Below are 53,034 nucleotides of genomic sequence, written 5' to 3'. Positions count from 1 at the left end.
AATCTTTAGTCCACTCCAACACTCCTCCTTAAAATCGTTCTATTTTTCCTTCCTTCTCTACTATCATATTTCTCTCCGTAATCTTATTCTACTTCGTTCCTGATTCTTTCTATCACTGATTTCTATCCAGTATTAACTTCTGAAGTGTATCTCTCTCTCCCTTTTCCGCTCTGTTTCTCTCCATTCCTGATTGACTACTGATTAATTATTAGAGAAACCAGAATACAAATCAGAGGCATCTATTCAACTTTACTAGTCGAACAGCTTCCTACTTTGTGAGCCTAGTTTGCTTCTATGCTAGCCTTTTATTTAGTTTCTTTTTCACGCTTCAGGCCAATTTACAATCATCATTAAGCCTATTGACAGCAGGTGTACATTTCAAATTACTGTATTGATTACTGTGAAGTTGTTTGAAAGCTGACTAAAGTCTCTCTATGGTGAGGTTCACGTTATAAAGACAGTATTTGATAAAAATTGTGGCTATCCTTGTCTATCATTCGACAAAGCAGATGGCGCTATCCTTCTCTAGCTCTGCAAAATTGTCAGAACGTTTTTCAACTATGTAGAAATATGATACATGAACAAAATATTTGATGAAAATGTATTTTTTAATAATTGGAAAATATATTTTCGCCACACTGCACAGAAAGCAGCTGTTTCCCAGTCCCTACGTAGATCTGAAAGACATTGTTTGCAGACGACTCTCGTCTGACGTCAGAACAGGTTTCTTTCCGGCCTAGGCCGGGAAGAGTACCCTTTCCAGCCGCTAACATGAAACTAAGAAATGTGATCAAAAAACAGCTGATCAAAAAACTTTTCATTATTTGTGATCATTATTCAATGATTAAAACATTTATATAATATTATCTTATTGTCATTGAAAGGATAAAAAGTATAAACTCAACCTCCCACATAATTGAACATCATCTTTTAGGTTATTTAGACAAATCAGAATAAAAAATAAAAATACTTGGACAATTTCCTGATATTCAGATTACCTGAGATTTGCTAGAGCTATCACCTTCCACTTCTGCTTTCGGAAGTGCTTAGTAAACAACTATTCTCATATATATATATTGTTTATTTTTGTGTGTAGCGAAAAATAGCGTTCGCACCAAGGGCAAAAATGTTTTTCTGGCTCTCAATCTTTTCTAGTCCTCGGCCTACTGCCTTGGACTTGAAAACCGATCTCGAGCCGGAAAATAGTTATTTGTGGAACTAGTGCGCTAAGTGACAGTTTGCTGCACCGAAAGAAACGTTTACGCCCGAGCCGTAGGCGAGGGCGGAATGGTTTCTTGAGTGCAGCAAACGAACTTTGTGCACGGATTTCACATTAAATTTTTCCTACAGTTACCATTAAATATGAAAAGTGGGTAATTATGGGTAAAATTCCCTCAAATCCATCAAATGTTTTTCTGTGTAATTTTATTTTTAATAAAAACCTTAATTTATTTTAAATTGAATTATAATGATTAGTAATTCAATTGGAAATTGATGTGACTGCTTGAAGGGGGTTTATGTTATGTAAGCATTGAAATGACTAAAATGAAGGCGGCACATAATGGCAAGGCAACACTGTTCTCCACTGCCATTATAACGTAAACCTCACTATGAGTATTACCAACTTAATTTTGATTTTGCTGCACTGGTGCTACATATAACCTACTAACTATTTTGCATTGTCATGCTGCAAATCTTGAGTACGCAAAGTACTCACTTTGCGCACTAGTGCGGAAAAGTGATTCTTTGCGGCCTTCAATCAGTGCACAAATGGTCACTTTTCAAGGTATCTGTGGGAAAATATGATTTTCTGCTCTGGGTGCGAAATATACTATTTCTTGATGAAAGAAATAAATGATTGATTGATTGATGATCATAATAATATTCATAATCCCCCTACAGTGAGGTCCACGTTATAATGGCAGTGGAGAAAGATAGAAGAACAACGTTGCTGATCCTCTGTCTTGTCAATGCCTTCTATAGACGGTAGCTGATACAGGTTTATCGATGTGATATTAACTGTTCATTCTCGTTTGAAATAATCAATTATATTTTTTATTAAGCAATATATTATAATTTTCAATAATTTAATAATAAATTTTCACGATTGCGATGAAATATTTGGTTAATTAATTATCATTTCTACATTGTTAGAAGACGATCTGGCAACAGAGCAAAGCGAGAGAGAAATAGCGCTTTCCACTTTGTTGAATGTAAAAAATAAATTGTATTTTATTAAGCAAGAAATCATATATTTCAATAATTTCATAATGAATTTACATAACTAAGATGGAATATTTTGTCAATTAATTATCATTTCCACATTGTTAAAAGACGATCTGGCAACAGAGCAAAGTGAGAAAGAAATAGCGCTATCCGCTTTGTTGAATGATAGACAAGGATAACTATACCAATGTTAATCAAACACTGCCATTATAACGTGGACCTCACTAAAGGAAACACCTGACTCAATGAATGTATGTCAATCATAATAATTTATAATTACACTAGAAAACACCTCAGTTAATTGATTTAGACTCGAGCTGCACTGAAAGGGTGACTCTTGACTCAGTTTGAATCTATTAACTTGATTATATTTCGTCTGACAGTTCATTCTGAGAAGTTGTAATCTGCGAGGCTGATGCCATATAATTAAATTGAGAAAGATGTGAAAATTAAACTGGATTTGTGTCTGAGTTTTGCATAGAATAAAGAGATATGTTTGCAGCAGAAGATAGAAAAGTGCTTTCAAAAATCCAGACTCAAAAACATGCAGTTATAGGCCAGTTGATTGTGATGAGGTAGTCTTGTGAAAAGTTTTAAATTCTAACAACCGGTTTCACAAAATTGAATGAGATAGACTAAGAAATTGTCAAAAACCACAGATCTGTAGTTTATGACAATTTCTTAGTCTTTTTCATTCAATATGAATAATTACCACAATATCAACTCCTCAACTACACAAAAAGGTTTCACAAAAGTCTGTTAATTTTTAATCCCGATTAAATGCCATGAGAATCAATCTGAGAAGCTATTATCTCAGAAAAACTCTTCCCGATTGGCTCTCCTCGAATTTAATCATTATTAAAATTTAAAGTTTTTCTGCAACTGGGACTGAATCTTAATAGTTTGTTTGCTCAACAGACTCAACAACTATAAGCCCCTGCGCTGGAGAAATCGCTCGTAATTTCACTCAAATTTTGTCAGGTATTCTATTGAAATCTCATGTCTTATTTTCGAGCGAGTGACTAATATTAATAACTTGAAAAACTGAAAACTGGACCAACTGGAATCTTGAAGACTCTAGAATAGGCCAATAACCATCCTCGGTGAATTAAGAATCTATTATGCAAAATTTCAAGTTAATCAGTTGGGTAAGTCGGACGTGATGTTGCGTCATTCGTGAATTTCCTATCCCCTACGTGTATAAGCCTTCATTATAATATCTTTCCTTCATTATAGATTGTAGATTGAAGTTAGAAATAGTTAATAAACTTGATAGTCAATCTTAAACTGAAACATATATCTTTATAGATCTCTTGATATAAGGAAAGAAATGGCTTATACACTTAGGGGATATGAAATTCACGAAAGACTTCTTGTGTAGTTGAGAAGTTGATATTGTGGTAATTATTCATATCAAAATTATTTTATCAAATTCTTGAAGAGTTTAAAATAGGCCTATAACCATCCTCGGTTAATTGAGAATCTTTATGCATAATTTCAAGTTAATCAGTTGAGTAAGTCAGACGTGATGGTGCGTCATTCGTGAATTTTGAATGGAAAAGACTAAGAAATTGTCAAAAACCACAGATTTATTGATACTTAGAAAGACCGGTCTCGGTTATTACACCATTGTCAATCTCTGATAACACCTTTGACAATGATGTAATAACCGAAACCGGTCTTTCAATAAATCTGTGGTTTTTAACAATTTCTTAGTCTTTTCCATTCAAAATTCACGAATGACGCACCATCACGTCTGACTTACTCAACTGATTAACTTGGAATTATGCATCAAAATTCTCAATTAACCGAGGATGGTTATAGGCCTATTTTAAATTCTTCAAGATTCCAATAGGTCAAGTTTTCAGTTTTTCAAGTTATTAATTAGTTCTTGCTCGATATCTTCTTGATAAATCCAAACATACCCCTCACAAGATGAGAGGCCAGTAGATGCAATGAACATGACAATTATAATGGTACCATAATGATGATAATAATATCTTTATGTTTGGTTTTGAAGCATCTTGTTTCAAAAATCTACTTTATAAAAATAATTAAGGACAGAAAATTTTGTGAAGTGAACAACTACAAGACTTAACCTATTTTGTACTATGTGTAACCTTATCTAAATTTGGGAGAGGAATAGCACAAGGTTACCTTATTTTTCCTCTTCCTATAATTTTGATGATGCACTTATTCTATGAATCAATAAAGAATAATAATTTTGAAAATGTTACCATTCAATCTTGAGATTGTAATAAATAATTTGGATCAATCTCTAGACGTTTTTCTGGGGTCTGAGTTGAGAAGGAAGTCCAAAATTAGAGGAGATCACACATTCAACACCATTAATCAATTTTCAGCTTCTGTTTTTTTCGAAAATTAGTCATCCAGGAAGACATTCTGAGCACGTGCTACAGAGGCATTCACTCTTGGCAGCACTACACATATAAAACTTTAATGCTGCCCATAAAACCAATGCTGACAATCTAAAGTAAATTTTACTATATTGAGGTCCACGTTATAATGGCAGTGGAGAGAGATTGGAGAGCAACGTTGCCGATCCTCTGTCTTGTCAACGCCTTTTATAGACGGTAGCTGATACAGGTTTATTGATGTAATATTAACTGTTCATTCTCGTTTAAAATAATCAATTATGTTTCATTCAGCAAGAAATTATGTTTTTCAAAAATGTCATAATAAATTTTCATGATTAAGATGAAATATTTTGTTAATGTATTATCAATTCTACATTGTTGAAAGACGCTCTGGCAACAGAGCAAAGCGAGAAAGAGATAGCGCTATTTGCTTTGTTGGATGATAGACAAGGATAACAATACTATTGTTAATCAAACACTGCCATTATAACGTGGACCTCACTATAACAAAACAAGTGTGACCAGCATGTTATCTCCTGTATTCAACTCATTAGTTGCGGCCTTCCGAAATGTATCGAATAAATAAATAAATTTGGCAGCGATTTGACAGATCAAAGCAGCCGACCCAGGAAAATGTATCCTGGCAAGGATTTATGCAGCAAGGACGCACACTTTCGTCCTTTGTCCTTTTTCCGCTCCAATTAAGCATCGCTGATAAATCTGTGCAAATCCTTTCCCAAAACAAACAAGTGACTAAGTTCTAATTTTGTCTGTAGTGAGGTCCAGGTTATAATGGCAGTATTTGATTGACATTGGTGTTGTTATCCTAGTCTTTCATTCAACAAAGTAGATAGCGCTATCTCTTTCTCACTTTGCTCTGTTGCCAGACCGTCTTTCAACAATGTAGAACTAATAATAATTAACAAGTATTCCATCTTATTCATAAAAATTCATTATGAAATTACTGGAAAATAGAATTTTCTTACAGGCTCCTTGAAAAGTGATCATTCCTGCAAAGTGACCATTACAGAACGCAAAGAATCACTTTTCCGCTCCAGTGCGCAAAGTATCACTTTGCATACTCTTAATACTTTGCGTATTATCTTGCAGCCATCCTAATCAGCTGTTGATATTGTTGGCGTGTATTTTGAAAGCGAATTTGTTCTATCTATATTTTTTCTGATTTTCAAAAAAATAAAAATGAGAACTCATTTTATACATTTTGAATATTATTAATAATTCATCATTTCAAATAATATTTTTTCCATTCATAAATTGATTGGTTGTAAAAGCATTTCGGAATTAAGATTCAAACAAAATTATACAAATTTTCAAATTAATTGGATTAATTTTATTTCTAATTTGAATAAATTATCTATTATAAATTTTCAATTGGATTATCAAGTTTAAAATAAATTAAAGTTGTTATCAATAACAAAATTATGCAGACAAAAATTTGGCGAATTTCAGCCATCATTTCACCCATAATCAACCACTTCTCATATTCAATGGTAACTGTAGGAAAAATTTAATATGAAATACGTGCGCAAAGTTCGGTGCAGCAAACTGTCACTTTGCGCACTAATTGCACAAATAACTATTCTAACTTGATAAAATTGATTATTTCAAACGAGAATGAACAGTTACTATTACATCAATAAATCTGTATCAGCTACGGTCTATAGAAGGTATTGACAAGACAGAGGATCGGGAACGTTGATTTCCTATCTTTCTCCACTGCCATTATACCGTGGACCCCACTATAATAACACATTTATATAATCGATGGTGCCAATTTTAAAGTTAATCTAACACTAGCACTATAACAAGACTTAGTCTCCCGACACAAACAAATAATGATTCGGCATCTTGAAAGCGAGTTCTCAGATAAAAATAGCGCTGTCGATTCATGCATCCATCGGAATGAATAATTCATTTTTGGTCGTCACTTTGTGTTGTGTGTTCATAGAGTGTATTATAATTGACCAAATGTCTCAATTTTGTGGTTTCGGCTGATTTTAACAGCCTTATTATGTAAATAGTCTTAATAAGGCATAATCTATCTTGTTCCTTATTTATTCTTATACTTTTTTATATACTCAGTTGATAATAAATGAGCTTCAAGATGTTTTTTATGAATGATTTGCGCAGTTTGGCGTCTGAGAAGTGTTTGGTTGTTTTATAAGTGAAGGTGGTAACGAAGTCGTTAGTTTGTTGGTTCCGGGTTCGATTCTAGGCTGGGTGTGGTATTTTCACCTTCAATTGATCATAATATCATATTATCACCTTTTTTTGAAGAATCATTGTGGGTAATGATTTCAGTTTGAATCAGAGTCAATGAGATAACAATAGTATATGATTATTATTATTTATTTATTTATTTATTTATTTATTTATAAGTGGATACAATAACAAATCATATAAATATGATTATATTATCGAATTCATATTGTATTTTTTCTTTAGGGCTACTTTTTAAATATAAATGGCATCAATGCATAAAACATGTTGTGATAAAATAATTTAGAAGGGTACTGAGATTTATATTTTATTTATGTAGAATTCATAATTATAATAGTTTTCATTGTAACTTATTCTTGTTCTATAAAGCCATAGCATATAGTCAACAAATCAACTAACTAGCATAGTATTCATAGGCAAATCAATAGATTTGGATTTCAATAGATTTATCTAGTACAGATTTTTCTCATCTTTGTATGGATAATTTTAATATTACAGGCTCGGTTTCTAAAGCATTGTTTGAATCATATGGAATCAAATAATAAGTCCTTTGCACCATAATATTACACCTATAAATTCAATATAGATTCTATACTCCATCAGATTTAATAAGTGTCCAAGAGACCGGGTCATAAAATTGAAGCTTTTGCTTTTATTGGAGCGGAGTATTGGATAGATAATTTGAATAATACCAACTCTGAAATTTGCATCAATGTATTTATGGAAACGCTCTCTATTTCTATGTAACTGAGATGTTATGAGGATTACTGTTGTAATAACAGTTTCAAAAATGAATTTAATTGACTCCCATTAATGTATTTGGCATCGTGTAATCTTTATCAAATCTTCTCCTTCTGGTGCTTATCCGTTGGTATTTGCAGCATTCTACTTTATTTGATATACATCATTCATATTTCACTTCAAATGACCTTTTTTATAAATTCTTCAGTACCATATCAGTAATTTCTTCCACTAACAGAGGAAACCGTGAGCTACAGATGGAAATTATTTATTTATTTATTGAGAATACATTACATGAAAAAAAGTACAACTCGAAGAGGTTTACAGATAAACGCCAAAACAAATCTCATTTACACAAAAAGTATGACACAAATGATTTAGAAATAATATTATTAAGAACTTAAAATCAAAAAGCAAAACAAAACTAGATAGAGAAAACAGAAAATAGTTGCCTAGAGAAAAAAACTGTTTTAGAAATAAGAACTTGATATTCAAAATTAAGATAAGCTTGATTAAGAAAACAGAAAGAAGTTGCTTAAAAGAAGATAAGATAGTTAGAAAAAAGTTGATTATAAATAAGAACTACGTACATTTCAAATATAAAAATCAACGTCTGAAACACAAAAAATAACTAGTTTCTAGATTTACTGCTTTGTCGAATGATAGACAAGGATAGCAACACCAATATTAATCAAAAATACTGTCATAATAACGTGGAGCTCTCTATAGAACTGTAGCAGCCCTAATCTCTAACTAACAAAAATCAACGTCTGAAACACAAATAACAAACACAAATTACTGAGATATTGAAATGCTTCAAATGCAAATGAATTAATAATTACTATTAAAAGAGAATCCAATTAAATGCTGTAATTCACCCCGAAGACTTCTGCTACTGCAAATATTGACAACAGGGTAAACAGCTAGATGGAAATTCGATGAGCGCTACTATTCAAAAATTATTTCGAATAAGGCTGTTTGCCTTGTTATCAATATTTGCAGTAGCAGAATTCTTCGGGGTGAATCTCAGCATTCAATTGGATAAATGAATAACAACTATTGCTTAGTGAGAAAAGTTGTGTGTATTTTTGGGTTCAAAATGTTATAAAATAACTTGATTAATTCAATATGAAGTGATAACTAAGTGTTATATTTAAATATAGTTTGGTGTTTTAATTTCTCCAAATTCAAAATGTTTAGCTTACATATATTTTTGGACGAAAATTGAACTTGTACGTTTTACAGTAGAAACATAACCTATTTTTTGGACATTTTATTAATTTATCAAAATTTGGGAATGGAATAGATTTGGGCCAAGCCTGTTGTTCCTTCCTAATCATATTTATATGATTTGTGATTCTGTCAACGAATGAATAAATAAATGAATAAATTTTCGTTGAATAATAATTATTAAAACCGTAAGCAGTGTTCCACTTCAGAGTATAGTGTACCATTGAAATTTTTGTAGTATAGCTTCATACAGAATTAAATCAATGTAGAGCACAAAGCAGTCTAACGTATTAGCATATACTGACCTGAATATATTTTATTCACTGTTTTTGCCAATAGAGAACTCTTATGTAGTTCTCTATCAAATCACAAGAGCTTTTCATTCAACTCGAAGTTTTCATTGTATTGTTTCAAAATTGAATCAAATAAGAATTAAAAACTTGAACAAAGCTAGACATTTTCATAAGTTTCATTAACTTATATTCATGGATTACTGTATTTAATTTCTTCAGTTAGCATTTGAATTATGCATTTTTTTAACCAATTGAAAACTTGGTACAAAGCTATACATTTTCACAAGTTTCATTAACTCATATTCATGAATTACCGTGATATTTAATTTCTTAAATTATTAGCATTTGAATGATGAATTTTTAACAATTTATTTAATGTATTACCTTGATCATAATAATAATAATCATCATAATATTCATATTGATGATTGTCGAACATACAGACAAACAAACCCACAAACGGACAATACTCGAACCTATATATCTATAAATCAAATCAAATCAAATTCTTTTATTCCTCATCCAAAAAGCAATACAACAAATAAAAATAAATTCTGTCACCCACACCATCAGAAAAATGTTTACAATACAATAATGTTACTTACAAAGCATAATAATAATAATAAAGCATAATAACATAAAAACTTTCTATTCTACTATTAATGTTTATTATTCTTCTAATAGTGCAAGCTGACAGGCCGTACTTAAAGGAATTAATCCTTGCATGGACCTAAGGTCTGTGAGCAAGGATGAGCTCCCATCAGTCAGCCTGACGAGAATGAAATTTTATTATTAATTTACATATAAATTCATTAATTTATATTGGAAAAGGATGTTGACGTATCCTAAGATATTGAGAGGAGGACAGGGAAAACTCGAAATGAGAAACAAAGCACAAACCCCGACGATGTTGGATTTCAATTAGAAAAAAAAACTGTGATATAATAATGGAGAAAGTAGCTTACACACGTACAGAATAGAAATAAAATCACTTCACTTATGGGCTACTTTATTCAAATTAATAGGAACAATATAGAAACTTGTAGTACCCTTTATTATAACTTTGAAATATTTTAAGGACTATCTTCGACCATTGGTCATTTTCAAGTTGAAAAGTAAAAAAGAAAAATAAGATAGGAATGTTTGACGCATCATCACGTCTCAACTACTCAACTGATAAACTTGGAATTTTGCATTTAGATTCTCAATTTACCGAGGATGGTTATAGGCCTGTTTAAAATTCTTCAATATCTCAGCAGGTCAAGTTTTCAGTTTGTCAAGTTTCCAATATTAGACCCTTGTGAAGCACGGGCTACCTGCTGGTCTATAACAATTCTATGATGAAGGGAAGAACTGGCTTATAAACGTACGGGATAGGAAATTAATGAATGACGCATCATCACGTCTCAACTACTCAACTGGTTAATTTGGAATTTTGCATATAGATTCTCAATTTACCGAGGATGGTTATAGGCCATTTTTAATTCTTCAAGATCTTAGTAGGTCAAGTTTCTAATAGTGCCCTTGCGGAGCACGGGTTGCCTCCTAGTTTTTCAGTAGAATTGATATGATTATTAAACGAAAATCTAAAGTAAATGCTGTAAATCACCCCGAAGACTTCTGCTACTGCAAATATTGACAACAAGGTAAACAGCTAGAAGAAAATTTGATGAGCGCTACTACATAATTTTATAATATTATATACGGTATCCATCTAGAATTTCGATCAAGATTCAAGATTCATTTATTGTCAGAGCACTTCAACAAAAATGCAAGACATAAACAACAATTCAATAAAAAATTCTAAAATATAACAATAAACGTTAATAGCCATCATAGTCACATCTAAATATATTAGATGTGAGGTACATAAATATATTAGATGTACCTCTAAATATATTAGAGGTACAAAAAATTAGACAAAGATCAGCAAATTCTATATAATATTAGAAACATTTTCAAAAAAATTATATCACAGTTAAAAAAATTGAAAGACATCACCACAAATCCTCATAACCATATGGACAGCAGTCAATTAGAATCTTTATAACACAAACCTTAAAACTATTAAATACCACATTATTTCATATTAAAACTATTAATATCACATTCTTTAATATGAGCAGGCAGCTTATTGAATAATCTCTTTTAAAATTCAACAAAACTTTTCAAAGTTAAATGGTTATCGCACTGTGATAATCTAAGTGCTCTTGCTTGTCTTGTAAAATTATAGTGAATATTACTACTTATGGGTAAGATGGATAGATTTTTTCTGGTATACATCAGACATTCAAACACATACAAAGCATAAACAGTCATAATATTCAGTTTTTTTAACAGTGCTCTACTTTACAAATGATCTAGCTGTGTACCCTGTTGTCAATATTTGCAGTGGCAGAAGTCTTCGGGGTGATTCACAGCATTTAATTTGGATTTCCGATCAATATCAATTACTAGTAGTTCTGTGAACAGTAGACCTCACGCAGTATTCTCATCCACAAGTACCTGATTGAAACTATAAACCTTATGGAAATACAGCAATAGACTGGCTTCTCCACACATCAGTGTAATCACTTGTCAGCTGATTTATGACGAATAATTCTATAGTCTGATTTTTACTCTAATATTGGCGTATGAAGGAGGCTACTTTTTCCTTTTATATTACCTTTGAAATGCAAAATCTCCAAAAAACCTTGTATATACGTCGACGCGCGATTAAAAAAGGAACATACCTGTCAAATTTCATGAAAATCTATTACCGCGTTTCGTCGTAAGTGCGCAACATATAAACATTTGAACATTAAGAGAAATGCCAAACCGTCGACTTGAATCTTAGACCTCACTTCGCTCGGTCAATTAATTCATTAGCATTTAAATTAATGCAATATCTCAGTAATTTCCAACTGTAAAATTGATTCAATTTCATCATAAAATTGATTCAATTTCATCATAAAATTGATTTTAATATATAACAATTTTTTTCAGCTGATATGCTTCATCCCGTTCGTGGCTGTTATATGGTATGCTATGACAGGAGCAGTAGATCTAGACGTCTTCCTATACAACACCCCAGGCCAAAATCCAACCCAAATCAAATACTTGAAAAGCATTTCACCCTTTGCAAGGGAGGAACGAGTATTGACTCTATTGAAACACCAAGAACTGAAGCACGAACTAGCAGAAATACACGCTAAATATGGCGGTCCACCAATTGAAGAATGGCGGAATTATGAATTGTCTCCTTCGGAGATACAAAATCAAGATGATAATTACTATTGGACCTCCAGAGCCCTAGTGAAACTCAGTGACGTCATCACCGATGAAGATCTTCTGAGATTTGTACACAGAATTTTGTTTGTGTCTGGAGGAGGTATTTTCATTTTACTTTTTATGTCTTGAACTCTCAATTATTATTAACGAAAATCCTAATTAAATGCTGTAAATCATCCAGAAAACTTCTGCTACTGCAAATATTGACAACAGGGTAAACAGCTAGATGGAAATTCGATGAGCCCTACTATTCAAAACTTATTTGTCATTCCTGGGCCGACAGATAAAATCAAATAGATTTTCATTCACAAAAACATAATACACATTTATGAAATTCATTTGAACATTCAACAGTGAATACTCTCCACAAAGACTTGAGTCAGTGAGAAAAGAGTAAGTTCTTTCAAAGTTGATTGAGATTATGTTCTCATGTTTTGTACATAATAACTGAATTACTATAATTGAATTTATTGACATTCTTCAACAAATCAAAGAATATAAATTGTACACAAAAAATCCATACTAGATAAGTATATACAGACATATTATATGAATAGTAGCTTAATGACTATAGTACTCATTAGAACTGACAAATTCACTATGAGTTCAAGTTCTGAATAAGAAGGCGGATTGAATCAGTTGCTCTGTAGCATCCCTGCCAATTTCTAATAACCATCTACTCAAATGTTGCTTGTAATACTGTATTTTTCTGAGTGTTTTAAATGATTTGACACGTTTCTATACAAAATATGACAAATTTATTCACCATTATTCTCAAGCAGTTATGTAGGAGTCGGGGATGGGCAATACCAACATTAATTAGATTTCTAGTATTATGAGTACCTTTGAACTAAATTATTGAAAATGAGGTGTTTGTTGTTTTATTAAAACTCGTGTGTAAAGCTGTCCAATATTAAAAACTTGAAACTCTTAGTAAACAAGATTAGATGGGTAGCGATAGACAGGAAGACAGAAATTAAGACAGGAAACACACGAAATAATTTTCGAATAGAAGCAATCATCGAATTTCCATCTAGCTGTTTACTCTGTTGTCAATATTTGCAGAAGCAGAAGTCTTCGGGTGATTTACAGCATTTAATTTGGATTTTTGTTAATAATAACTATTAATTCATTAGTATTTTAATAAATTCAATATTTAAGTAACCTCCATCTTTAATTCATTTTAAATCCATAAACAGTATGAAGTTATACTGGAGATCTTCTGAAAGTTGCCTAATTATATATTACCATAGAAGATAATAAAAATGAATAATAATAAATGATCATTCTCTCAAGAGTTATTTGAAACTAAAATTTTGTACACGCTATTTCTTGTATCTGGAGAACTTGAAATTTAGCATATAGATTCTTAACTAACCGAGGATGGTTATAGGCCTATTTTCAATCTTCTTCAAGATTATATTATTTCATCAGGATTTCAGTTTGTAAAGTTTTAAAATGGATCCTTGCGGAGCACGGGTTACCAGCTAGTTTATATTCATATTTAAACAATTCTCTTTTACAAGCTACATTGTTTTCAATAGCAAACTGATTTTACGGTACTGCAAATTGCAAATTCTAGCATGGTTGAATAATTTTCAATCACTATTAAAGCCTATTGATAAGTATTCAACACTGATATTAATTGGATAGATTCAAAAAAATATCAGACAATATTATTTATTATCCCTGTATGTTATCAGTGCTGTATTTTCAACTTGTTTTGATATGGGCAATCCCACAAATTATGAAATTGGCATTGATCAGTTTTTAATGGATATTCATTTCCAAAAACTCTCAGACAGTTTTCCCTTTATTATCAATGTTTTTTCTAGACTTTTTGTTAGTTTGAGTTTCCATGACTCATTATAGATTGGATAATATTTTTTTAATTAATTCAATTTTTATCACATTGCAAATGAAGGCAATTTTTCTCTAGTATGACGATAGCGTTAGCTTTATTCATGTTTTTTACAATCCATTCCTCTAATAAGTAAATACTGCACAATAAATAATTTTTTGGTAGGCCTATCTTGTGTATAGAACATACTACATAGCATACTATTCCAAAATTTATTCTCCAATCACTTGATAATGGCGTTATATAGCCGAGACATGTTGTAACTGAACACTTTTAAAAAGGCTACATAGATTTATATGTTTATTTATATTCAAGAGAAGCCCTAAAGAAAAAAAGACATACTATTCCACTTTAAAACTGTACCATAGTATCAATCAATTTAAATTATGGAAATAATTATATTCGGTTATCAATCAAATCAAATTTAAAATTTCTAGATTATTTATCTCTCGACTGAAAAGTGGACTCGTCAAAACAATTCAAGTGGATAGCATAACCTATATTTTTATTCATCCATAACTCTACCTTTATTGTATTATCATTCATCCCATCTTCATCACCTTGGCTTAAAATACTTCTAGAAAGTAGCCCTTGTAAAATAATAAATAAAATATAAATCTCAGTAGGTACCCTTTTAAATTATTTCATCACAACATGTTTCGGACATCTCAATTTCATATTTTATTTATATTAAAGGAGCCCTATAAAGAAAAATACTATCAATCAATCCTATATTATTATTATTATTTGTATAATATTATCTATGACATTACATTTTATGAGATGTAATTCATATTTTTTCTTCCAGATTCCTTTTTCTTTTTGATAATTGGTGGCACAATTTTTGGAATTGGAGTAGTTTTCAATGGTTTACTCCTCGTTGGAGCTCATACTGTAAGTGAATTTTACCAGCATCGATCATTTTACTGGAAAAACATAATTTATTTCAGTTGATTTTCCTAATGCAGTTCTAGATTCCTTTACTACAATTCTTCATATTAAATCTACACTTTAACATATGGAAATTACTAAGATATTACAATTATTCAAATACTAACGAATCAATAATAATAATTATAATTATTATTATTAAACGAAAATCCAAATTAAATGCAGTAAATCACCCCGAAGACTTCTGTCATTCCCGGGCTGACAAATAATTTTTTCCTACAGTTACCTTGAAAAGTGACCATTCCTGCAGAAAATGTAACTCTCATATTCAATGGTAACTGTAGGAAAAATTTAATGTGAGATACGTGCGCAAAGTTCCTCTGCTGCACTCAAGAAACCATTCCACCCTCGCCTAAGGCTCGGGCGTAAACGTTTCTTTCGGTGCAGCAAACTGTCACTTTGCGCACTAGTTGCACAAATAACTATTTAAATAGTAGCGCTCATCGAATTTCCATCTAGTAAACAGCTAGTAATCACGAAAATTTTACCGATTTTATTGATTGAAAATCCAAATTAAATGCTGTAAATCACCTTCTGCTATTGCAAATATTGACAACAGGGTAAACAACTAGATCAAAATTCTAGATGGATATATAATTATAAAATTATATAGTAGCGCTCATCGAATTTCCATCTAGCTGTTTACCTTTTTGTCAATATTTGCAGTAGCAGAAGTCTTCAGGGTTATTTAGGCTACAGCATTTAATTGGGATTTTCGTTTAATAATAACTAACTACACTTTAAATTGACTCTTGGAGAGTTGAAGGACCTTGTGGTAGTAGTGTTGGAATCAAATAAAAGGATACATGATATTAAATTATATTCTATTTTGTTTCATTAATTTAAACCGTACCGTATGTAACTTGATAATATTGATTCTCAGTATCTTTCACGTTATTTTACAAGTTCTTTCTTGTTATTATTTTCCAATAAAGAGCGAAAATTGTATTTTGAAAAGTGAAAGTGACATAACCAACATTTTGATTTGGACAGTATAGTATCTAATTTATTAGATGCAATATTTAAAAAAAAAACATAAAAATTTATTGATGAACCTGTCTCTCTCTACTTAGTTTTTTTTCTTTTCCTCTCAATTATTATTTTTAACCGCTAATTCTGAGTTGTTTTTTTTCTCATTCATTTTTCCCAACTTCACTTTCAACTACTATTGAATTCTATTATAGGACTCATATCAGCGCACAGGTTCAACGCCTATGCAGGTATTAATATTTTCCTCTTGAGTTAGTGTACTGTACTTTTTTGCATAGATTAACATTTATTATTATGTATTTTTCTATATTATACACTGTTTTGTAAATCTCATTAGCGTTTCTCTTTGCTGTAAAGTGTTTTATTATATGTTTTGTTTTTGTTTATTTTGTGAAATAAATCAATTCAATTCAATTCAATTGGAAATGGTACAGTTTTAGGCATGAGCCTGTTGTGCCTTTCCTCATATCAAGTATTTGTACACAATGTGATAAATAAATAAATAAATACCATTTTATATCTTACACGATTGAACTGTAGTAAAGTCTTAAATTGTCGTAAAGTGTATTTTAAGATTCCTTCAACAATTCCTGATTTTAAATAGAAAGACTACCTACTTGAGAAACTTGATAAATTGTTTTAAAAATACTGATTTTGATTGCTGTGAAATTTCAATGTTTCTTTATAATATTTAATGTAGCCTACCGTATATGTCGGTCCAAATATTGAATGTTTTTCAGTAGGCCTATCTACTCTAATAATAGGTAATCTAGAACATGGTACGCCATATAGTGGAGTAGGTCAATTTCCACACAGGAAACACTAAACATGTAGAGGACACATTATAAGAAATTTTTTGTAACTAACTTTTGTATGTAATTGTAAACAAAATCGAATATTTTCTGTAATTGATGTAGTAGTTTTAGTTTTTTTGGGAAATGAACATTAATTTATTTATTCAATATCCCTTTTCAATTTTTTCAGAATAACGTCACGGCAATGTCAGCTTGGGTACCTTATCAGAGACTGCTTTTTGCCTTTGATCTGTACTGTCTACTAGTTATTACAGTAGTTTCAAGTACCCCAGCCTTGGCTTTGTTTCAAACTGCAAGAATCTGTAAGTTCATATAAAGCATTCTTCTTCTATCCTTTACTATTAAACGAGCAATTTCTGTTTATATGTTCAGATGTTTAGATTTTTGGATGTTTAGATGCTTAGATGTTTAGATGGGGATGTTGAGATGCTCAGATGTTCAGATGTTTATATGTTTGTATGTTTGTATTTCACCGAATCTCGAAAACGGCTCTAACGATTCTCATGAAATTCAGAACATATAGTAGGTTTATAATATAAAGATTCGATTGCACTAGATCTCATCCCGGGGAAAACTCGCTGAGGAACATTAAAAGGATAATTATTATTCATCCTTGGGAAAACAGCTGATAATAATTATTTCGTCGTCTGTTGATGATAGAAGTGAGTGAGCGCCGAGTTCATGTGTGTGGGACTGTGTCAAAATTATGATTCAGCTGTTCAACTTTTGTAATCATTCAATCAGGTACTTGGTGCCGGTTGCAAAAAAGCCAGGTTATTTTCAATCCTGATTAATTCCAGTAGATCCATCTCTTTGAAATGGTCTTCTCTGATTTGGTTCACGTGAAATTAATCAGGATTAATATTTAACCGGTTTTTGTGCAACCGGGCCTTTATGAGGGAAGTTTTAGCATTCCTCTGGGAATCAATCTCAATTTACTGTGATTAGACAGAACATTTCTGTATGAACTATGAATGTTATTATAATTGCTTCTTTCGTAGTGAATTTTTTATGCTTTTGTACCCCAGAGCAAAGCTCGGTCCCCGATATAAATTTATTATTCTCCTACTGTAGCAGGTAGTGCACTGCAAGGGACTTACTAAAAACTTGACAAACTGAAAACTACTTGACCTACTGTTGAAGGATTCAAAATATGCCTTTAAACATCCTCGGTAAATCAAGAATTTATACGCAGAATTGATATCAAGGTCCACATTATAATGGCAGTGGAGAAAGATAGGAGAAAAACGTTGCCGATTCTTTATCTTGTCAATGCCTTCCATAGACGGTAGCTGATACAGGTTTATTGATGTGATATCAACTGTTATTCATTCTCGTTTTAAATAATCTATTATATTTTATCAAGCAAGAAATTATATTGTTCAATCGTTTCATAATGAATTTCCATAATCAAGATGAAATATGTTGTAAATTAATTATCAATTCTACATTGTTAAAAGATGATCTGGCAACAAAGCAAAGCGAGAAAGAGATAGCTGTATCCACTTTGTTGAATGATGACAAGGATAGAAATACCATTGCTAGTCAAACACTGCCATTTTAACGTGGACCTCACTATAACAAAGTTTGAGTATACCTAATAAGAGTGATAATTATAGTTTTTGCTACACAAATAAAAAATTATCAATTAATATTTATATACAGTAATAATATTACAGTAGCTGGTTAACTGCAATTTCTAATAAAATCTTCCATTTTAACTAATAAGATAAGATTTTACTTTGTGAAAATAATTAAGGACTGAAATTTTTTTGAGGTGGACAACTATAAGACTTAACTTTTAGGACTATGTGTAACCTTATCTGAATTTGGGAGAGGAATAGCTCAAGGTCACCTTATTTCTCTTTCCCTGTCATTTTGATGATGTACTTATTGTATGAATCAATAAAGAATATGTTTCCTATTTGTTTGCAGTTCTCAGATGGTGGTGTATACGCAATGTGAACAGACATCTTAAAAACTTCAGTCCACCAGAGTCTCACAAACCTCTGTTTAACAAAACACAGTTTGACAAAACTCAGATCAATCTATTGCCTAATAACAGAACAGAAGCCAAACCTGTTGTGTGTAGGTTGGCAATAGTCAATCATCTGTTTTAGGCGCCAAGTGCCGTGCTGGCTGGTGCTTAGAGGTTAGGTCTTCATGTCATGTTATGTTATTGTCGTTTGTCGTTTTATATTGTCAATTAAATAAAGTCTAATTATCAATACAGTCTAATTATCTATCCACTTAAAACATGGTGTCAGGTGCAAGCGGACCCTGCTGTATCCGCCGTTTATTGTAGGCTACCATAGTGTCAGTGTCAGTGCATCTCTGTCAGTACAACATGTCTATTTCGACACAAAATATTCACCCTCTTAGCCTTTCCGGCGATGTGGCGAATAACTTCTCGACCTGGCTTCAACAATTTAAAATATTTTTGATTGCAGCAAACCTTGATGAGGCTCCATCCAAACAGAAAGTGGCCTTGTTTCTTGCCCTGATTGGACCTCAAGGGCTGGCAGTTTTTAACTCATTCAATAAAGACTCAGATGCAATCAAATTTGAGGAGTTGGTCCAACTTTTTAAAGAACATTTTCTCCCCACAAAAAACTTGACAGTTGAACGTCACAAATTCTTCACTCGAGTGCAGCAGCCAGGTGAGAGTATTGATGACTTTGTCACTGCCTTAAAGACACTGAGTAACTCCTGTGAATTTGGGTCATTGACTGATAGTCTGGTGAAAGATATTTTGATTTGTGGACTCAATGACAGTCACACTAACATTAAAGAACGCCTGCTCCAGGATCCGGACCTTAACCTAGAAAAAGCACTGCAAGTGTGCCGATCAGTGGTGATGTCCCAACAGCATGTCAAAGCCCTCCTGTGCCCTACTTCTGACTTGACAATTGGAGCAGTGAACAGACGATTTCTTTGGGATGGATCAAACCAGTTTCATCAACCAGCCAACAACTCAGGTTATGTTCACACTCCCAGTAACTCTGGTGATGTCATTCAACAGGATCATTCTTCAACCCAACCTTTCCGGTCAGGACAAGTGAATCAAAGACCAAATATGCCGCCCATTTGTGATAAGTGCGGCCAGGTGCATCGCTTCAAGTGCCCAGCACTTAATAAAACATGTAGTAGGTGTGGTCGTTTGAACCCCTTTGCTAAAATGTGTAGAAGCAAGACAGTGATGTCAATTGAATACCATCAGTCTCAGCCACAAGAAAATCAAGCGAATACTTCTGACACTTCTTGCTCAGGTAATATTACTTTTATTGATTCTCGTAATGATCTTGACACATATTTTGTGGGCTCAGTTGGAACTGTGAATAACAAAGAGCAGTCAGGTTGGTTTTTGAGTGCTTCTATTAATGGGAACCCAGTTAGGTTCCAACTTGACACTGGGGCTCAAGTGAACATTATATCTGTTGATCAATTTCTTGAATTGGGTTTTTGTAAATCCATTATTAATCCTTGTATTTCAAAGCTTATGTCAATCTGTGGCAATTCACTTCCTTCTTTAGGCTATGCAGTTCTGCCTTGTGTCATTAATAGTGAAATTTTAAATGTTAAATTTCATGTTACTAACTTGAAGCATCTCCCAATTCTAGGGATAGATGCTTGTAGACAACTGAGTTTGCTAAAACAGGTGGATGTGGTCAATCATAACTTGACAGGACCTGTTTTAAAAAATGATGTATATGCTAAGTTAATTTCTAAGTATGATGTTTTTGGTGGCCTTGGTTGTTTGTCCAAGCCATGTAAACTTGAGCTTCGACCAGATGCAACTCCCAGGGTTGACCCTCCATGGAAATTACCATTCAAATTATACCCCAGGGTGAAGCAGGAACTAGAAAAAATGGAGGCTGATGGAGTTATAGCTAAGGTGTCTGAGCCAACACAATGGGTTAGTTCCATGGTTGTAACAGAAAAGAAATCTGGCAATTTACGGATATGTATAGATCCTAAGCATCTTAATGAAAATCTGTTGAGGGCACACTACCAATTGCCCACCTTGGAGTGTATTAGATCTCAATTGAATGGCTCCACTGTTTTTTCTACTCTTGATGCCAATTCAGGCTTTTGGATTATTCCACTGGATGAGGCAAGCTCCCACATTCTAACATTTAACACACCTTTTGGTCGATTTAGATTTCTCAGACTTCCTTTTGGCATCAATTGTGCTCCTGAAATTTTCCATAAAACAATGGTGGATTGCTTTGGTGATTTGGAAGGTGTTGTCATATACCTTGATGACATTTTGGTGCATGGTGCTACAGCAGAAATTCACTACAAACGCCTACAATCAGTTCTTGAACGTGCTCAACAACTGAATGTTCAGTTCAACAGCAGCAAGTGTGCCTTTGGGCTAAGTGAGGTCAGATATATGGGTCATATATTTTCGGCTGATGGAATGTGTCCTGACAACTCACGTATCAAGGCAATATGTGGTATGGAGTGTCCTCAGGATAAAAAGTCACTACAACGTTTCTTGGGCCTTATCAATTACTTATCAAGTTTTGTTTCAAATCTTGCAACAGAAACTGAATGCCTACGTCCTCTCATTAAAAATGATATGGTATTTGAGTGGACTACCTGCCACACTTTGGCGTTTGAAAAGCTAAAACTGCTTATAGCTCAGGCCCCAGTTTTGGCACATTTTGATGTCACAAAACCTATTGTGTTGACAGTTGACTCATCTCAAAGTGCAGTGGGTGCAGCTCTTCTTCAAAACGGTAAGCCAGTATGCTATGCCTCTAAAACCCTCACCACATGTCAACAAAACTATGCCCAGATTGAGAAAGAGCTTTATGCAGTGGTGTTTGGCTGTGATCGATTCAGACAATATATCTATGGTCAACATATTACTATTGAAACAGATCACTCACCTCTAGTAACTATTAGCAAACGCCTTCTTGCAAGTGTCCCAGCTAGGCTCCAGCGTATGCTTCTTCAGCTTCAACCATATGATTTTCATATTGTTTACAAACCTGGTCGATTGATGCATGTGGCTGACACATTGTCACGAGCTGCACTCCCAGAGATAGAAAGCCTGATAGATGATGACATCTCAGTCCATGTCAATCTAATCCATTCCTCTCTCCCAATAGTGTCTCAAACACTGAAGGAGGTCAAAGAGATGTCATCTGCTGATGAGACCATTACTCTCCTTATATCTTATTGCTTACAGGGATGGCCACAACGCCAGTCTGCCATACCCAACTCTTGTAAACCATTCTATAGCTTCAGAGAACAACTGAATACTGCTAATGGCATTTTATACAAAAATAATAGTGTGGTTGTACCCCAAAAAATGCAAAAATCTATTCTTCAGAAGCTTCATTGTGGTCATATGGGGATAGAGAGAACAAAAAATGCAGTGCGTGATGTTTTGTTCTGGCCTACTCTTTCTTCAGAAATCAAGGAAATGATCCAACAATGTCCTACCTGTATCAATATCGACCTGCCAATCCAGATGAGCCTCTTCTGAATCATGAGATTCCCAATATTCCTTGGCAAAAGATTGGTACTGATCTTTTTGATTTCAATCATAAAAAATACTTGGTACTTGTTGACTATTATTCCAAATTCATTGAGGTCTGTCATCTGTCATCCTCTAATGCACAGTGTGTTATATCTGCTCTCAAGTCTGTCTTCAGCCGCTTTGGCATTCCATGTCAACTTGTAAGTGATAATGGCCCCCCTTTTTCATCTAAGGAATTTTTGGACTTTGTCACTGACTGGAAGATTACTCATACAACTTCCAGTCCACACTTCCCCCAATCAAATGGTATGGCTGAAAGTGCTGTTAAAATTGTAAAGAATATTTTTCTCAAGTGTCATGATTCTGGCTCAGATGTCTCCTTGGCATTATTGCAACAACGCAATACCCCAAAAGGTGATATGTTCTCACCAGCGCATCTTATGTTTTCCAGACGGCTCAGGTCAACTCTCCCAATCACAGATGCACTTCTAGCTCCGACTCTGGCAGGCCATTCCAAGCACAAGGAACAATGCCAGCAGCAACAACTGAGAGCTCAAGAACAGTTTGGCAAACATGTACGCCAGCTACCTCCTCTTTGTGTTGGTGAATCTGTCTTCTTCAAGCTCACTCCTGACAGCATCTGGTCCCCTGCTACAGTGGTATCTATTGATGAAATGCCTAGGTCATACACAGTGAAGTCAGCCTCTGGACACACTTACAGACGGAATCGTAAGCACCTTCTGAAGCAGTCAGGTAGGAAAGGCTTGACTCCATTAGTTGGCACACATCATACTGGATATCATAGAGACCATACAACAAATGTGGATGCAACTGGTAATGTCAGCCAAAATGTTCCCCCACAACCTAATATGTATTTTTCTGTACCTCTCTGGGGTGAAAATGAGGACACTACAGGGGAAATGAACAGTGAGATTTCAGATGGTGGCTCAAGTGGGGACTTTATGGGTTTCCCTGACAATGTCTGTCATACTAGTTTACCTGATCTGTCTTTTTCATTGGTTGGTGGTCTCACTCAAGGGAGGGGAAAACGTGTTATTAGAAGGCCAAGAAGATTCTCATTTTCTGAGTATACAACATAGATATAAGACATCCCTTTGATTCTCATATTAATTATCTCTTCTTTTGTATAGTTATCTCTGATGATTGTATTGTTTTCTTCTACTTGTATTATGTATTTTGATTACTCCTGAAGGTATATAGATTTATTACTATTGTTTACTCTTATGTTGTTCTTACTGTAGTTCTGTATGACTTATTCACACTAATTCATAAAATGTAAAATTTGTAAAATGTCACAATGTAAAAAAAAAAAAGCGTGTTGTGTGTAGGTTGGCAATAGTCAATCATCTGTTTTAGGCGCCAAGTGCCGTGCTGGCTGGTGCTTAGAGGTTAGGTCTTCATGTCATGTTATGTTATTGTCGTTTGTCGTTTTATATTGTCAATTGAATAAAGTCTAATTATCAATACAGTCTAATTATCTATCCACTTAAAACAAAACCTATTGATGTAAGCGACTTATCCAAAATGATTGGAGCCTGATAGAAAAAAATCAAAAATATTGGTTCAATGTCTACGTCTACAAATATTTTATATTATATCTGATAGTTCATGTGCACAAAATTTGTAATTAATACTTTGGAAAATATTTCATACAGTACTTCCAATGTGTCCTCTCTTTAAGAGATTAAGTAAATCTCTTAATAGTCACTGTATAATGTACAAAAAGGTTTACAATAGTTTGTTGGGGTCCATTAACAAACAATCATTGAAAAATATAATTTGTTCCTCAATAAAATATAATTGATTATTCTTTAACGATAATGAACAGTAAATATTACATCAATTAACCGGTATCAGTTACCCTCCAAGGAAGGCATTGACAAGACAGAGGATCGGCAACGTTGTTCTCCTATTTTTCACCACTGCCATTATAACGTGAACCTCACTATAGCTATCACAATTTTTATAAACAATAACAGTAAGTTGTGAAATGTATTATGTGTAATAATAAATACTGAATTTATAATCATGATTCTTTCAATCTTTTAATGATCATCAAGTTTAATGTTCTACAGGACTAGACATCCCAATTTTAAATTGACAAACTTAGGTAGTTTTTTGTACTATATATGTTGTGGAATAATGAATAGCCTACGGTACTACAAATAATATAATCCCTTCAATTGTTTTCTAGGGATAACTATCTACCTATAATTCAAAAATTGATATGCTTTAAAGTTTTAAATGTTTCAAATAAAAAGGTACTTCACGTTTTTATATTGTTTTAAATAATTTTAATAGAGTAGCCCATACAAGTAAAAGTGATTTTATTATAATTCCTTTTATCTTCTTATAATAATCAATTTTATAAACGTTTGTACGTTCGTAAAAAAGTCGAAAGTTAATAAGCATGATGTAGAAATAGATGAATATGATTTTGAGAATAAATAATGATTCATCCATCAATAATCTAAATTATTGCCTATCCTATCCACCACCTATCTATTGTCTTTCCTGTTTTATTTTCATTTATTCATACATTTATACATACAATATCATTCTCAATAAATTATGAATGATTAGGAAAGGAACAACAGGCTTGAAGCCCTTTTGCATATATGTTGCATATTTGATTAAATTTGTAATTTTGTTATCAAATAATAGGATCTCACAATTATTAACAAAATGTATATTTTATAATGGACTGTTAAATCTCATTGAATTATCACAATAAAGATGAATGAATTACTGTACTCAATTTTCACAGATAACTGCAAAATATGATGTTGATTCATAATAGCTCCCCGGAAAAACGTTACAAGCGCGAAAATTTGAGTAACGATACTAGATTTTTCTATGGAAAAACGTTCCTTGTGCTCTTGCCTATCATGTAGTGACATATATTGATAGATTTTATAACTTTTACTAGTAGTTATTGGTTGGAGAAATTTTAAAAATACTTTTAAAATATCCAAAAAATCAATATTGAAACGTGTTTTTAGTTCTTGAAAATTGCGCTTGTAACGTTTTTCCGGGGAGCCATTCGATTATACTAGCTGGAAACCCGTGCTTCCCAAAGGTCTATTTTAAAACTTGACGTAATGAAATGTTGGAGAATTGAATATAGGCCTATAACCATCCTCGATTAATTAAGAATCTATATGCAAAATTTCAAGTTAATCAGTCCAGTAGTTGAGACGTGATGATGCGTCAAACATAATTTTCCTATCCCGTATGTTTATAAGCCAGTTCTTTCCTTTATTATATTGGCCTAGTATAGATTGTAATAGTATATATTACAGAGTACCAGGCTATACTAGTTGAAACCATTTTTCATCATAAATGGTTATCTGATTGATTGAAAAATTGAATCAGCCTAGCTTTTGGCCTTTTTGAAAATTGAAGGTCAAGTGTATTAGTTTGGAAATAATTGGGAGTTGCATTTGTTCAAATGCTAATTAATCAATAATCATTATTAAACGAAAATCCCAATTCCCGGGCTGACAAATAATTTTTGTATGGTAGCGCTCATCGAATTTCCACCTAGCTGTTTACCCTGTTGTCAATATTTGCAGTAGCGCAGAAGTCTTTGGGGTGTTTTACAGCATTTTATTGGGATTTTTGTCTAATAATAATTATGAATTTAGTTTTTATAAACGCTTTTTCAATAACGATTATATTATTTATTAAATCGCACAATTACAACATCGAATAAATGTAAATAGATGATACGGTCTATGATTTAGGTAGAGAGTTAGTGGGGAGGATATTTTTAATATTCTTTCCGAAGAATGGACATTGATATGTCCAAAGCTCCGCCAATTTATGTAGATGCATAACAATATGATTATTTTCTATAGGTAGTTATTATATTACAAATTCCTTTTTCATATCAAATACAGTTCAATAATTATTTTCTTAGTCTATATTATGTAAATTCATCTACAATTTTGCTGTATTGTAAGCTATTGTATATAAGTGTATAAGCCAGTATATATTGTAATCTACATAAATAAAGTACTCAATCAATCAATCAATCAAATATAATCTAGCTCTTAGGCGAGATTTTCTATGCAGAGGACTTCAAGAATTTGGTACAAGATTTTAAAAAATCCTAAAAGTAATAAGTGGGGAAAGAACAAAAAATTAAACAGGGATAATTTGAGAAAGTGTCTTGACCCTAATAGAGGTTAATAGAGTGAGTTTCTTGTTATGACTAATTTTTCTCTGGGTCCTGACGTTTTGAATAATTGCTTCATTGCATAAATGGATCTTTATTGAAATGTTTTTCAAGCTCTGGTTAAAATCCCACTCTTAATCTGAAAAGGGAAATGTAGAGAGAAAACAATAGGCTAAATTAGTCATCCAACAAAAAACTGTTTCTCATACTATTTATTGAAGATATTGACCTTGAAATTCTAGGGTTATCAGGGTCCGTATATTCACTGTATTCCACATCATTGGGGTTAATTTTCTGATTTTGTTATCAATATTATTAATTTTGCACATACTATTATATGACCTATAGTGAGGTCCACGTTATAATGGCAGTATTTGATCAACATTGGTGCTGCTATCCTTGTCTATCATCCGACAAAGCAGATATAGAGATATCCTATCTAGCTCCGCAACGTTGCCAGATCGTTTTTCAACAATGTAGAAATATAACCAAGTAACAAAATATTTAATCCAAATTATGATAACTTATTATTGATCCATTCATTTTTTTACCAATATAATATAATTATTGATCATTTTCAACAAGAATATAAGTTAATATTACATCAGATATACCGGTATATGCTATATCCTCTATTAAGGCAAGGAATCGGCAACGCTGCTCTCCTATTTTCTTCCACTGCCATTATAACGTGGACCTTGCTCTAATTTCTGATATCATTATTAAAGACTCTATTATGATCTATGAATTCAGCACTATAATACCGTAATCTACTTTTAAAAGTTCAATTTTTTTCTACCAGTTCACAACAATAATAAGTGCTTGAATTCCCCAGTGTTATACAATAACAATGATACTCTAATACTGTATTGTATAACAAAAATAAGATCCAAATAATGAAGGAGAAGAAGAAGAAGAAAGAGTGAAAGGAGTAGGATAAAAATGAATGGTAGTGAGAGAGAGAGTTATAATTTTTTATCGAAAATGTAAGAGAAATTATGGAAAAGGAGGAGAAGAAGGTGTTGGAGAAGGAAGTGGAGGAGAAAAAGGAGGAGGAGGTTGTGGAAGAGATGGTGGATGCAGTGGAGGTTGTGGAGGAGGAGGAGGAGCAGGAGAAGGAGAAGGAGAAGTGGGGGGAATTTTGAATGTGTATTTTCCTTGTAAATTCATTTATAAATTATCAAAAAATTGCGGCATTTAATCAGAGATCAGAGAGTAGCTCGACTACTGCTGAACAGACAGTCTCAAATCATTTAACTCAAGTGATATTCACTTTTTACTATCGGTATTAAACTTAACAATAATTATCAAACTGAACAATTAAATCAGTATCGCAGTATCTATGATTTCAGTAGCGTTTTCGTCTCTGTTCTATTACGTTCCCAGTCTAGTGTGTATTTCGGACTGGTTTAAAGCGTTGCAGAAAACTTATCATAAGTTTGTGAATTTTGAAAATCTGAATGACAGTTATAAGTTTGTAAAGAAAAGTTTGCGTGTATTATCTTGCTTCGCAAGTCTTGAAAAAGATTTTCGGTGAGTGCACGGAAAGGTTTTACTCATTTTGTTATATATTTTTATTTTCCAGATAGAAATTACTGAGATATTGCATTTATTTAGAAGCTAATTAATTATTTAATTAGCTAATGAATAATTATTATTAAACAAAAATCCAATTTAAATGGTTTAATCACCCCGAATTTACATCATTTGATTTGGATTTTCGTTTAATTATTATTATTTTTATTTTGTCCAGAAATACAGTACCTATCTATATTATATAAAAGAGAAATGGCACTCACTCATTGACTGACTGACTGACTGACTCACTCACTCACTCGCATAACTAAAAATCTACCGGACCAAAAACGTTCAAATTTGGTAGGTATGTCAGTTGGCCCTTTAGAGGCGCACTAAGAAATCTTTTGGCAATATTTCAACTCTAAGGGTTGTTTTTAAGGGTTTAAAGTTCGTCTTTTAGCATGTATATTCTTCTTCTCCCAATCTCTTAATTATAATTGAAAAATTCCATATCATATGTTACTATAGAACTATAATCTAGATAGAGTACCTCTTCGAAACAGTTGTTAACTGGCAACTAAATTAATAATTTTGTCAGGTTGGCATTAAGTTGAGTTGACTTTGTTAGGTTGGCACCAAGTTGAAGATTTAAATGCATTTATCGCGGAAAAATTGATTGGGCACTGCTACTTCAATCCTGGGAATATTATATTACTAGCAGTCAGGCTCGCTTCGCTCGCCATATCCGTTTAGCCAGACGTTTAGTCTGGATCCCCGACTGGATTGTCCTGACATATGATAAAAATGCTCAAATGAAAAATGCAGGCGAGCGAAGCGAGCCTGCTGATCTCATCCTTGGACGATCCAGTCGGGGGTCCAGACGGATATGGCGAGCGAAGCGAGCCTGATGGCTAGTATGTGTATATAAGAAAGAACTTTCAAAATAAATTATAGTCGAGGAACTTTTTTTAATGTCTAGTATTTTTTATGAATATTTAGCTATATTATTACCGGTAATTATATAATTATTTTCCTATGAATCTCATTCAGCTGATTTTTATTGATATTTTACTAACATTGTCTAGTCTCAGTTTGAATTATACAATTCATTAAATGATTTTCCCATGAAAACTCATTATCATTTGAATAGCATACTAATATAGTTTATCTATGATATTAATATTTTATTCATTTATTAGGTTAGCACAAACAATACAAAGATTGGAAAAGGAAAAACAGACTATTGCCCAAAACTTCTTCAATTTCCTAATTTAGTTTCAAATTATCCACATATTGGTATCACACATTGTTGGAGCTCTGGAGAATTTTTAGAAAGATTTGTAGAAAATTACATTATTTTACATTATTATGATACATTATTATTATCTGAAAAAGGTTTAGCGTTCATTGTTGTATTCTGTGGTATTTTTAAGACAAATAAGATTATAGTCAAGCACTAAAACAAGATAGTCTAAAAAGTGCATGAATTGGAGTCTAAAAAGATGATCTCAAAGTGCAATTACATCAATAATTTTGTAATATTTGTGTTTTTTATAATTGTTGACAAATTTTGTTCAAAATTATTTTTTTGAAGCAAGAAAAATGTATGTTCTCTTATAGGAAAATGACAAAACAAAAATCTCAAGACACAACAGAAGAAAATCTCAGAAAACTTCCTAGTAGGGGTTATAAGTGTTCTCCAAGAACACGAACTCTAGCTATTGGATGGTTCAATTTTGTAAGTACCGGAACAATATTTCTATCTTTTCTCAATATTTCTTATGGATATCTTCCTGCTAGAATCCAATCATAGAGGAAAAATACAAGTGGATTGAGTTGTGTTTAAATAAAATATTCAGATGATTATCAGGCAATACATTGGACTATAAATAATGAATGATTTATTCTATGAAAGTGATACTATAGTGAGGTCCACGTTATAATGGCAGAGAAGAAAGATAGGAGAACAACGTTGCTGATCCTCTGTCTTGTCAATGCCTTCTATAGACGGTAGCTGATACAGGTTTATTAATTGATGTAATATCAACTGTTCATTCGTTTAAAATGATCAATTATATTTTATCGAGCAAGAAATTATATTTTTCAATAATTTCATAATTAAGATGAAATATTCTGTTAATCAATCATTAATTCTACATTATTAAAAGACGATCTGGCAACAGAGCAAAGCGAAAAGGAGATAGCGCTATCCGCTTTGTTGAATGATAGACAAGGATAGCAATACCATTGCTGATCAAACACTGCCATTCTAACGTGGACCTCACTATATCAATCACTACTCACTTTTTTATTGGATTGAATGTTGAGATAATCAAGGAGAAAAACTACTCCAATATTTAATTTCATATTTTTTCAATAATTTTATAATGAATCTCCATAATTAAGATGAAATATTTTGTTAAAAATCTTCAATTCTACATTGTTTAAAGGCGATCTGACAATACAGCAAAGGAAGAAAGAGATAGCGTTATCAGATTTGTTGAATGATAGACAAGGATCCATTGCTAAATAATCACTACTATTATAATGTGGACCTCACTATAGTAGGCCCTACATTTTTCTCGTGGAGCTATGTGACGCTGGTAGTCTATAATCATATGCCGTTATTTCACTCTCACCCTAACAGAACTGTGTAATAATAAATAGTAGTCGACAGTAATCGGTTTGAGTTAAAAAAAACGGCCTGAAATTTTCAACATATGAACGACCATGGGATATCATCTTATGCTATATCTTCTCTCTAAGATTATACTGTGTAGTTTCTTGTAGCATAAAAATATTCCATTAATTATTATTATTAAACGAAAATCCCAATTAAATTATGTAAATCACCCCGTAGACTCCTGCTACTGCAAATATTGATAACAGGGTAAACAGCTAGATGGAAATTCGATAAGCGCTCAAATTTCCATCTAGCTGTCAACCTTGTTGTCAATATTTGCAGTAGCAGAAGTTATCGGGGTGATTTACAGCATTTAATTTGGATTTTCGTTTAGTAATAATGATTCATTAATTATCAGTTGAACATATGCAACTTCAAATTTATTTCCATCTATTCCAATAATGATTATTCTAATAGAAAATTATTTTAATTTCAGATAATCTGTCTAATCTCCTTCGAATGTATTTTATGGTATGGTGTGAACAGCACTGACGAGCATTTAGACAGATTCCTTTACAATACAGCAGACCTCAGTCCCACAAAAGTGGAATACATAAAATCTGTAGCAGGGTTTGCAAGGGAGGAAGCCATTTTGAGGAATTTAGAATACAATCAGATAAAGAACAAACTGGCTAAAGATGGGAATGATAGAGTGTATGATTCGGATATTCTTCAAGATCCTTTGTATGACCACTGGAATGCCCTGAGACCTGCAGTTATACTTAGTGATATTATTTTCAACGAAAATCTTCTCAGACTTGTGCACAGAGTCCTGTTTGTGGCTGGAGGAGGTAATTATTATTTTTATTCATTCAATAAATTATTAATCATTTTTAAATATAATTTATTATCTATTTATTCAAGGGTAACGTTCTAGAAGTACTTTATGCCTAGGATATGATAGGGGGATTTTCATTTAATCATTTATTTATTCAAGGGTAACGTTCTAGAAGTACTTTATGCCTAGGATATGATAGGGGGATTTTCATTTAATAATTTATTTATTTAAATGCAACGTTCTAGAAGTAGCCTACTTTATGCCTAGGATATGATAAGGGGATGAATGATAATACAAACATTTTTATTTATAATGATTTCATGAATGTAGCTAGAGGATGGATGTGATCTATAGTGATAGTGAGGTCCACGTTATAATGGCAGTGTTTGATTTGCAATGGTATTGCTATCAGTGTCTATCATTCAACAAAGCGGATAGCGCTATATCTCTTTCTCGCTTTCAAATTCAAATTCAAATTCAAATTTATTTATTCAAGTCACAATACATTCTGGTCTATACACGAATCTACAATAAATTACAGTACAACAGCTACTTATGCAACAAATTTCACATATTATGAAAAGCTTTATGAAGCTAACATATTATGAAGAGCTTTGCTCTGTTGCCAGATCGGTTTTTAACAATGTAGAATTAGTAATTAATTAACAAAATATTTAATCTTGATTGTGGAAATTCATCATGAAATAATATTGAAAAATATAATTTCTTGCTTAATGGAATATAATTTATTATTTTAAAGGAGAATACAAAGTTAATATTACATCAGTAAACCTGTATCAGCTACCGTCCATAGAAGGCATTGACAAGACAGAGAATCGGCAACGTTGTTCTCCTATCTTCCTCCACTGCCATTGTGAAGAGGACCTCACTATAGGTTTGTAATTTACTATTTGCTTCTGACTTCCTAATTTATTCTACAATATACGCTTATAAAGATGCGATTACTATATCGAATTTACAGTGCTATATTATAACAAAAAATATGAATACAGTAGAACTCCAATTATACGAGCTTCGACTATCCGAATCACTTTCAGAAAAAAATTTGTCCAAAATTTCTTCCCCCCGCAAAGCCAGTGTTTTTTGCGTTCGCTCACTATTGTCCTTCCCTCCGCGAAGTCAGTGTAGTAAACATGTGGAAATATCATGTTTCTTTCATTTAATTCAATAAAAAAATAGTGCAATATCAAAACGTAGGTTTTTACTTTCCCCCAAGTAGCAAAACAATATTGTCTTAATATTGGAAGGAATGTTTTCCGAATATTGTTAAATATATTGTAAATGTTGGTCAATGTTGTCAAAATACTCTGACAATATCTTTATGAAACATTTTATATTTTTTTGAAAATATTATAGCAATGTTGGTAAATATTGCTAAGATATTTTGAAAAAATATTGGAAAATATTGTCACAATATTGAGACAACATTTTTTAAAAAATATTGTCTCAATATTGTGACAAAAATTATCACAACATTGTTCAATGTGTTGTAAATGTTGGTCAATGTTGTCAGAATACTCTGACAATATCTTTATGAAACCTTTAATATTTTTTGAAAATATTATAGCAATGTTGGTACATATTGCTAAGATATTTTGACAAAATATTGGAAAATATTGTCACAATATTGAGACAAGATTTTTTAAAAAATATTGTCTCAATATTGTGACAAAAATTATCACAACATTGTTCAATGTGTTGTAAATGTTGGTCAATGTTGTCAGAATACTCTGACAATATCTTTATGAAACCTTCAATATTTTTCCTACGATATTTGAAAATATTGGTTGATGTTGGGAAGATATTTTCCTGAAATATTGAAATATATTAACACAATATTGATATTGAACCGAATATTTCCACAAAACATTGTGGAAAAATTATCTCATAATATTGTGAGAAAATTATTCCACAGTATTGTGAGAAAATTATTCCACAATTTTGTACAAAAATTTTTGACACTATTTTACAATATTGTGAGAACATAAGGGTACAGTTATACTATGTGCAAGCTTGCTCAAATAAGCACTTTCAAGCTAGTACCTAGTGCCAACTTACAGGTGAAATTTTTTTTTTTCAAATGGATGAAACACGTTATGATGTGCTCGGAGAGAATGGTACTAACTCTGCATTATTCATGGATCATTTCTATTCTCTCTGTGCATGTCATGAGGTGTTTCTATGCATGTTACCAGATTCTGTTTTTACCTGTAAGTTTTCACTACCAGCTTGAAAGCGCTTATATGAGCAAACTTGCTCATAGTGTAACTGTACCCTCATTACACAATTTAAAAAAATATTATAAATAGACTACATTTTTGCAATTTTGTAAATTTCAATTAATATTTTCAACAATATTGAGGTTTCAGGGATTGATTATTCAATTAAAAACCGTAATTATAATCAATTACTAATTTATTGTTTATGATATCAGTAAATTGAACATGTAGACACGTTTTATGATCTTTTCTGTCACTACTATTATATTCTTATCTATTCGAGAGGTTCATCTTCACAATCGATGTCGAATATTGTTATTGTAGCTGGTGTTGATGGCTGATTCCTGGAAAAAATGAAAATAATAAAAAAATCAGAAAGAAACTAATTCAAAGCAGAAAATATTTGATCAATTTGTTTTATTAATACTTAATGGTTATAATTGGATATGAAATCATAAACTTGTATTTTTTATTGATAGAAGTTGTAGAGAATCAGATTCTGAAGAAAACGTTGAATGGCGGTGATTGTGTTAAAGTGGCTCAAATTTCAGAAATCCCGATCGGAAGAAGACAAAATAGTCAAACCATAGCACATCTGAATCAGTGTTTAGTCTCTCTATTTTGATCATTTGATAACAATTCCTGAGTCTTGGGTAAGTTTTACACAATCATGCCAATCAACATTCCCTCCAGAATGAAGTTATAGCTAGAGTACCCAATAAAAAAATTGTTGGTTCATGAAAGACAAGGTTATTAAAAACAAGGTTATTCCGATTTGAGGAAACTGAAAGTGATGGGGAACCCGAAAAATAGTACAGATCAGAGATCCCGACTGGCGCATTGAAAATATTAATCATATTGAGCTTTCATGGCTCATAACATCCACAAGGTTGCTTTAATAAAAAAATTATTGATCAATTGAGTTTTACATTTTTACCAATGTTTTATTAATAATATCATGTTTCTGTAATGTTGAAATCAGATCTATTTATTAGATTCAGTCCAAGTAGAAACCAAGTGAAGTGTTCTACTTTGAGAAGTGTAACAAGATTACAACATAAATGATATTATTGTCTTGCTGAAAAGACAAGTGCATGCGCACGGTACTAGAATTTCTGATCTGTAGCACTTTAAAAGGCCGGGACACATATAACCGCACCGAGCCCGTGCCGAGGTACGGCCGAGCTACGTCCACGACACGGTGATGATAGTAGGAGAACACACATATCCGTGCGACAGCCGAGCGGCAGCAGTGTCTCAGTTCTGTAGTGCTACTGTGCTCTGATTTCTGAATGTGTTAAACTATTGTTAATAATATAACACTATTAAAGCTTGTTACTTGTGAACCTTTTGTCCCGGCCAAAAGTTTACTCTACCCACCCGATTTTCATTTCGTCCCAATATCAGGCAGTTATGGAACAACCTTCTTTTTAATAACCTTGGGTGAAAGATGCTTATTCAGGAAACAGCTCAATACAGAGTGAGTAAAAAGTTTGAAAACGGCTTGATACTTTTCATAGAGGTGATTTGATGGTCGGACGTAGGGGATCGTGCCAATATAAAAGTTCCTATACTCAATCATGACATTACAAATTTGGTCTGCTATCTTGGCTCAGTGATATTGAATCCAAGCTCTTTTTTTCGAATGGGAAGATTGTCGTGTTATACATGATTCCAATGCTGTTTTTCAAGAAAAATTGAATTGTAAGATTAATGCTTACATTTTGTCCAACTTGGATTGGGCTTGTGCAAGCCACGTAGCCGCTTTCAACTAGACCTGCTTCAATTCTGCCTTCGGCCAGCACCGGTTTGTAGCAGCTGCTGTAACAATAAAATTTATGAGAACACTAATCCTATCACACATTACTCATTACAATGCGAAAGAAAAGTATAAAGGACAAACAATGTATGAACAAAACTACTTTTTCTAGGTGGGATCGGCTGGAAAGATAAGATGAGGAGGAAGAATGTTTTATAAATCATGGTTTATCATGTAATAGGCAGATTTTAGTAAAACATGAACAGGAAAGTGTTTAGAAAAACCGATAAGAAGTCTGGGTGAAATAATTTGAGAGGAAAAAGTGAATCTTCTGAGCATGTTATAAGAAAATTGTAATATTAATGTATTTCCAAAAAATATCCATTATTCAGTAATGGAATCATGCTTTTTATTATGTAGAATTAACGGTGCCCTACAATTAGTAGGCCTAACACCTTGATATTCTAGAAACTCGAAATAGAATGAAATATATTTGGATAAAAGTTCAAAGTTATCTCTAGTTTTCCAAATAGTATTTCTTTATTGGAAATTGAAAGCTGGTCTTGTTATGCATGATAGGCCTATCACTTAACTTGCTACCGCAAAGCAAGTAGGCCCCGCCCTCGGAGGTTGAAATGAAGGTAACGATTCTATTCTATTCCAATACGGAATTTCAATATGAAGTGAATGGTGAGAACCTTAAATCAATAGGACAAACTGTTTCAAAGCTATGTGGAGTGTTAATCACAGACTTGTAGCTTACTACAAATCAATTGATATTTCCAATACTAATTAATGATCAGCATTATAATGACCACCTCCCAATTGAAAAAAATCAACTTAGAGATTCAATATTGCAAATCCTGGATGGAATGCCTTCTTTTTTTATTAATAGAATAGAATGACTTTTTCATTTTAATGACGTGGCGAAGTTTGGACAGTAATGTCCACTCAACCACGGTGTTTGTGGATGTCATGTTTAATGGCGAAATAAAGTTTTTGAGTCATACAGTGAAGTAGAATTTTCTATTCAAGTGGGATTTTGTCCGACTGATATTGATATTGCAAAATTAGAGTTGTTTAAAAAATATAAAGCAAGCTACACAGTGAACTTCAAAAGAGAAATTAGCTGAAATCTTACCAATCATAACTTCAGTTATCAGAAGGTCCTTGAAAGGTTTTTCTCTCTCTTATGGTCGTCCTTGCTTTGGATGGTGAGGAAGGGTCACCAGCTTCACCATGATACTCATGATTGTGCGCCCTTCCGAAGCTTTATCGGCGCATGACGCGACATACGTCTCCTTTGAACAATGAAAAAAATACTTCAGTTGAAGAATAAAATCAAAGTATTCTCAAAGGGATCAAGTATGTCTGATGAATTCATAATGTAACCTTTGATTTTTTGCAATTTCCCAAAAAACTCTATTAAATAAGAGATTATGTATGTGAATCATTTTTGTTCTAAGTGCTAAGTTCGGTTCCATTTAGTGGAATTTATAGGTACGGCAAAAAAAAAATATTGTACTAGGTGTTTGGATTTAGGATTGAATTCGGAAAAAATAATTTTAAAGTTAGTGATTTGAAAAGATTTTGAAACGCTGAACATTTGAAAAAAAAATATAGGCTCTGATACTCTTATACCGATGGAAATAAGAGACTAAATAATTTAGTGTCTAATTATTTATTTTTAGCTTGAACCTCCTTATTATCCCCCAGTCATACAATAGCCCACAAATTTGGGTTGGGTTATAAATTATAATTTAGCCCACAAATTTGGGTTGGTTATTATAATTATAAATTATTTATAACCCAACCCAAATTTGTGGGCTATTTATGACTGGGGGAAAATAAGGAGGTTCAAGCTGTAGGTCATATATTACAGCTTACTATAACTATAATGTGTATTCAGGATAGGTAGAATTCAACTGGTCAACCAAAATAAATCAACTAAACCCACCCTTATAGAGAAAAAATAAAACACAAGCTACATATATAATATAATAATGTATATTATTTTCTCCAAGCTACCCTATAGTAGGCTTAATTATACTTTTATCAGTCTAACTGATTCAAACTTCCATAAATTTAGTAATATTATTGTGTACTTACATTGATGATAGAAGATCACGTGACTTCAAAACAAATAAATGCCTGGATAAAACACTGGAAACAGGAAATATACTCTGTATTCAATACGTGATGAACTGAAACTAACCCTTGCAAGCTTGCGACTGCATTAGACAAAAAGATCAAGTCCAATAACTATATAGCAAAAGGCAAACGCAACTCAAAAAGGCGCGAAAATACTTCGACAAGGAAGGAGTGAGTTTCGAGAGAGAGAGAGCACGGCCGTGAACAATGGTGAAAGTTAGGCCTACATACTATTACAAAAGAAGGAGCTTGTAGGAGGGGGAGAGACTCAGACAATATACCGTACTAAAAAGTATAGCAATAGAAGACAACCACAGAGAAGGGATTCTCTTCTCTGTGAGACAACCAAGAATATGGCGGAACTGCCGAAAGATCTCGTTGTCCAGTGAGTGATTTATTCATTTATTGTAAAAATATCTGACTGCTAGTCGTTTTTTCTAAAAGAAAAAAGGGATTCAATAATAAGCAGTTCGTGATGGAAAACAACATTGAAGAATTCAATAGAAGACATTTGCAGTTGAAAAGAGAACATACAGCGTAGGGATTACGGATTAGATTAGATTAGATTAGAGTTCTCTTTATTCATGCAGGCCTATGTTATGTTACAATATAATACACTGCTGGCTTATACACTAATTTAGATTGAATGGCAATATTTCTTATTATTGAACGAATTTTACAAGATATGAAGAATTAATTAATGAGAATAGAGATTGAATGCAATTTTTGAATAACGATAATTGACCGAACGCAGTGAGTTCTATGTTATAACTCGGATTTTCTTTCGTCTGTCTGTATGTAATGCATTTACGGCCAAACAAACGCGTTGATAGAATTCTATGAGATTTGGCAAGAATATTCCTTTCTTACTGCGCGTCGATGTATACACCAACTTACACCTTTGTCTCGATATGGTGTAACTAAAAACTATTTGCACTCAACTTCAAGCCACGAAATAAAATTGTAATTAAGAAAGAAATGTTATTGTTGTGATCATGCTCTGATCTGATCGAATAATAAACACCGATTCTGGTAGAAGTAAGTAAGCATTCCTGAGAAATAAGCGATTCTACTACTGAAAAACTTTATGTACCGGAATTCTAATATCAAACCTCCATACCTACAATCTGATAATTTCATATTATAATAAGAAAACTATTTTCTTGAGCTTCGTGAAGTTCTATTTGCACAAAAGAGGAAAATCTATACAGGTTTATTTCAACATGAAATTCAATAGTGTGTCGTCCAATAAAGTATGTAATGAAAACATTTGTGGTATGTTGGGTGTGTGCTTTGTAGATGTGAGATTCTCTAAAATTATAATTAGTAGATAACCCGTGTTCCGCAATGGCAGTCTAATTAAAAACTGGACCTACTGAAATATTCAAGAATTCAAAATAGGCCTAAAACCATCCTCGGTAAATTAAGAATAAATATGCAAAATATTTCAAGTCAATCAGCTCAGTAGTTCTGGTGTGATGATACGTCATTCGTGAATTTCCTGTCACCTACGTCTATCTATTAGCCAATATTATTTCCTTAATTAGGCTATAATTTATTATAGATAACTCTAAAACATCAACACAGACAAATTATTATCGTGATTCACATGATACGGAAGATAATTGAATGAAGATCTAGAACTTACATGTAGGCCTAAATTATTTTGCTGTAAACTTACTATAATCTTGATACATAGGTACTATACATTACGATAGGAAGAGAGTTATGAGAGTTTCAGCAGCAAATCTTCCAAAAACTAGTGTCACAACCTCTTTCATCTACAAAAAGTGTTACAAAACTGTAGTGTGTTCTGTAAAATGTTATTGCCTTTCTATTATATTTGCGACACGTTTCCTACAATCAAACTTCTATATTATGCATTTATAATATTTCAAACGTTAATTCATTCTTCAGAAGTTCATATTTCTTAACATTTATTATGTTTCTATAAGAGAAACTATGGAATATTATAGAAACTTATAGAAGATTAGAAAAATCTATGCAATACAGGTATGACTCATCCAATTCAGGTATTAACGGTTGATACTAACGGTTGATATTTCACTCACAACTCAGATTACGAAGTGACAGTGAACTCTATACTAAATAGGCTATGTATCGTTCATGTACTATAGCCTACTTCAAATTATGGAATAGTACTGCGATGTACTCGAAACGAAGAAGCAGTATTGGGCTACAGTTTAGAATTTAGTTTTCAGTAGGCTACCTGCCAGCAAAGACAAGAAGATTCTCAGCCAAAAATCCAGTTATATAGTGGTGTGTCTCACTCTTTTGAATTCTGATCTATTGATGCGAATTGGAATCATTGTCTACTTTTCAACTTTTTCTATCCAGAAAGGTTTAGAAGGTCCCTGCTTTGTAAATACTGCAGCTATAGTTGAATAGCTTTAGTTATACATACTAGGGATAGTGGGCAGTTGGATGAGTACTTATATATACAGGACAAAACATCTTCTCCCGCTTTCTCTATCACTTCTCTCTCTCTCCTCCCCTCTTGCTTATTCACCCGCTTTCTCTCCCGCTTACTCACTCACTCAATCTCTAACTCACTCACTCTCTCTCTCACACACACTCTCACTCTCTCTCTCTTTCTGTCTCTTTTAATTATTTTTTTTAATTAATTTTTTATACTTTGTAAAATTTGTTCAATAATTAGCATTACCGTAAATTTATGTATAAGCCAGTAAATATTGTAACATACGGTACATAAATAAATAACTCTAATCTAATCCAATCTCTCTCTTTCACTCTCTCTCTCTCTTTCACTCTTTCTCTCTCTGACAACTATTTGCTGAAACACGGCCGATTTATGTAGTTACATCACAATATTATATTATCGTTATTTAAATTGCATTAAATCTTCATTCTCATTCATTTATTTTTCATACCTTGTCAAATTTGTTGAATAATTATCAATACTGTCATTTTAATGTAAATAAGTGTATAAGCCAGTGTATATTGTAACATACCTAAGTAAAGAACTAGATTCATTCTAATATAATCAATCTCTCTTTGTCAGTTTGTCAGCCTTGATCAACAAGGAGAATTCAAACCAAAGTCTAGACTTGTTTGACCCTTGCAATAAAAGCTAAATACCCAACAAGCCATATTCGAGCTCGACTCCAACAAGTATGTCATTCTTGAACAAGAAGGGTTTGCTGATTTCGATTCAAGTAGAAAAATTCAATGGGATTTTGATTAGACTTGAGCGATATTTACATTATCATTCAATATTGTGACAAAGTTATATTGATATTATGTAAATATCGCTAAACAATATTTACTTGGTGAATTATCCAATATTGTATTGATATTATCTGAAAATGTTGAACAATATCTACATGGTATATCATTCAATACTGTGACAATGTTGTATAGATATATTAAATATTGCTTAGCAATATTTAGGTAATTTTAAATTTAATATTGTAATAATGTTGTATTGATATTATCTCAATATTGCCAAACATTATTTACATGATATATTATTCAATATTGCGACAATGTTGTATATATATTATTTAATATTGCTGAACAATGTTTACATAATATATGATTTGATATTGCAAAAATATTATCCAATATTGTGCCAATGTTGTATTGATATTATCTGAAAATGTTGAACAATATCTACATGGTATATCATTCAATACTGTGACAATGTTGTATAGATATTATTAAATATTGCTTAGCAATATTTAGGTAATTTTTAATTTAATATTGTAATAATGTTGTATTGATATTATCTCAATATTGCCAAACATTATTTACATGATATATTATTCAATATTGCGACAATGTTGTATAGATATTATTTAATATTGCTGAACAATGTTTACATAATATATGATTTGATATTGCAAAAATATTATGACAATACTGCTACAATATTATAATGACAATATCTTTAACAATGTTGCTGAATGTTGTGGCAATAATGAGACAATATTTTTTTGCTACTTGGGCCTTGCCCTATTACCATAGGTAAGGAAAGTATTGCTTTCCGAAAAAAATTAAGGTACCCCAATTTCTAAATTTCTATACGTTTCAAGGTCCCCTGAGTCCAAAAAAGTGGTTTTTGGGTATTGGTCTGTATGTATGTGTGTGTGTGTGTGTGTGTGTGTGTGTGTGTGTGTGTGTGTGTGTGTGTGTGTGAGAGAGAGTGAGTGTGTGTGTGTGTGTGTGTGTGTGTGTGTGTGTATATGTGCGTCTGTGTACACGATATCTCATCTCCCAATTAACGGAATGACTTGAAATTAGGAACTTGAGGTCCTTACCATATAAGGATCTGACACGAATAATTGCGATCAAATGCGATTCAAGATGGCGACTAAAATGGCGAAAATGTTGTCAAAAACAGGGTTTTTCGCGATTTTCTCGAAAACGGCTCCAACGATTTTGATAAAAGTTGTACCTGAAATAGTCATCGATAAGCTCTATCAACTGCCACAAGTCCCATATCTGTAAAAATTTCAGGAATTCCGCCCCATCTATGCAAAGTTTGATTTTAGATTCTCAATTATCAAGCATCATATACAGTTTAAACAAAAAAATTTCGAGTGGAATAGATTGAGCATGAGAATCTCTACAATTAATGTTCAGTAACATTTTCACCTAAAATTAAAAATAAACTCGAAAATCGAGAAAATGTGATTAACCAATTGCAAACTATTGGCAACTGTTGATTCTATCAAATGATTCACTATGAAGAGATAGCAGACCTCGTGTGTCTCCAGCGTTATTACCCTGTCACCAGCTGGCTCTAATCTTCGAATAGTACACTTGAGATGCGCGGGAACACTACCGTAGCGTCAGGTGATCAATTTTCATAACGGCAAGGAAAGTTTGGAGTGCGCCACACCAGATTTTTTTCTCTCCAATGGCAATTTAAAAAAAACTCCAATTATCCGAATATTTGATTATCCGAATGGGTCCCGGTCCCCATTAATTCGGATGATTGGAGTTCTACTGTATTATGAATGTCACAACCACTCATTTATTAAGAATATCAAGGAACATGTTCCATTAGATACCCCATTGTCCATCTAATATTATGTTTAATTAAGTTTGTAGTTACAACCAAATCTTTTATATTGTTATTTCAATAGATTAGTGGTTCTGGAAATTTCAAGATCCTTTAATCAATATTGATATTTACATCATCAAATCCGCTACTAAACAGAAAAACGTATGATATAATTTTAGAACATTCAAAGAAATTTTTCCAATATTATCGGTGGGTCTTTTGCAGTAAAAAATGAACGTCATTGATGATTATGTTTGATTAAAAAATGAACTTCCACTTCTCAATATTATCAGTTTTGTAAGACAAATTCCCATTCATTATCAGTATAGCTTTTGTTTATTATGGGTAATCCCATTTTCATGAAATTGAATATTTATAATCACGGTATTATTAAACAAAAATCCAAATAAATGATTGCAATATCTCATTAACACTTTCGATCTGTAAATTAAATATTGATTTTGTTGAATGATCAATTCCAATTGAATTGAAGGGAATTTGAATAATATGTTTTTGTTAGAGAATAATCAACAATATTCTAATGAAATTTGAAGGTTATTCTCCCTTCGTTATCACTGATTTTTCATTCTTTGTTAGTTTTCATTTTATTCCTCAAGCCAGAGGATTACATCAATTTTTAAATTATTTATTATTTTTTTCAATGTTGAAGTCATATATTTTGTTATTCTGTACCGTACTTTTATTTATTTCATTGGAAATTACAGATCATGATTATGATAAATATAATTTGATTGGGAGAAGACAATAGGCATAGCCCAAAACTGTCTTCTCCCAAATTTTTACAAATAAGAGTTTCAAAAAAGAATAAGGTTAAGGCGATCTTAACTTCTTAATAATTAAGTTTTATTTCTTTTATTATACTATTATTTGAATTCGTATTGAATCCATTATTATTATTATTTTATTCTCAAGCTTATCTTTTTTTATTATAATTATTTTATTTTGTGATCGCTTGTGTTGTCTATGGAACTCTCCTCTACACGCAGATATTCGGTCTTTGTGGAGAAATTCCGTATAATTGAGTTGTTTCCATGTTTCGCTGTGGATACTTGAAGGAATAAAAGATACGGTATTATTATTTGAATTTGAATATTATCTCTGCTGGGATTGTTTTTTCTGAATACAATAATTATTTCAACAATAATCAAAGGTAATAATGCTTCCTTCATAATTGGTGACTTTTTTGGTTTACAATGACACTTTCATTTCACTTTGACATACGGTATCACTTTCATAGAATATCATTCATTATTAATATTCAATGTTTAATGTATTGCCTGATAATCATCACAATAATTTATTTAAATCAACTCAAACTACTTGTATTTTTTCCCTATGATTGAATCCTATAATAAGTTTGAATGATGTGAAATATAGTTTTAAATTTTTTCTCTTTCCAGGTTCCATTTTCTTCTTGATTATAATTGGATCAATTGTGGGAATTGGAGTAATTTTCAACGGTTTGCTGCTTTATGGAGCACACGTGGTAAATAAATAAAAATAGATTTTAAATTAATTTTAATGTGGGTCGATTGTAGTTTAACTTACCGTATACCATATATTCTTGATTGAACATAAAGATTGGCATTCTTGATTCTTTCTTCAGCCGCAATAAAAAAAAAATTCCCCATAATTCTATGAATTATGTAGGTAATGTAATCTATATAAATGAAAGAATATTATTGACTACACGTACGGGATAGAAAATCCACGAATGACGCATCATCACGACGTCTGAACTACTGGAATGATTAACTTGAAATTTTGCATATAGATTCCCAATTTACCGAGGATGGTTATACTCCTATTTTCAATTCTCCAAGATTTCAGTGAATCAAGTTTTGAATTAGACCCGTGTTACTTGCTTATTGTTTAATAAAATTTTTATATCAAAATTAAATTCAAATACTGATGTGAATATTTATTGCTCCAACACCTACCAAATTTCAATAGTGATGGAATATTTTATTTTTATTGAAGTTCTTTCAAATATATCTCTAAATCCCATTCATACATATCACCCAAACGTTTCTCAACAGTAGTGTTTTTATATCTTCAATTTTCATGTGTATATTTTTATCAAAGTTTACAGCATTCGACTGTGGATTTTCGTTTGATTATAATAATGTTCTCCTGACCAAAAACTACACAACATCTCAAAGGATTTGGAAATGACGTACAGTGAATAAGCTCATCTAGGCATTTGAGACTCATGAGCTATAGCTTATACAATATACAATCCACCAATAATTATAACATTATTTATTAGCATTTGATAGATGCCATAAATCATTCCTTCACATTTGAATCAAGTTAACAGCTTATTTCAATGTGAAATAAATATACAATCCAACCTTCCATCATCCTTATCTCGAATGGTAAGCAATATTTGGAGACATGGGATTCTATTCCTCCCTTCTCATACAATAAGTACATTATCAAAATGATAGGGAGAGAAAAAATAAGGTAACCTTGTCCTATTCCTCTCCCAAATTTAGATATGAGCAAGAAATTATATTTCAAATAGTTTCTTAATGAATTTTCATGATTAAGAAGAAATATTTTGCTAATTAATTATATTTATCAATATATATATTTGTTGTGTATCTGCCATACGCTGAATAAATAAATAAATAAAATTGTTTTATAGAATATATTTTCTTTGTGTACCTATAAAGTTGAGAAGTTTATATAACATTGAATTACTGTAGGTATAATTATTCATATTGAATAAAAATTATTTTTGTATTATCGTATCAATTTTGACGAATTCTTAGTCTTCTTATACAAGATTTTCTCTTTTTTTCAGGATAATGTCACTCAAATCGCAGTCTGGATTGCTTACCAGAGGTTCATTTTTATTTTTGATGTGGGTCTACTTATTCTTACAATAGGCTCAAGAACACCCTTACTTACTTTGCTTCAAATGTTGCGAATCAGTGAGTAGATCCTTAATATTATTAGTAGGCTAATATTCAATTTTTTTAGTCATCTATTTTTCTGTTGATATTTGATAATATTAACTGTTAATTCTTGTTTGAAATGATCAAATACATTTTATTTGTCAAGGAAATGTATTTTCCAATGATTGGATAATGAATTCTCATCAATGAGATTGGATAATTTCTTAATTAATTATATCTCTACATTGTAGAAACTGACCTACTGACAACTTTAATTGTGGAACTAGAAAAGGATAGCATTACCGGTATCGGCTTTGTCGACTGATAGACTTAATTATATTTCTTCTACATTGTTAAAGACCGTTGCCGATCCTCTGTCTTGTCAATGCCTTCTATAGACTTATTATTTAACGAAAATCCCAAATAAACGCTGTAAATCACCCCGAAGACTTCTGCTACTGCAGACATTGCAGACATTACTGCAGACTATCCAAAAATGGATAATTAGTAGTTTTTTGGATAGTTCTCATCGAATTTCCATCTAGCTGTTAACCCTGTTGTCAATGTCTGCAGTAGCAGAAGTCTTCGGGGTGATTTACAGCGTTAAATTTGGGATTTTTGTTGAATAATAATTCTATATTAATTAGCATTTGAATAAATGCATTCTCTATTTAATTCCATCTGCCTTCTATAGACGGTAGCTCATATAGGTTATGATGTAACTGTTCATTCTCGTATAAAAAATCTATTATATTTTATTAAGCAAGAAATTATATATTTCAAATAGTTTCATAATGCATTTTCATGATTAAGATGAAATATTTTGTTAATTAATTATGAATTCTACATTGTTAAAAGATGATCTGGCAACAGAGCAAAGCGGGAAAGAGATAGCGCTATCCGCTTTGTTGTATGATAGACAAGGATAGCAACACCAATATTAATCAAATTCTGCCATTATAACATGGACCTCACTACACTAGCTAGAGACTGTTTTCATTAGCATAGTAGTGGTAGAGTAGAGTAGGGGAAGGCAAGTGGTAGAGTACTATCCCACGGTGCTATACCACTCTACTCTACTAAATACTAGTACTCTACCATGAACATTCTCATTGAGAGAGTTCACCTCACTATAATATATTTTAGTTGAAATTAATGTACTTTTGTTTACAGTTTTCGGATTGTGGTGTACTCGCAATGTGAACCGCCATCTTAGAAGCTTCAGTTGGCCGGAGAAAACTCAGTTATACAAAACCCAAGTCAAACTGTTGCAACCGTCGTCCAATCACAGCTCAGAACCGATTTCAATTGATGTTAGCAATTTATCCAAATTAATTGAAGCATAAATAAAAGTAATTATTCAAAAAGGAGTATTTATTTCCTAATTGAAACCTCTGATATAGTATTTTAATAAGTATCATTAAAAAAAACATGATAAGAAATCCCTGAAACTATTATTAAGCTCAGTTTCATAAAACTTGGGCGGTCAAACTATTCCAATCGCACAATCTCAGTTCAGAACCAATTTCAATTGATGTAAACAATTTATCCAAATTTAATGAAGCATAAATATTTTAAAGTATATATTATTATAATTTATAAGCATAAGTATTAGATTTGAATAGATGTATTTATTTCCTTATTGAAACCTCTGATAGTATTTTATTACATATTATAATCATAGTAGAAAAACATGAGAATAAATCCCTGAAACCATTATATTAAACTCAGTTTTACAAAACTCAATTCAAACTGTTACAATCGCCCAATCTCAGCTCAGAACCAATTTAATTGATGTGAACAATTCATCGAAATTAATTGAAGCATAAATAAAATTATTCATTCTAATAGATTTATTTATTTCCTTATTGAAACCTCTGATATAGTATTTTGATACGTATCATTAAAAAAAAAAAACATGATAAGAAATCCCTGAAACTATTATTAAACTGTTTTATAAAACTTGGGTCAAACTGTTGCAATCTTCGACCAATCTCAGCTCAGAACCGATTTCAATTGATGTGAACAATTTATACAAATTGATTGAAGCATAAATAAAAGTAGGCTATTGATATAAATAGATGTGTTTATTTCCTTAATGAAACCTCTGATAGTATTTTATTACATATAATCATAGTAGAAAAGCATGAGAAGAAATCCCTGAAACCATCATATTAAACTCAGTTTCACAAAACTCAAGTCAAACTGTTGCAATCGTCGACCAATCACAGCTCAGAACTAATTTCAATTGATGTGAACAATTTATACAAATTAATTGAAGCATTAATAGAAGTATTAATTCAAATAGATGCAATTATTTCCTTATTGAAACCTCTGATAGTATTTTAAAACGTATCATTGAAAAAACATGATAAGAAATCCCTGAAACCATTATTAAACTCAGTTTTACAAAACTGAGGTTAAACTGAAACAATCGTCCAATCTCAGCTCAGAACTCATTTTAATAATTGATGTGAGTCTGTCTCATCAATACCAAGAGGGAAAAATCCATCAATTCCAAAAATCACAAATATTTGACAATAATATTATTATAGGGATATCCAATGAATGTACTCTGTATTGTGCATATTTTTGTGATGAATTCTTGGAGAACCGTAGATTCTTAGGTCAGATGCGATAAGAGATTTGTAAATGATTATTTAAATTTCTATGGAAAAAGCCTGCAATGTTCCTGTTATATTTCGATATCATATTCTATCTGTGGTTAAGTGGTAGAGTGGACATTACAGTCCAAACTTCACCATGAAAACAAACAAAAAAGTCATAGTAACTTAATCTATATTCTATATTCTAGAGAGCTCTATGCTATTTTTAATTTAAAAATAGATTCTGAAGTATAATATATGTTAATATTGTAGAACTCTATAATGAAAACACTGCTATGTAGGCTTATTATCAATATTTGTGATAATAATTTGTAAGTATAAATTCTTCATATACATTACCTATGATACATAATATAATTATGCACATAATATAATTCATATTGACAACTAGCAGGAAACCCGTGCTCCGCAAGAGTCTATTTTAAAACTTGACAAACTGAGAACTTGCCAAGTGGAATCTTGAAGATTTTGAAATAGGCCTAGAACCATCCTCGGTTAACTAAGAATCTATATGCCAAATTTCAAGTTTATCAGTCCAGGTAGTTCAGACGTGATGATACGTCAAACATAATTTTGGGTGATGCTTATCGTAAAAGGTTTGTAGAGCATTGAATTCTCTTTTAAATGATGTCTGCTTATTTCACTATTCCAAGTTAACCTTTCATTGTTATAGCAGCTTCAATGTAGGGGGTGAAATTTTCATTGCTGCAACAATTGATCGTCTGACAATGACATTTGAAGGGGGTGCCTGTGACACAATTTTCGACTTTGCAGCTTAATTTGGACTAGTTAGTAGGTAAACATAGCAAAAGTGCGCATCTTTATTCCCTCTGTTGAAGATGTGGAACCGCTGAGTTGACACTGTTGCAATGAAAATTCCACCCCCTACATTGAAGCTGCTATATCAGTGAAAGGAATCCGTGCTTCGGATGGACCGTTAAGTCGTCGGTCCCGGCTCCCTAAAAAGAAGTCGTTAGGTCATGTCAGAGGCCCTGAAATTGATCAGTTGCGACCTGAAAACTCTGACACCAGAACTGAGCCAGCCAGGTCACAAAATATTATTATTATTATTATTATTATTATTATATTATTATTATTATTATTATTATTATTATTATCATTATTATTATTATTAAATCTACCAAACAATAATATTATAGGTATAAATAAAAATTTAACCATAAAACTTTCTAGAAATCAAAATTTTTCAATTAAATGAAGAAGATTTAAATAACGACAGGGATTTCAGAGTATTTCAAGACTTGGATCAGTCCAAAGAATTTTTGAAGAAGAACAAGACAGCGAAGGAACTAAATATTCTATGCACCAATATTAGATCACTTAGAAAAAATTGGGATACATTGAGAGCAGAAACTAACAGTATAATCAATGAAATAGATATTCTTGTGCTGAGCGAAATTAATATTAATAGTGAAGAAACAAATTTGTATGGAATTCAGGGTTTTACAAGTCTATTTAAATGTAGGTCCGATGGGAGAGGGGGAGGTGGATTGGGAATTTTTTACAAAGCAGGTATTAAAGTTGAGAAAAATGAAATAGATTTTGTTTCTGCTGAATTGATATCTTTCAAGTTTTGTGATAGAAATACGACAATAATAATTATAGCTATTTATAGACCACCTAATCAAAATGTGAATTTATTTAATGAAGTATTAGAGAGGCTTTTAACATCAGAAAGAATGAGTCAAGAAAAAAATATTATCATGGTAGGAGATATAAATATATGTTACCTGTCAGATATGTATGGTTCGAATAATATATAAGTGTACTCTACTCTTATGGTTTATACAATACTATACAAAAGCCAACTAGAGAGGAAACATATGGTAACACAGTTGTATCATCATGCCTAGATCATGTTAATGTAAAGTTAGATCCTAACAACTCTTATATTTCATTTTTGATTGAAAGCAAAATTGCAGACCATTACTGGACAGGGATTAAATTGTTAGAAACATGTACAGATGGTACACACCAGACTATGGAAAATGAATATAAAAGTGTCATTTTAACGGGGAGAGTAAATGAATTGATTCAAACTGAAAATTGGTGGCCGATTCTAGACTTAAGAGAACCATCAGATATTTATAAGGATATAGTCAGGAGGTTCGAAAATATATATGCTAAAAGTGTCATAAAGGTTAAACAAAAAACTAAGCAACTACATAATTCCTGGTTCAATGATAGAATTAAGAGGTTCGAAAATATATATGCTAAAAGTGTCATAAAGGTTAAACAAAAAACTAAGCAACTACATAATTCCTGGTTCAATGATAGAATTAAGCTGATGATAGAGAGAAAGAACTATTTATGGCAAATGGTTAAAAGAGATAAACATAATGTGGATTTGAGAAATCAGTTTAGAAACATACGAAATAAGTTAACAGACATGATTCGTAATGAGAAAAGGAAATACTATTATAGGGCTTTCAATGATAACTCCAACAATACTGAGAAAATTTGGGAAATCATCAATCATTTTATAAATAAGAAGAATAGGCCGTCTCTAAAGGAATCAATTAAGTTAAATTTCAATATCAATGAAGATCATCAAATTATGAACCTAACAGAGAAATTTAAAAACAGCTTTAAAGAAAAAATAGAAGAAATTACAACAGAAATGAACGGGCAACACTTTGATATAATACCAGATTTAAAAGAAGGTAACTATACAATAGGGGATAGGATGAGTATGAATTTTAAAAAAATGAAAGAACATCAACTTTATAGTATCATTAACAAACTAAACAATAGATCATCTGCAGGACCTGACAAAATTAGGCCAAAAGATATAATAAATAACATTTTCTATCTAAAGCTGATCCTGATGCATTTGATTAATAGGATAATTGAAACAGGAAAAATACCTCAGCGTCTAAAAATAACACATCTCAGACCAATTTTCAAGAATGGAGCAAAGAAAAATGTAGGTTCTTATAGGCCAATAGGATCAATCTCAGTAATTATGAAAATTCTAGAACATTTCATCTGTATGCAATTGAATCAATACCTGATCAATCAGAACATAATAAATGATTCTCAATATGGGTTTATTCCAAAAAAATTAACAATAGATTTATTAGAAAAACTAACAGAAAATATATTTGAAGCTTTAAATGACAATAAATTGTCATAACTGTTGCAACAGATTTGACAAAAGCATATGATTTGGTTAATTATGAAATTATGTTACAAAAAATCAATAGAATAGGTATTCGTGGAAAGCTATTCAACTTGTTTGAAAACTATTTTGAAAATAGAAAAATACATGTTAGAATAGGTGAATATATTAGTACCGATTATAATCAATCCTGTGGACTTATTCAAGGCAGCATTTTGTCTCCTGTTCTATTTAATCTGTATGTAAACGATCTAGCTAGTCTCAGTTTCAAAAGTAAGGTGCAACAGTATGCAGATGACAACCTGCTATATATGACACACACTGATCTAATAATGGGCATAAGATACATGCAAGAGGATCTCAATTTGGCTAATAAATATTTTTTCAACAACGGTATCAAGATAAATTCTCAGAAAACAAAGGTAATTATATTTAGAAATCCTAGAATTAACGTAGGTTTGTACAATTATAAATTAATTTGCCATAAAGCAGAATGTCTAAGATATAATAATTTGAGAAACACATGCGGGTGCCAGCATTTGGAATTCAGTGAGAATATTAAGCATCTAGGAGTTGTTTTTGATGCAGACATGAAATTCAATTCACACAATAATAGGATGCTGCGAATTATGAAAGCTGCTTTATACAAATGCTCTAGAATTAGCCACTGTTTTCCAATAAATATTAAAAGAATTATCTATTTCTCTATGATTCAAAGTATAATATTCTATGGTATTACAATTCATAGTTTAGCACCAGTGTATTTGAGACAGCCGTTGTATGATGTAGTTAGAAGAGTAGCAAATACATTATTTAATGGAGTCGAGCTTGGAATATTGGGTATTATGACACCAGAATCTCTCGCCAAATTCACTGATTTGTCCAGACATTATTTTGAAGATGAATTAAGGGAAATAAACGAAATAAGTTATGGTTTGAGAAATAGGCTATTTAGAGCACAGCGTTATAATAATAATTATGGTAAGAACCTATTAAAATACAGAATCCCTTACCTGTTGAACGATTTGCCACCAGAATTGAAAAATTTACAAAGAAATGAAATAAAAACTAAACTTAAGAATTATTTTATAGGAATTGTTTGAATGGAAAGATATGTTGAAAATTATTCTAATAGGTTAGTTAGTAGATAGGTTAGTTTGCACATAGTAGACAATAATAAACGGCACTGTACAATGGGAAATGGAAAAGAAAAAACTATGGATTAATAAATAAAAAAGAATAATTTTAATATTGTAAACAAAAAAGTGCTTTAGAAGCAGTTGAAAATGATTAAGAGAGTGTATATTACAGTTTGTAGTATAATAAATGTTTTTTTTTTTGGAGGATAGGTTATGTTTTTGTATTCTATGACTGTGTGTGTGATGTAATGTTGTTGATGCGCATGTTGGTTCAGCTAGTCAGCTGTTCACAGCCACCTAAATGCAAGAGACAATAATGTCTGCAAGTTTGA

The 53,034-nt window shown here is 32.0% G+C and overlaps 2 protein-coding genes and 1 long non-coding RNA gene across 5 annotated transcripts; 2 read left to right on the top strand and 1 right to left on the bottom strand.

Annotated features, from left to right (window-relative positions):
* The first annotated feature begins 12,070 nt into the window (after nucleotides 1–12,070).
* On the top strand, nucleotides 12,071–24,977 carry LOC111049483. 3 transcript variants are annotated; one of them, XM_039437412.1, is made up of 5 exons: nucleotides 12,072–12,479; nucleotides 15,049–15,134; nucleotides 17,166–17,298; nucleotides 18,932–19,088; nucleotides 23,840–24,972. In XM_039437412.1, exons 1-5 carry the CDS (start codon nucleotides 12,137–12,139, stop codon nucleotides 23,865–23,867), a joined length of 747 nt encoding a protein of 248 aa, XP_039293346.1. In that variant the 5' UTR covers nucleotides 12,072–12,136; the 3' UTR covers nucleotides 23,868–24,972. The 3 variants fall into 3 exon arrangements, with proteins under 3 accessions (XP_039293347.1, XP_039293346.1, XP_039293345.1); XM_039437413.1 differs by lacking the exon at nucleotides 18,932–19,088 and having other exon boundaries at nucleotides 12,071–12,479; nucleotides 22,942–24,977; XM_039437411.1 differs by lacking the exons at nucleotides 12,072–12,479; nucleotides 15,049–15,134; nucleotides 17,166–17,298; nucleotides 18,932–19,088 and adding an exon at nucleotides 19,260–20,265 and having other exon boundaries at nucleotides 22,942–24,977.
* A 2,900-nt stretch (nucleotides 24,978–27,877) lies between these two features.
* Nucleotides 27,878–47,159, top strand: LOC120353520. Its single transcript, XM_039437410.1, has 6 exons — nucleotides 27,878–28,224; nucleotides 29,830–29,947; nucleotides 31,329–31,683; nucleotides 44,292–44,377; nucleotides 45,701–45,830; nucleotides 46,968–47,159. Exons 1-6 carry the CDS (start codon nucleotides 28,034–28,036, stop codon nucleotides 47,138–47,140), a joined length of 1,053 nt encoding a protein of 350 aa, XP_039293344.1. The 5' UTR covers nucleotides 27,878–28,033; the 3' UTR covers nucleotides 47,141–47,159.
* LOC111061745 lies at nucleotides 34,089–38,013 on the bottom strand. Its single transcript, XR_005572431.1, has 4 exons — nucleotides 37,779–38,013; nucleotides 36,811–36,970; nucleotides 35,632–35,731; nucleotides 34,089–34,254 (listed from the first exon to the last, which is right to left on the bottom strand). It is a non-coding gene; the product is annotated as an uncharacterized LOC111061745 (long non-coding RNA).
* Nucleotides 47,160–53,034: the final 5,875 nt, after the last annotated feature.

Source organism: Nilaparvata lugens, chromosome 11 (genome assembly GCF_014356525.2).
Source record: "Nilaparvata lugens isolate BPH chromosome 11, ASM1435652v1, whole genome shotgun sequence".
NCBI lineage: Eukaryota > Metazoa > Arthropoda > Insecta > Hemiptera > Delphacidae > Nilaparvata > Nilaparvata lugens.
This window is presented reverse-complemented; position numbering and strand designations above follow the sequence as displayed.

Excerpts from the sequence above, each read along its gene's own strand:
- LOC111049483 (XM_039437411.1), top strand. The coding sequence starts at position 19,344 with ATGTCTATTTCGACACAAAATATTCACCCTCTTAGCCTTTCCGGCGAT. Across the intron at positions 20,266-22,941 it reads TTCTGACACTTCTTGCTCAG|ACGGCTCAGGTCAACTCTCC; the intron begins GTAATATTACTT and ends TATGTTTTCCAG.
- LOC120353520 (XM_039437410.1), top strand. The coding sequence starts at position 28,034 with ATGATTTCAGTAGCGTTTTCGTCTCTGTTCTATTACGTTCCCAGTCTA. Across the intron at positions 28,225-29,829 it reads AGTCTTGAAAAAGATTTTCG|GAAAATGACAAAACAAAAAT; the intron begins GTGAGTGCACGG and ends GTTCTCTTATAG. Across the intron at positions 44,378-45,700 it reads TGCTTTATGGAGCACACGTG|GATAATGTCACTCAAATCGC; the intron begins GTAAATAAATAA and ends TCTTTTTTTCAG.